General features: G+C 38.4%; 3 protein-coding genes across 4 annotated transcripts; 2 read left to right on the top strand and 1 right to left on the bottom strand.

Moving 5' to 3' along the window:
* The first annotated feature begins 18,285 nt into the window (after window positions 1-18,285).
* Window positions 18,286-29,368, top strand: LOC140243123 (lipase lipl-1-like). The gene is made up of 2 exons (XM_072322852.1): window positions 18,286-18,319; window positions 27,615-29,368. Exons 1-2 carry the CDS (start codon window positions 18,286-18,288, stop codon window positions 29,366-29,368), a joined length of 1,788 nt encoding a protein of 595 aa, XP_072178953.1.
* Window positions 29,369-36,527: 7,159 nt separating this feature from the next.
* LOC140242589 (glutathione S-transferase 3, mitochondrial-like) lies at window positions 36,528-51,266 on the top strand. Its single transcript, XM_072322339.1, has 6 exons — window positions 36,528-36,627; window positions 39,962-40,140; window positions 41,004-41,068; window positions 43,072-43,129; window positions 48,000-48,072; window positions 49,884-51,266. The coding sequence occupies exons 2-6, from the start codon at window positions 40,018-40,020 to the stop codon at window positions 49,982-49,984; spliced, it is 420 nt and encodes a 139-aa protein (XP_072178440.1). The 5' UTR covers window positions 36,528-36,627; window positions 39,962-40,017; the 3' UTR covers window positions 49,985-51,266.
* Window positions 51,267-52,018: 752 nt separating this feature from the next.
* LOC140243154 (glutathione S-transferase 3, mitochondrial-like) lies at window positions 52,019-60,740 on the bottom strand. Of its 2 annotated transcripts, none has more exons than XM_072322883.1 (6): window positions 60,663-60,740; window positions 59,504-59,682; window positions 58,886-58,950; window positions 57,507-57,564; window positions 56,936-57,008; window positions 52,019-55,291 (listed from the first exon to the last, which is right to left on the bottom strand). In XM_072322883.1, exons 2-6 carry the CDS (start codon window positions 59,630-59,632, stop codon window positions 55,191-55,193), a joined length of 426 nt encoding a protein of 141 aa, XP_072178984.1. In that variant the 5' UTR covers window positions 59,633-59,682; window positions 60,663-60,740; the 3' UTR covers window positions 52,019-55,190. The 2 variants fall into 2 exon arrangements, with proteins under 2 accessions (XP_072178984.1, XP_072178983.1); XM_072322882.1 differs by lacking the exon at window positions 60,663-60,740 and adding an exon at window positions 60,570-60,599.
* Window positions 60,741-71,043: the final 10,303 nt, after the last annotated feature.

The following is a 71,043-nucleotide window of genomic DNA, read 5'->3' as shown; positions in this document are numbered from 1 at the left end:
GAAAACATAACTTACATGGCTACATCCATGCAAACAAGCCATATAAAAAGTCACGGTGAGGTTTCAAGGAAGTGTGTATGTGCGCGCGCACGTGATAATTGAGTGTCCGTTCGTGCGTGTGTGTGTGTGTGTGTGTGTGTGTGTGAGGGAGCGCTGTGCGTGTTGTGGGAATTGTGTCGCTTGAATGTTACGTTCCTTTTATCTCCTGCGGGCTTACGTAGACACACGAACGCTCGCACACAACACACATAATGTACGTAGCCCATGTACACCAAACCCCTCAGATATACACTCATGCAGGCACAAAACTGCGCCCACAAACACGCATCACCACACACCCTATAAGACATACGTCACGTGCCCACACACACACACACACACACACACACACACACACACACACACACACACACACCGTCACCAATGCCAATTGTCGCCCCGAGCCGGGGGCGACAATTTTTGACGGGGCGACAATTTATGTCGCAACAATTGTTTTTGCCATCACAAATAATTGTCGCCATCATATGGCCATCGAGGTAAAATATTGGGAACTGCACAAGCATAAAAAATTGTCGCCAGACGACAATTTGTGACGAGGCGACAATTTATGCCGCCAACTCCGTCAAAAATTGTCGCCCCGAGCCGGGGGCGACAAGTTTTGACGGGGCGACAATTTATTTCGCAACATACGTAAATGAAGTACCCGCTAGTTATAGAACATTGAGGTTCATCACAATTAACCCTTTCTGGCCAATGAGTCAAATGTTCACAAATAAATGTCAAACACAAACCAATGGACAGTGAATAACCGTGGCACACAAAGGGTTCAATGACGAGTCTGTCTTTGAGACTCATGAGATCAATAACCCCGTTGACTAGAGCTATTTTTCAAATAATATTGTGAACCATATAGAACAAAGCTTTACCTCGTATGATATTCGAATGAAGTGCACATTGTTTAATTCATGATCAATAGGTACACTGCGTTCCCTTTTAACCAAAGTGTCGATTATTCCGTCACACACGTTTGCAACTGCATAATCAGTTGAATATCCACGTTTGAATAAAAATTTGTTAACTTATCGACAGATTGTTTGTCTGCAAAGGCAACGATATTCGAATTAATAATTATGTCGATAGGTTTCCCGAATGTTCTCTATTACTTCACATTGCTTGCTTATACAGTGATCTATATACGGGTTAATATTGAATAATTATACCCTCATCAGTGGCGGATCCAGGTGGTTTAAGTTCTACAAAGATGAAATGTTTGTCAAAATATGTATGACTGGTGATTTTTTTTTTTTATATAGTATCTACATTATTTTCGTTCAAAATTTTCATCCGTTCTCCATGATCCAAATCAGTGACTAATAATCAATGATGTTGTCAAGAATTAGATTTCTGTGTAGTAACTTGAGCATTGTTTAATGTGTTTAAAACATTGCAAAAAAAAAATATGGGTTTGTTTTATATAAACAAACAAAAGTGTATCTTTGCAAATATGATCACATTTCAGTAATATTTCATATTGATATCATATATTGTGTATTTTTCTTCCTATTTATCTCCTGCTCAGTCTTCCGTAATTTTGTAAGAGGGTACAGTGATTGTATAAACCGAAACCGATACTCACACCCGGACTGTAAATAATTAGTACGTGTGTGTAAAGGATTGAGTATCTGAAATTACAAACCCATTTTACAAATGACAGTTTTAAAAGCCGTGCTTAAGAGATCATTTACACCGTGACAGACAGCTGGATTGCTGTGACAAATCTGATATGTATTGAAAGTTTAAGATATTAAAAAGTCAAGAAAGAAAAATGATGAATATAGTTCTATATATCCTAAATCTGAGAGCGTATACAAACATGGCACTACATCAGATGAGACATCACAAATGCAAATAATCAAAAAATTGAATCAAGAATATGACACTTAAATATTGATGTATGGTCATTATTTTTGTCTTTGCAGTTCAAAGGAATTGAACCTTTAGACCGGCAAGAAGCAAGAGTTTGTCTTTTTCATTCTTACAATAAGAACTTTTGTATATTTATGATAATAACATACGGGTGTGAAGCTCGCATAGAGTATAGAGTAAGCCCTTGGTGGGAAAACAAATGGAAAAGGGAAGAGAGAGAATAAGGAAAGGAGAGCTAATGATGATGTGAAAACGGAAAACGAAAACATAAAATGCCTCGGACAAAACAAACACTGTCAGTGACTGTTAGGCACTGACCGCATCATTATCATCTACTATACAAACTGACAAACTGACAAACTGACTGAACGGAAAACATGCCTACGCTTAGTAACTATACGTGGTCGATTCAAGTTTGTGAAACATTTATTTTCCATCTTTTTCATGTAGGAAATCACATGCATGAAATTATTGTACAGGAAGGCAGAACCTCAAAAAAGCAGAGCTTGTGGTGAGCTGCCTTACAAAATACATTACATCACAAACACAAACACAAAAAAACAACAAAAATATAATGATAGTTCCCATGGCTGTATTGAAATGAGATATTTCTCAGAGGGAGATATTGTAGTCTAACAGAGAGGCAACAGTGAGTATGAAAATATGTGACGAGCTACAGGTTATGGCAAATGTTGCATATACCTGAATTATCCGTTGCATATTTTATAACTGCCAATAATATGAAACCTCTGCACAGATGTAAACAAGACAATGAATGAAATGCACTGGTTCCAACTGGATCGTGAATAGACATGGCAATATTGAAATGATATATTCCTCAAAGAGAGATACTGCAGTCTAACAGAGAGGCAACGGTAAAGTATGAAAATATGTGACAAGCTACAGCCTTTAGCAAAAGTTGCATATATGAGAGTTAAACGTTGAATATTTATAACTTCAAGTAATGTGAAACATCTGCACAGATGTAACAACAATGAATAAAATACACTCTTACTTACTGGATCATGAATAGACCGCTTTACTATTTAAATCTTATGCATATCATTTTAACAAAAGTTGTTCCTAGCAACCTGAAAGGTCACACGAGGCCTGTTCAACACAAGAACAACTCGTGTGTGCAAAGTGGATTCCGAGCATTGAAATGCCATGATAGTGCACGGGTTACTAAAGTAACTCGACACCAAGCACTGCCAGGCCCCGAGAGAACAAACTTGACCGCAACAACAAGAAGTCCGTCATTCCAAAAAGAAAGACGATTTATAATGGCATTTGAGTAGACTAAAAGAAGGTACAGATTTTAAATGAGCTGGGAGATTATTCCAGACCTTGGGACCTGAAAAACGCACTGTGTGTTGGAATGAGACTTTTTTATGTTTTGGAATGTGAATTAGTGAAGATGATCTGGTTTCGTACTTGTGATATTCCGAGTTTTCTTCAAATAAGTGACATAGATGATCAGGGAGAAGATTATTTGTACACTTATACATAAATAAACCCAATTGGAGTGTATTGATATCTTTTAAACGCAGCAACTTTAACTCATTAAACAATGTATCTGTTCGAGCACCACCAGGACCTATATTTCGTACATTGCATAAATATCTAATGATATGATTTTTATAAACCTGTAATCGTTTCAAATTTGATTCAAATGTATTTCCCCAGACAATGTTGCAATACGTCAGGTAAGGTAAAATAAGTGTGCAATAAAGCATACGTTGTATGTTTACAGGCAAAAAATGCAAATTTACGAATAATACCAGTATTTTTTGACACTTTTCGCTCAACTTCTGCAATATGAAATTTCCAGGATAACCTGGAATAAATAAATACACCTAAAAACTTTGTCTTATCAACTTTAGGAATTGCATCATTGTTTAAGTAAATATTAACATTTCTAACATCAACTCTTTTCCTGTTATTGAAAAGAATATGATTACATTTTGTATTATTCAAAGATAACCTATTAGCTTGAAACCAATCACATACCTTATGAAGTTCACTATTGACTTCATTACACAGGATATCCAGGTTTTTACCACATGAAAAAAAAGTATTTGTATCGTCAGCGTATAATATAAAAGAAAGCTTATCAGAAACAGTATCTATATCATTTATATATGATATAAAAAGAAGGGGGCCAAGTAGTGAACCCTGAGGAACACCACACTGAACTTTACTGAGTTGTGAAACAACAGAATTATATTTAGTACATTGATAACGATCTTTTAGATAACTAGAAAACCAGCTATGGGCAGTACCTCGAAAACCATAATGATGTAACTTAGAAAGCAGAATATCATGGTTAAGAATATCGAAAGCCTTTGATAAGTCAATGAACACTCCCAACGTGTACATATCATGTTCAAAGGCATCAACAATCTTATTTGTTACACTCTTAAAACATCCCTTTGTCACATTTTCAATATGTCTTTGAGTAAAGGTGTTTTCCCTGACAAATCAAAGATAGGGAAAATAACCCCCGTATTTAAAAGTGGAGATAAAACTGAAGTAAGTAATTATAGACCTATATCTGTTCTCTCATGTTTTAATAAAATACTTGAAAAAAAATTATATTTACACGGGCTATGAAATTTATTGATAAAAGTAAAATATTAAGTAATAGTCAATATGGTTTCCGACAAAAATTCTCTACATCTTTAGCCTTAATTGATTTACACTCTTAAAACATCCGAATCAGAACTGACCCGGAACTGGGTCCGTTGGGGTCATACACCGTTCCGGGTCAGAAATGACAAGGAATGGGGTCAGATATGACCCATTCAGAGTCATGAATTGGGTCAGGGTGACCCCATAAGGGGTCTTCATGACCAAATTCCAAGTCATTTTTGACCCGGAACGGTGTATGACCCCAACGGACCCAGTTCCGGGTCAGTTCTGATTCGGATGTTTTAAGAGTGTAAATCAATTAAGGCTAAAGATGTAGAGAATTTTTGTCGGAAACCATATTGACTATTACTTAATATTTTACTTTTATCAATAAATTTCATAGCCCGTGTAAATATAATTTTTTTCAAGTATTTTATTAAAACATGAGAGAACAGATATAGGTCTATAATTACTTACTTCAGTTTTATCTCCACTTTTAAATACGGGGGTTATTTTCCCTATCTTTGATTTGTCAGGGAAAACACCTTTACTCAAAGACAATCATATTGAAAATGTGACAAAGTGGTTCACTTAAAAATGATATTACATTTTTAATAACACAAGGTTTGAAGTCATCAACACCAGACGATTTACCGTTCTGAAACGATTTTGCAATATCACAAATTTCATTTTCAGTTACTGAATAAAAAAACACTGTTGCATGTACAGGTGTGCGGAGATATTGCTGGAAGTTCCCATGATTTTCAGGTAATAATCTCTCAAGTTTTAGCCCGATGCCAGCAAAAATGGAGTTGAAACTTTCAGCTACACCTTCACAGCTGTCAATAATCTGACCATTATTTTTCAGTTTAATATCCCCATCCCTGCCCTGTTTAAATGGTAACAATGAATTAATAACATTCCATGTGTTTTTAATATCAGATTTATACTGAATAGATTTATTAACAAAATACTTCTTCCTAGCCTCTCGTAATAAAAAATCAATTTATTACGAACACTTTTATACTTAATCTCGCTAACAAGCGTATCTTTATGTAAAAAAAAACCTTATATAATTTATTTTTATATCGTTCGAATTTCAATAGACTATCATTCATCCATGGCTTCAGTCGTCTCTTTTTAGAAGATATACGTTGAAGAGGGAAATATGTATCATATAAACCACGTAATCTTAATTCAAACGTATTATAAGCTATATTAATATCATCAGTTTCTTTTAAATATCATCCCAACACGCATCCTGTAGGGCATTTCCGAATGAAATTATTCTGTCTTTTGTAATACATCTAGAATACAAATCTTAACTACTTTTATTAGATTTACATTTGAGAGAGGTTATCTGAAAAACTGGTAAATAATCAGTTGTATCGAAGTATAGAATACCACTCTCAATAGGTAAATCATATTGGTTGGTGAAAATATTGTCAAGTAAACTTGCAGAAGTTCTAGTAATGCGTGTTGGCCTAGATATCAAAGGTAAACAACAATTACTTGACATGGAGTGCATAAAATCTTGAATATTTGAATGTGTATTAAATTTCAGAAGATCAATGTTCAAATCACCCATTATCTAAATCTTTTTATTTTCTCTGACAAGATCACATAACAATATAGAAAAAGCCTCATTAAATCGTGTGATATTTACAATCGGAGGTTTATAGACAGTGCTGACCAATATACTCCTTTCCTGTGGAGAGTTTACGAACCAAATTACTATTATTATGTCCATTGCTTAGGTAAGCATATCAACTGTTCGGGATTATGGAGGGATTAAACAATAGGCTTGACCTGGATCAGGTACTTGTCTTTCTACCACCCTTCTGGTTCTACATGCGCATAATATAGACAGTATTGGCTATGAAACAGTAAATGCACGTAGATTGACAAACGACAAGTTTCTTGCCTTTCTTAATCTTGACTATAGTCTAAAGAGAAAAAAAAAACAAGAATTAAGAAAAGAATTGAACATTTTGAAAATCAACCTTTTGCCTATTTAACTTACGTCTGTTCAAATGGTCAAGTGAGTGAGAGAGATAGAAATATGTGTGGCATTGCATAGGAGGTGAATATCTGTAGTTATTTTGACAGTATGTTCCAGGCCGCTGCGGTGTGCAGTGAATAACAACAAGAAGGACTTTATAGCTGGTAATGTCACGCCTAGCATGCCTTCAGTAGGAGTAATTTATAAATGATGAATTACAGGAATTTGCTCAGAACATAGTTTTGTTCCCAAACATGCAGATGCAAATACATTTGCTATCTTTCTTTTAAGCAGAGTGTGTAGGCTATTCAGATGGTCTCTAGCTCATTGAGAAGATAAACATTTGAATTTTCGATGCACAATGTCCTACTATCAAAGTCAAAATTAGAATTGAAGTAAGTAGATGTTAGACATAAATAAAGAACTGACAAATCGATACAGCTTTCAATCACTTTTATGTCACAGTTCATCTCTCGCTAAAAGGAGATTAGGTTTTCAAATCTTACAGGAAACCAATGAATATTGACTTCACAAGATTTTGATGAAAACATCATGGGCATCAACATCATGGGGCATCGACGCCATATGATTTTGGTGTAAAACAAAATCAAGATCACTGTTATAACCTGAGATACGAGACATGAAGTATAAAGGTGAAGGATATTTTTCTCTGAGTATTTATACTCCATCCAGTTTGGCCATGACTCCATTCCTCGCAATTTTTTTTTTTTTTTTTTGGGGGGGGGGGGTTGAAGCTGGACTCTCGTACCATCAGTGCAGGCTGGAGGCAAGTTCGATGGTCGTATAGGAATGCTGAAGTCAGTCGCGGTTCATCATTCGGGCAAATCGAATAATAATAAAGAAGGAGAAGTGGCGGGCTGGGTATCGGAGCTCGTGTTTCCACGATCGCGAGGATGAGCATTGACGAATAGAATATGCATGGTCTCTTCCTGGAAACTGTATTGTGCATGATATGTGACCCAGATGAACACTTTCGTAAATATGTGTTTTTGCTTCACGAGATTGACGGGAACCCATAAACGAGTATAGTTCCTGTGGATTTTGGTCAATGTATAGGCGGGAAGTGGGGACCGGACGGACTTTCATTTTCCATAGCCAACTGACAGCCTGGACTCGATCAGGTTTCATATCTAGGATGGTCTTCATTGATTTTATGTTCTTTCATTTCCAACAAATTTGCAATTGCAAATAAACATTTGAATACGCATCATTCTTTGTTACATATCTCAAGTTATCATGTAGTGAGCTCGACACCGTGATATACCATGTTAAGTTTGTTATTGATCTGGTAGGAGCTTTCTTTGAACATACCCTTCGTTTCTTCCACTGCTGACTCCACCCGTGGCGCCAGGCATTGAATTTGTTGGGACGTTTAGAACAGCACAAAAAAGTCACAGATATCTTAGCGCCCGCCCATCGCATGTGTCCTATAAGGTCATAATCCTTCTTTCTGATGTCACCCATCGTCAGGAAGGTTCAAGAATGATGTATAATAATTTATGTACCACTTCCGAATCATTTAGCCTTTTCGGGATCTCGTGACACATACGCTATTGCGACTCCAGCACCACCTTCTCAAAATACGTACTGTAAGTGATTCAAATGTATACAGTTAGAATGAGAACATATCGTTGCCAGTCCGGCAGAAGGGCCATAAGGCTTACATGCCGCTAAAATTGCTGGTCCCTTCTGCCAGACAGACGACGATATTCTCTCTTTATGTATTTGTTATTTGATTTGATCTTTTACCTTCGATGTAATTACAAAAATAGTTCATAACACTTTTCGTCAGCATTGGGTTAAATGAACAATTTTTGGCAATGACTACTATTTCAACCATATTACATAATAAGTTAATATAACCATACAAGGAGGATAAAACCACATCTCTCACTTTTTCTCAATCTTATATAATTTGATTAGATAGTGTTTAGCCGTTTATCCTCGATATCACTAAATCTCCATAGGTTTTGACAGGACCCACCATGTAGCCGTAGGGCAACAGATTAAAGGAAACCAAAACCTAAAGAGCAATGTGGATTGAGTGAAAGCAGCAACATTAGTAGACCACATCAGTGAAAGTTTGAGGAAATGACGTGATGAACTCTGGTAGTCTCTTGATCCAGTGGCTCTAACACCAAAACTTTGAAAATTCATAACTTTTGCATCGATTGTCCGATTTTTCTCAAACTTTTACTGATGTGTTCTACTAATGTTGCTACTTTCAATCAATCCACATTACTCTAATTGAGTTTTGGTTTCCTTTAAAAATGCCAACAGCATGAACAGCGTATTTGTGACAGATACACATTACACATATTTTGTCTTGCTCTCACTTCGCTATCACCAGGGAAGGGGCTACACACCTAGCAATAGCAATTCACTTTGATACACACGTTTAAAACCCAGTTTACCTTTGATTGAACACATGGAATCGTTTGTTATTTTTCGCGGTCTGGTAGTTGCTTTTTTTTTATTAATTCATTTAAATTCAGATTTGTTTCCTTTTTTTCTCACTTTTCACTCTTCACTTTATCTTATTTTTTTTTTCAATCCAATTCAGTTAAAAAAGTGAAAATAAAGTTTGAATCATTGATATTTTGGGTTTCAATCTCTTCACGCTGACCTTAACTGGAAATGTACTGGACTCTTTTTCCGCTTTCAACCTAGATATGAGCCACATCACTGTCCTGCCTGATGTTTAACTCATATACATGTAATAAACTGTTCTAAACGTCACAGGCTTGACGCCACAGCCATTCACACACATGCACACACACACACACACACGCACACACGCATACTTACATAGGCACGCACACACACACACACACTCACACACACGCGCATCTTGTTTAATAATGAACAGGAAAACATACGAAATGACTCTACTGGTAAGATGGAAAAAAAGTCTTAACATCACTGTAATTGAAACTCGTATTTTCACAGTTACTATATAGTAATCACCGATTGTGACGTCGGCAGCAATATTGCACACTGTTTCTGTAGTACAGGGGTGAACACCGGCATAGCTCATCCTGTTCTTGAGGAGGTAATATCCTGTCAATCTATGGTGAAACATCAGAGGTAACAGTTGTTGCCTAAACCGATTTTCGTCTGTTTGTTGTCGTTGTTGTTGTTTCTCAGTACTTGCCTTTATCTCTGCGTGGCGGATGATATCAAAGGCTTTTTAGATAGACAGTGAACTACCGCTTACAAACGAAGACAAAAAAAAAGGAAAAGAAAAGAATATGAATAGGAAGTCTGACAACGTCCCGGGTTTGTGTTCATGGGATATTAATAGCACATTATGTCTATCAAGCTCCAATGAGCTCGTTCTTTGGAAGCTATGATATCTGGTGGTAATTGTTATCACTCCTAGACATCTTCCGGGGGGATGTCCGGATCCGTGTGTCCCGGCAGCAGCCCTCTATACTGAAACCTGTCTTGAACTTGACGTGGCGGTTTCGCACTGTGTAAAGAATTCCTTGAATTGCACAGGCATGCTGTAAAGTCAACAATCTCATTTCACACATCACTTAACCATTCATTGCCAAATACATAATGTCCATTACACGCTGGATGGTTTGTGCATGTATATACATGTTATAATATGTGTGTGTGTGTGTGTGTGTGTGTGTGTGTGTGTGTGTGTGTGTGTGCGTGTGTGTGTGTGTGTGTGACCCTGCATCACAAAACCAACAAAAAGGTCGCCAGACATGGATTTTTAGTTAAGGACAGATTCTGAAAGAGCAGACTCTAAGATTTAAAATGATGTATAACTCAATTCAAATGGACTCCCCTAACCTATCTAAGATACTGGAAAGAAAGCAAACACTGTGGAAAAGTGTGAGCTGAGAAAAGAGGCTTTGAAGTACAGGGTCTATTCAAGAGCTTTTCTCTTTCCACCTCCCTGCACCAAGCTACAATAGCTGTGCGAAGAAAGGGACAAAACAAAGGATGTCAACCACCGGAGCAACAACAATGAAGGAATAATCAGATTAAGCTGAAATTGAGCATGTTCTATCAACACATTCTGTCCATGATTGATGTCAACTTAAAAAGCAGTAGCATTATCTTTTCAAAAGTTATTAGACTTGAAAATGAAGAGTGTACAAAGCATTTCAAGTAATGAAATGGGGCCTCTAATACATACCTGATCATCAAGCAGCCAAAAGGGGAAAACACACTTTCCCATTCGTGTTATGATCCCAAACCAAAGAATCATGTAGGAGAAAGATAGCTCTTTCAGAAAATATGAAAAACTCAAGATTGACTTAGTTGACCCATTTCACTTGTGTTGAGTCCTTACATAAAATCAAGGGGTGCGACTTTTTGTTTGCTTTGTGGTGCATGGTGACATAAATATATATATATATTTATTTATTTATGTATATGATATATATGTGTGTATATATATATATATATATATAATATATACACACACACATATATATATATATATATATATATATATATATAATTTTAGATATATTTATTTCTTAATTAATTAATTAATTTATTTATTTATTTATCTATTTATGTACAGTATATATAAATGGACGAATAAAGAAGCGATCATCCAGTGACGTAGCTTTGCGAACTGCACTTTATTTCCGAGCTTTCGGCCGTAGGTCTTGATCACGGCTGATGTGAATGTAATATTAGAACAAACATGATAATTATTATGATAAGTAAGATTTACAACAAATTACGCCATAAATAGTGTAAATATTACACAAGCGTATGTGTATGAATATATTTGGATATATTCGGAAATGATAAACGTTACATTTAAATTTTCATATAATAATCATAAATAGGTCTAATACTAGTAATATGTAACTATCAAAAGATAATCAGTGTGTTTACCTGTAGACGTGTCTGTGCGTGGCTTGGTGTCTTCCCTCGTAGTGTCACGTAACTGGATTCACAAAATGTATGATACAAAAATTACAAAGTACAAATTAGGCGAAACCTTCACCTGAATATACAACTATCTCGATATGAAAATAAACGCAATGTTTTGTTTACAATGGTATTGGACTTTAATCTTATGTAAGGAGATAGATGATGGGGCCTACATAAAAGCAATTAAGCCTGTTCAGTGGTAGGTCCCACAATAGAATCAGCTATGAAGAAATATGGAGCACGGATGTCTACTCTGACTAATTAAATAAATAAAATGATTGAAAAAAAGATGTCACTCTAATACTCAGTGTAACTACATGAAACAACAGTTAGCAATTATTTCGATTATTATTACAAATATCATCCTTATTATCACCCTCATAATCTCTTGTAGTAGTAGTAGTGGTGGTATTTATTATTATTATTGTTAGTAGTAGTATTAGTAGTAGTAGTAGTAGAAGTAGTAGTTATAATAATGATAATAATAATAATAATAATAATAATGATAACAATAATAATAATATTAATAATAATAATAACAGTAATAACAATGATAATAATAATAATATAGTAGTAGTGGTAGTAGTAGTAGTAGTAGTAGTAGTAGTAGTAGTAGTAGTAGTAGTAGCATAGTAGTAATAATAGTAGTATGAAGTAATGGTATCATTGTCACTACCATGGTCGTTTTTATGGGTAAAGTCGTGAGAGAGCAGCTGTGGAAAGGGCGTGATTGAATTGTGACCATATTTGGTGTTTCACCAACTGTGTCCCGGTATGCAAAATGGGTACGTGCCAAATGCTGCTGCTAAAGCATCGATGCTTTTAAATCGGGGCACCCTGGTCATCATGGTCAGAACAATCGCTTCCGAAGTGGAGGCTACCTTTGACGATTATAGAGGCCATTTTCATTCCACAATGATTCTGATAATCCATGTGATAGGTAATGGCAACCTCAAAGTCGAATGATAATCCTACACAATGATTCCATTTATCCATTATTATTCCATTAATGAAACGCATGTTCATTCTACTACATTGTAAACAGAGAGGAGAGAGAAAAAGTAAGGCTGACTGATTACTGCATGGGGATTTTCCCCTTTTTTCAGTATAACAGCTGATTCATTTGTGGGAAAAATCCGCGTAGGATATCCTCTCCTAAATTTTGTGCTTCGAACAAGCAATATAAAAGTGCAAGCTCTTTTATAATAATTCACCGCGCTTTAGTTGAAACTGCATGGTTCTATCGGTGTGTCCTGTATTTAAGTTTTCCTGTTACCGGATATGCAGTGCAGTAGTTGTCGTTGTTTTTGTTACTGCTGCTGTTGTCGTTATTGTTGTTATTTTTGTTGCTGCTGCTTCTGTTGTTGATGTTGTTGCTGCTGTTGTTGATATTGCTGTTGCTACTGTTGCTGATATCTTTGTAGGTGTCGTCGTTGTTGTTCTTCGGCGTGTTCTTGTTTTTGGTTTGGGGGTTTGGGATATTTCTTCTTTTTTTTGGGGGGGGGGGGGATCCTGGCGGCGAAATATGAATGTGGAGTGATTGAATATAGTTACGTATAGCACATGGCAGTCACATTCCACGCGCATTTAAGTACGAAAGTGGAGTATCATAATGCAAGAACATGCTGTGCCGCGCTGTTAATTTTCGAGACATTATTGGCTAGGGACTCTTGTTTTACCTTTTTCTCTTCTTTCCTTTTTTTTTTTCCTTGTCCTCCCTTGCTCTTTCTGTTCTGTCTTCTTCTATTTGTCTCCCTCTTGTTCTTCTTCTTTTTCCTTTTATTCTTTCAACTCTTGTTCTTTTATCACTATTGTTCTTAATTCTTTTTTCTTCTTCTTCTTTTTTTCCTTCTTCTTCTTCTTCTTTTTCTTCTATTTCTATACTACTTGTTTCCACTCGTCTTTCCTTGCGTCGTTCAATATTGAATATGTTGAAATTTAAATATGTCATGATGATTCGCCATTCGAAGGCACCGCATGAAGTTGACGTGTAAAGACAGTGGTTTAAATTCCTGTTTAAGCTCATATTCTCGCACTGTGTGCATGCTGCACGTGTGTGAATGAAAAGTGATCTGCCATGTTATTATAAGATAGCGCTGATTCACTGCGAGCACAGTATTGTAGGGCAATCTTAAATCGAAGTGAGGGGGATTTTTTTTTTCCAGCCTATAGTTATCGACGGTCACCTTCAGCACCGCAATCACCGCAAAATCAAAATGCAAACGCGGAACGACGTGACAAAAATAAATTTTATTATGTCTGCCTATTGAATCGAAATTCCATAGTGATTGAACTGGCATTACTCACCACTAGTAAAGAAAGATATTTCGAGTTGGGGTATACAGAACAGACCCAACAATAAAACAGTCTACTTTTAGCGATTGTATACAATGCAATGAAAAGCTGGAGCGACGAAAAAAAAAAAATGAGAGAGATCGCGATAGAAAGAGAGAGAGAGAACAATAAAAAGAGTTTCTTTGAAGAACCCGGATGATCACGCAGTTGTGACCTCTTTCATGGAAAAGGAATAGGCCTACTTTGATGTGAAGTTTTTGTCCTTTATGTCTTTGTTTTTTGTTTTTGTTTTTTTGTTTCCAAGGTTGTTTAGTTATCACTCTGTCAAATTCTCATTTGAAGAGTAATGTGAGCGGCAATGATCTTCACAATTAGCGACACAGATAATGGGTATTTGAGTACATGTATACTCTCAAGATCATTTCGCCAGCAAGAGACATAAATCATGAACAGTGTCCGTAGCATACAATTGCTATGTTATTCTAAGTTCATATATTTAGCATTTTAAACAGTTACTGTTTACGACGTGTATCAAATAATTTGCATGATATACACATCAATTCAAAAAGCTTTAACAGTACATAATCATTTAGATGAAATTTTGGGAAACATAGACCTATATCATTGGTATACTGTTGTTCTTTCGAGTGATCTACGTTTTACAAGCTTCGCTTCTCAGTAGATGTGTTATGTTTTGCTCGATTCTTTGAATAATGAACTTAAGTTGGTGTTTGAGTGGATTCAGGCAAATAAATTGTCACTTAACTTAAATAAGACCAATTATATGGTTTTCAGTAACACAATAAAATCTCTTCCAGGTTTAGTTTTAATGAAAGGTTTACAGTTAAATCAAATAGATTCAACAAAATTTTTAGGTATTTATATTGACAGTAACCTTTCATGGAAGGTACATGTTGATTATTTATGTAAATTGTTGTGCAAGAATGTTGGAATTATTCACAAACTGAAATATCTCTTCCCAAAGCCAATATTGCATTCTCTTTATACAACTTTATTATTACCTTACTTGAATTACGGAATATTAGCCTGGGGGAATGTGTATTGCTCAAAGACTAAAATTGATTCGTTATTTCTGGTTCAGAAAAAGGCCTTGCGGATTGTAAATCGAGCACAATTTTTTGATAACACTGACGAATTGTTTGTTTCAAGTAAATTGTTAAAAATTTCTGATTTGTATTTATATCATGTTGGAATTTTCATGTATAAGTTGAATACTGGTGACCTTCCTAGTATATTTTCCTCAATGTTTGTGAAAAACAGTGATATTCATACTTACCCTACAAGACACAGTGAATCCTATCATTTTTCCCCTGTTCGTACAGTTTTAGCCCTTAAGACAATTACATCGACCGGCCCTTCTTTCTGGAATGAGTTAGATTCGGTTCGGTTGCACTCAATTTCTTTAAGCTCCTTTAAGAAAAATCTCAAAGCCAATTTTCTAAAATTCTATGTTTAATTATTTTGCCGTAATCACTGGAATTTTTTTTTTTGTTTTTGTTTTTGCATATACTCAAATGATGCCTCGCTCGGATGACTTCATTAGTTTGATCAACTTGCTACTTTTCTTAGCATTTATACCATAAGTCAATCATAAACATTATATACTATACCTTGTACATCCCGTAAACATTGTAATATTTTCGATATTTTGAATTTTGCATGTTACGTCACTTCTGACATTGATATACTGTACTAAAACCTATGTTATATTTTTGGAGCCCACATCCTACAAGCTTTGCTTTTTAGTGGGTTCCTCATATTACACGCCAATTATATGTCCTTATACATTTGTGCATTATTGGTTCAAACTGACCATTGTGTGTAAAACATTTCTGCTTCAAATCAAATGGAATATAAAACTTGTATGAAATGTGGAATATGGAACATGAATAAAAAAAAAAAGATCACTCTTTTCCATTGCTATATTTATTCTTGGTTTCTCGTCATGTAATTATTCGTACATAATATTTTGCATTCTAGCCTATTCCATGACTTGTCAGTTGGCAAATATGTATAGGCCCTATGTTATCATTATCGTTGTTGTTGTTGTTGTTGTTATCATTATTATTATTATTATTATTATTATTATTATTATTATTATCGTCATCATCATCATCCTTATTGTTATCATTATTATATACATGTATGTATTATATATACATGTTGTGTACATGTGTATAACACGTGTGTGTGTATGTCTGTGTGTGTGTGTGTTCGACAGAGAGTAAAACATTATTTTGAGCTTAATGGCTGCTCTGTGCGGCCTTGATAAATTATCATATAATCAAGTTATTAGAAATAAAAGTTTCTACATGTTCTCTATCACTGTCTATAGTACGTGTTAAAGTTAAACTCCTTGCTTTGCATTTATAGGATTACTAAAGACACAGTTTAACCTTTATTTGTTTTATTGAAGTCGTTTATATGCATGCATTTCATCATCTCTTCAAGGACACTTTCATTTTACATTGTCTTATTGTAGCATGAAAAGAAACATGGCAATCATATCGACGAATTTCGTTTCAACAACCAGTAGGAGTGGCAGCAAGATATAAATAACACTAAGCATCAAGCTGTGTGTCATGTCCTTATGACTTTCTGAAATTTCACTTCCTTTTTCTATTTTGCAATTCTTTTTCGAAGTGACGCCCATCTGCAGCAGAATGAGACAATGACGTCTTACGAATGTTGAAAATGAAGGACAATCTAGTCTTGATAAAGCAGCTTTGTACCCTTACATAACAGCATAATGATTATTATGATTCTATGTACACTATGAGTGTATCCCTCACAAAATTAGCAAATACTATACAAATAGCAACACAAACACAACCCAAATACTACATCGTTGCGAATACAAAATTGATATCAATTTGTTAATTGCAGACTTATCATAATATGTATATAGTGTAATTATTATTCTAATCTGCAAGAGTTCGATCCTGATTAGCTTAAACATGCAATGATTAACAGTTCAATGGAGAGCTATGTTTGAATTCTTGATTTGTAGGACCCTCCAGATGTGGAATTTGTGATTTCCCATGGTAAACTATTCCAGAGTTTTAGGCCTAGGCAGACAAATCATACGCTGTCTACTTAGTGTTATGTTTTGCTTAACATGTGGGACTTGTGAAAGAAGTATGTCTGTAGAACTGCGTAGGTTAGAAGCCTGGGCAAGAGATATGCCTTCTGAAGACTAACAAGAAGGAGTCAAATTTAGCTTGTACAAATACAGGTCCAAACGTGATCAGTTTGATAAAGATGCGGAAGGTAAGATGGGTTAATTTGATATTCCCTGAAGAAAATGTAGGCTCTGTGGTGATCAGGGGAGTAAAGTTCAAAAAGAACGTTTTCTCCTGTATTATTGGCTCAATGTTGATCGATACGCATCTGTTTCTTGGAGGGAGACGCCACTCCCGCTTCCCAAAGATCGATTAGTACGTCAATAGATTTTGGGCTTCTGTTTAATGTACGATCAACTAGCTTATCTCCATGCGAACGACAATGCCGTTAACTTGCGTTGAAGTATAAACTGTCAAATTTCTCTATAAAAGACTTTCTATACAAGGGCAATCTCTGGTTTGTGGTTTGGGACTCTCTCGTCATCTACACGTATATCTGTCCTTAAGAAGGTTTCTTTCCCCACGTCACAAGCGGTCTTGATTGGACAAAAGTGACCGATGAGTTAGCCGGTCGGGTATGTTATTGTTGACCACGATGACGTGAGGCGGATGCACATTAGTCGGTGATCCCCCGAACTATGGCTCATGATAAGGGGGGCAGATCTTCGCTGTCTTCAGACTTACGAGGGAAAAAGCGTTGGGGAAAAATATGTTTGCTTTCACGTTCTCTCAAAATGGACAAAAGAACCTTGAAGAAAATATAGTCAGGAATTAGAAATCAAGATATACCGAAGAGGGAATGGCGAGGGGAAGCTAACAGACAGAGTAAAAGGAGAGGAAGAAGAGGAAAGAGAGGGAAAGAGAGAGAGATTTTGTTACATTACTTCCCAGCTTGCTTTTGTGTGCATGGCGATGGGGCGTGACTTAGTGTCTGACGTCACGACAAATGCTAACAGTGCACAGCTCTGTTTTTTCCCCCTGGCTCTCTACTGTTTTTGTTCATGCGCTGTCGGAAAGTTTAGTCAGCCGATTGCGACGCCGTTCAATAAATACCGGGAGTTACGTATCTAGGCCATTAAAACCTCTGTTCGTGCACAACCAGGCAACAACTGAAGTATAGTATAAGGCCGTTGGTATAAGGTACCCTCCCAGATCTTCTGGTTCTTCAGAATTTGCAAACCCCAATTCGTTCTCCTCCTAGATATTTCGCAGTGCGGTGGGTACACAAAGAGGAACATATAGTGGTGACTTGTTTGCACTTGGACTTCACGCTTGTAAGTTCTTGCTGGTAATACAGCAGCCAGGACCAGGTTCGCCAAAAGTTGTCGATAGTGAGGACCAGAAGAAGGAACCACCATGGGACAGCAAGGGAGCAAAGACGTGACCGACGGTAAGAATAATCTTCACCAGTTTTGTCGTCCCTATTATATGGACCTACTGTATTAATGTGGCCACCAAACAGTTCTTCCAGCAAGTAGCACACATTTCATTCATTGTGATCATGCATGCACCAGTGACGTATACGGGGAACCTATATTCTATTTTGGGTATATCAAATACCAACCACTCGCAAACCACAAGCATACATAGTGTGTACAGCTACAGTAGATACACACATTGATGTGCTCACGGTGTGTGAAATTGTGACGGCTGCACAGAACAGCAGCAAAAAAAAAAAAAAAAAAAAAAAAAAAAAAAATGCTGATCCAACAAGTGGAAAGATCTATTCAGCTATAGTACATGTATTACAAAAACACCATTAGATATCTGCGTCTGCATGCCGATATGCTCCGCTTATCACTGTAAAACGAATTTGACTAACAAAGCATCGATTACTGTAGACCCGAGTACCCTCTTTGAGGAAGGAGAGTGGGAAGGAGGATGGGGTTAGGTAACTGGGCAATAATCTTGTAGCCATATTGTCTTCGTAGGAATACACACGCCACTGTTTATCATTGTCTTTGGCTATTTACTTTTTCCAAGCATTACCAGTTCGATAAAAAGTGAGCAAAACCTTGCCTGCTCTTTATGCGGAGATTGCATGAATATATTCATATATCATATATTTCTGTATATATACCACGCCAGCTAATCCTTCTGCTTGCCTCTCCGTCGTATCTTTATAGGTGTGTAATGCCTTTATTAAAAAGGAAATAACAAAAACAACACATGAGGGGCTAAATAATAAGAGACACTGTTCTTTCAGCCACTGGATCGCTAAGCTAGATGATAATTATTGCTGTGACGGAGGCTAGGATGGAGGGGGTAAACAGCAATGCGGGACTTGCACATGTTATATCCTCCTGGTTATAAAACATATTATAAGGACCACTTTTTACCGTTGATGCGTTGTGCAATCAAGTTGTAGTTTGTCAATGTTTGTAATACTGAAAGGTTTGGCTGGTCCCTTTGGCAAATGATTTTTTTCTTGATCCTGGGTTAGGGTTATAGGGTTACGGTTACGGTTAGGTTTAGGTTTAGGGTTGGAGTTAGGGTTAGGGGTCCACTTTTACAAAGTGTCCTTCCATCCTAATACATATCAAGTATTGCAATTTGAATCAAGATGAACAGTCGTCAGAGGAGAGACCAGTGTCATTGATACAACAATCGTAATCCAGACAAAATGCTGAGTCAAAGTTCTGATACCATGATAACAAATAAAAAAAAAATGTTGAAAGCTGATGAAAGTGGCTACAATCAAGCGAGGTCGTTTAATGCAACAGGGAGCTCTGTTACTTAACTTACTCCTCCTACCAGGAAGTAATTGCAAGCGACATGATGTGGCAGATGCCCTTCCTTTTTAGGCCTTTTGTTGGGAGTGCTGGGAAAATGCGCTTCTATTCATCACCATGTAAATCTGATTTGACGCATTAGCGAGAATCTGGCAGGACGTGAACTACTTGAATAGCATCACTATACAGAAGCTGTCCTTAAATATGGACCAGAACGAAACTGCTTTGTCCTAGACAATGATCTTTTTTGGGAATTAGATGGATCGAGTCATATCAAAGTATAATAGTGAGCGTTAATACATTTTCCCCCGCTTACGTGTGGCCTAGATGTCCTGTTCGTATCCAGTTAGTATCAATACAAACACTGCAAGGTCTACCATCCTGGAAGCACGAAGTGTCTGCTTACCAAGCAAGTGTAAATCCCCCTAACATGAATATATTATGAACCAGCTCGCTTCTTCCTCGTCATACACATAGCTTTGTAATTGCACTCTTCATCTTCTTCCATTTTCCCTCTCCCATGAAAGTTTGGTGTGCTTTTTCCTTCTTTGCAATCATTATTGCGCTTCTTCCTCCTCCGCCTTCTCTTCTTCTTCTTCGTCTTCTTTTTCTTCTACTCCTCGTCATCCTTTGTTCTTCTAAAGGTTTCCCTACTTCTAGACCTCCCTACTGATCTTATTCATTGACTGAGGTCTCCTTGGTTTTTCTCATCTTCTAGGTTTCTTTCGTTCCATCAGCATTGATGGATTTTAGCCCCATGGTGCGAAGAAATAGCTAGGATTCCATTTACCCAGGGTTTCTCATATTGCAGTACTTTCTATCGCCAATGCAAATTGTCTGTTGCCTAACACTTTACCCATTGCGCTTTCAAAAGACGCGACGTGATGCCGAAAAGATATGTTGCACCATTACACAAAATTACAGAGAAGACAATCATATACCGGCAGAGCATGAGATTGGAAGCAAAATGAAGTGACGTTATTTTCTACCATGAAATCACATCGACTGCAAAAGTGTATTTTGTTAATCTTTGTCTCTTTTCGTGGAACCCAGCTCTTGAAAAGTTAGCATTCCACAAGCTCGACGAACGGAACCTTCATAATAATACTCTTTATTCCACGTCATGTGGCACCCCCGGGTAGGTGCGCCTTTTCGACATAATTGCAGTCTTCAAGAATCTTTGTCTGCTTTATACCCACGCTTTGCGTTTATTAACCTGAGGACTCGAGAGAAACGCCGGAGAGGAGAATACGATCGGGTGAGTTCTAGTATGATAACCCCCCCCCCCGGAAAAAAAACTAACAACAAACAAACAAACAAAAACGAATTGTACTTATAGCATGTAGGCACACTGTATTTTCCATTCCAGGAAGTATGTGTCTCCCGCAGTTTTTCAGAGCGCAATCTAATCTCCCTCGTTGCATGATACACGTATATCAAACTGTATAGTGGATGTGCACTTGATGCTGTGGATATTCTCTCAGGAAAACAGTCTTCCTTCAATGAACTTTTCTACACTAATTGAGTAATTTGGAGAAAAAAGGTACGACACTTATGGCAAATAAACTGCTCTGTGGCGAGAGAGCTGCATGGCTTGCAGACGACATTCAACATCATAACCCAGGCTGCTCATTCTCTGGAGTTTGCTGCAGGTCACGTTCACTGTTAACCGATCACATTATCTTCGCCCATACATGGCATTCAATGATTTTGCCTTTGGAAAGGCAAACATCGAAAAAATTTTGGTAAATAACTACAATGTATTCTGCGTTTGACAATGACGCGTTTGTTATTCTAAAGGGCTTTTTACACTTGTAAATTTTTGCTTAGCCCCGGACTATCGGTGGGGCTAAGGGGGGGCCTTAGCCCCACCGATAGTACGGGACTATCCTTAGCCCACTTTCTGTTTACACTCGTTTTTGCCAAAGTGGGCTAGCCCCACCGATAGTACGGTACTATCTGGCCCTGCAAAATAGCAGGGGTTAGCACCGCAATTGCGGTGCTAGCACCGCAATTGCGGTGCCAAGCAAGTGAGTGTAAACAGAACGAAAAAATAATCCTGGGCTAAGCGACGGAGACGAAGTGCGACCCTCACTGACCAATCAGAAACGAGGTAATCAAGTGCTGCCGGTGCGTGCGTGTACGTGTACAGTACACAGCGTAATTATGAATATTCATGTGGTTTGGAAAGTCCGGGGCTAAGAAAGACGAGTGTAAAAAGGTCAGTTTTCTCCTTAGCCCCGGACAAGAGATAGTACGGGACTAATTGGCGAGTGTAAAAAGCTGAAAAAATTGGTACGGGACTAACGATAGTCCTGGGTCAGAGAAAGTCCGGGGTTAAGAAACACAAGTGTAAAAAGCCCTTAAGAATGCGAGGCATAGAAATAAAGGGATCAACAGAGTCTCAAGTTCCCCGGAGGGGTGTTTTTTAAGGGTGAGCATTCAACAGTGCCCAGCGAGTGGCATTCGTAACATCCTTCATTTTGCTGTCTATGGAGTTTAAAGGGATAGTACAGTATTGGTGGAGAGGAGAATTGGGCTTTTAACTTTTTGCGAGATACCAAGGAAACACATATGAAATAGTATAGAGCATACCATTTTAAGAGGAATTCAAAGTTTATTTGATGAAAATCGGGTTTGGAATGACTGAAACATCCAAAAACAAACTAAAACGAAGCAATTGTAATAAAATGTGGGTCCCACACTTTATTAGGATCGCTCTGTTTTGGATATCTCAGCCATTTCAAAACCAATTTTCATCAAATAAAATTTGAATTCCTCATGGAATTACATTCTCTTTCATATTTCATAGGAGGTTTCTTATTATCTCACCAAAAATGTTAGAAACCTGACATTAGGTCTCAACCAAAACTATACGATCCCTTTAACGACCACGATCAAGTTTCTCAACACACTGCAGAATTTTGCATTAGAAGGAAAAGAACTGAGAGAACTACAATTAAATAGTTCCTTTCTTTTCTAATAAGCTTCAGATCTGAATTGGAGAAACGGAGAGGCTGAGTATTCAGTTGCTCTCCCCCTCTATTGGAATAGAATCTGCCGCCAGTTTATGTTGCACCGAGGCCATTGTGAATACTTCTCTGAATACATTTTGTATGCACGCTGATGTTGTATTGTTAGAGTTGACTGTGTAATTCAACGCAGTGTTGTTGGGGATTTTTTTTTCCTCATGACAGACTATTATATATTTTGGTTATATCTGTTTTTCCGTGTCCCACAGAGGTAGCTTTTAGAATAATGTCTCGGCGGAAATATTAAAAAAACTGTTTGAGGAAACAAAAAAAAAAAAAAAAAAAAAAGAAATTAGGAGATGATGATGTGGGGTTACTATCACATTTAGAGATATTCATACCAGCAATGGAAACAGGCAATTTCGAACATGTGAAATTCAATATGCAACCAAAAGACTCTCACTCTTATGGTGTCGCTAAACGCAAAAAAAAGAAAAAGAAAAAAAAAAGCATAGCATAGCATTGGTACCTTCCACTGTCTAGGCTATTCAGTGGTACATATACTGCCAATAGTTCACGATATACCCACCCAGGCACGTGGTAGCACACGAGAAGGAGAACAATTGCTAACACTGTGCATGCACATATGTCCCAGATTTAAGAGGACATCTAGCTCTAGAATCCCAGCCGACCTAGTTCTTTTTTGTCCCCGACTATTTGTTTTTTTCTTGTAAAGTTTTGTTTGTTTTTTCCACGCTGGCGGTACGGATGAAGGACTCCCGGAGGATGTAAGAGTACAGGGTCGCTCGGGCTGCGGAACTGCAAAGTCAAGGACTGGTCTGTCCATGCATATAGCTTTGTATAGCTCCATGGTCTGTCTATGCGAGAGTAGTATGGATGTCGACACCAAGAGATTAGTGTACAATATCTATGAAAGTCACCTATGCGCTTCCAGGAAGATCGAGGACTCACCATTCACCTCGGATTTTTGACTTTCATAAAAAAAAGAAAAAAAAAAAAGAATTCTGTGTCAGAAGTACGGCAAAGGTCGGAAGACTCGTGTTTGAATTACTCACATAAAACAGAGGGAAAAGGGTGACCGGAAATACCCTCTACACAGTCCTGAATAACAACCATGCACCTCAACAGTGTGCTTTCCTATATACATCAGTTATAATCTCTAGTCAATATCTTCAATGTCGGTCAAGCAAATATTTGTCTCTTTACCCCCCCCCCCCACCTCTCTCTCTCTCTCTTTCGTCCCGTTTTTCTTTTCCTCTTACCCTATAACTGCTTGTTGTCAGACGAAATAAACTTAAAGGGATGGTACAGTATTGGTGGAGATGAGAATTGGGCTTTTAACTTTTTGCGAGATACCAAGAAAACATTTATGATTATAGCACAGAGCATACCATTTTAAGAGGAATTCAAAGTTTATTTGATGAAGATCGGGTTTGGAATGACTGAAACATCCAAAAACAAAGTAAAACAAAGCGATCGTAATAACGTGTGGTTCCCACACCTTATTAGAATTGCTCTTTTCTGGATATCTCAGGCATTTCAAAACCAATTTTCATCAAATAAACATTGGATTCCTCATAGAATTACATGCTCTTTCATATTTCATAAGAGGTTTCTCTTTATCTCACCAAAAAATATTAGAAACCTGAAATTAGGTCTCAACCAAAACTATACGATCCCTTTAAAACTTTTAAAACACCGGACCACCGGTAAAGGGGATGATCTATTGTTTGCTCTCGTCTCGGAGCCCCCATAAACTCGGTGGCACAATTCTTCCCCATAAAAGTGTTGACGAAAGGAAACACGTGGTGAAGCTACACCTCGTAACTCTTGTCAGTTGCTTGTGTTTGGTGATGTTAAAGATGTGGGTAATTAATGTATGGTATAGCCCCTTTGCGGCGTAAGGAAATTAAAGAAAAAACGTCGATAGCATAATGTTGATTCGTGGCGTAATTACCGTACAATGGTGCTGTCTGGGTAAAAGCAAAAGTGATATGCATAACAACAATATAACACTATAATACTTCTGATTACAGCTTTAGTTAAGGATAATTAATAGAATAAGTAATCACGGTGCTTATTTCTGATTTAACAATGCTGTCTTTCAAGAACTGTCACTAGTGCTTAAGGCGTGTATGCTGACCGACATTCAATATTCGGAACCTTTAATCTTCATCAGATAAATTATCATGGGCATATCGCGTGCTTAATGCCAGATTCATAATGTGTCGCTTGAGAGAGCTGCTTATCATATTTTTCCTCCTTTCTGTTCACACGCGAGGTAGTTTGATATGATACGTTTCCGGCAAGATGTTTCCCACTATACTTTCTTTTCTTTCTTTTTTTTTTTTCTTTAACCACAATCTCTGCGGTGTCATCCGGTCAAGCATGCGTCCGATTTCGTTTCGAAGTACGATATCCTGAACAGCAATGCAATTTTCAAGAAGTATTATTGCTGCTCGGCATATTATGATCGGACACCAGTTTTGGTTATCATGTATCATACCCAGTCAACGAAAATACCAACAACAACAACTAAACTTAAAAGGAGATTCCACATCATGTCGACGTCGACTTAAATAGATGATAGTAGTAACTTTAATTTACATGAATGCAATGATAGAGATTTCATCAAAACTGGGTTTATGCAAAGAAAATTAGTATTTGGTGGTATTATATTTGTTAAATTCTTTTAACATGTTTTCAGGAAAAAGTGGCAACTTTAAATGCGAGTTTGATACAGTCATAATACAACATCTTCACAGGTCTCATAGCAAGCTATACACACAAATTTAACCAAATTTTGAGTTGATTATAAAATAAAAGATAATATGACCCGTATCCTCCGGAATCAAAAATTCATCCCATCCCAACAATCAATCCATGATGATATCTATTGAAATAGAGCTATTAAACTTGTTTCATTATTGTCCAATAACATCATATTTTGTTAATTGCTTTTTTCATATGTACATTTCTTTCTCATTTCTCACAAACGAAATTTAAGTGAAAGTCGTGAAATCATCGTCTCATCAGAATATGCACACGGGGTGTAACCCTCTATGTGCTACATTTATTTCCTGTCCATAGGTTTGTGTGTGAAATTTGTATACATTCGACTCATTGGCACATAAAGGGATAAACTAGTCGATGAAAACATGTCAAACACGGACCTAGTCAATCTATTACCATTTTAAATTTATCACAATTCAATGAAGCCTCTGCACTCTGTCTTGCTGGGTACTCTCTGTTTATTACAAACAATAAATCAAATCATGACGTGAAGTATACTTTCATCGCTCAAGTGTTCACGATTTAAGTTTCTGCCCTCAAACTATTGTTGCCGAACAAGACTGGAAAACAAGAACAACAACAACAACAACAAAATCTCACAGATATAATACTGTGATAAAAGGATCAGCTGTTTAATCTTTCAATAGGGCCATATATTATATATAATGTCTTGCACAAATATTTTCATGATCGTGGAAGGGGTAACTATACAGAGGGCAACTATGCTGAACTGAGCAATGTAGTTATTTCCGGTATTGACGTCATGGTTCCAATGACACCGTTAAACGCAGACACCAACGATATCACTTTGATTACCGTTTATGGTAAAACTTGACAGCGCATGATGACTATACAGCGTACTCACAATCGTGAGACGTAGTCTAGAGTCACACCCTATACACGGTATACGAGGTCATGCCTCTATTTCATTCTCACGTGGTTTGCACACCGATCAAGGTACACTTTGGGCAAATACTGGTTTCGAGTTGTTCTTGTTGTCTCTCTCTTTCTGATGACTTATCGACCTTCTTTTCCATTTTTCCTTGTTTTAAAGTACAGAAAATAAAAACTGAAGCTGTTTCCTCCCTCTCAGTCTTTCCAGTAAACTGATGAATAAAAAAAAAAAAAAAAAAAAAAAAAAAAAAAAAAAAAAAAACCCTTGTGGCAGTGGTTGTAGGCCTAAGCCTTCTAAAACTAGGTGATTATGTATGAAGCCACAGCTCGAAACGATCTAGGTCATTCCTTTTTCTTCTTCACAGAAAGGCTACGTGGAACTGTCGTTACACAGTGTCTCCACAAAAATCAAAAAGAAATTAGAAATGTTGCCATTTTGAGAGAGAGAGAGAGAGAGACAGAGACAGAGACAGAGACAGAGAATGCCAGTCTTCTCAAATGTGATGTCAATTTTAGAGTCCGTTCTAAATTTAGTGATTAAGAGAATCTTAAAATTACTGCTTCCGAAAAAAAAAAAAAACCCTTATTATTTATCCATGAACAACAAATAAGATAATTTTCGTTGTTCTCCCTTAAAAAAAGGACGGTATTAAAACTTACAAAGATAGGCACAGAAAACATCCGATCCACATTGGGCAAGGTTGCTTGGCGCGTTTCGAGTGCCAAGATTGCTACAGATATCAGCGGCATTCATTGATGGCTCTTTTTTTTTTTTTTTCTTGATTGCCTTGTTTCTGCGCTTTGAAAAAAAAAAAAAAAAACTTTATTGTTAAGCGAGTTTTTTTTTTTGGTTGCCAGCTGTTAGTGTTCAGGAGATAATTTTCGAGACGTTGCCTTCCTTTGCTTCGATTGTTTTCCCTTTCCGCCTTGTCTATTTCCTCTTAGCCTTTCTTTTCACATGTCCCATGAACCCTCGTTATTTTTATTGCTTCATTTCGGTTCTTCCTATTTCGCTTGCTCTTGATATTCCTTATCTGCTGTGTTGTGTGATGACTTGAGAATTGCAATATTTCCCCCTTCTCTTTGTTGTTGCTACCGTTGTTGATTTATGTAAGAAACATTATTGTTGATTGAAGGACGAAGCATTTACAGTTCACATGACAATGCATTAAAGGAGTCTTCTCTGGCCCATTCTAATTGTATACAGAGTGCGTTTCATGACGATTTGAAAACTATTTACCATTATTTTTGTCTCTCCCGTTTGCTGCTGCAGGCCACGGGAAAGGAGGCCGGACCATAGGGGTGAGCTACTCAGGCCACATGACAGGTCACTTGCATAAGAACGGCGCCGACCACCCCTGCGAGCTCGACTTCACAATGGAATCGGTGGACGTCGCGCTGATGCTTGATAAGGACACGCAGCACAAGGCCCATCTCAGCGGCAAGCTCACTTGTAAGAGTCTGCTCAAGGAGCCGGTGTCTTTCACCAATGGCAAGTGCTACGTGCAGTCTTCCACCAACAAGAATCTTGAGTTCAAGAGTATGGTGTACGAGGCGTCAATGAATTGGGACGATCACGACTACTTCTTCAAGGGCGTCAAAGTTTGCCACCAGGATACGTTCGTCGAGGATAACGCCACCGATGCGACGTCGCTGGGCATCGTCATCAAGGACGGACCAACTTTCGGAAAAACGACGTGGGCCGCTGGACAGGTGGAGACGAAACTGGTAGACTTGGCCAAAGAGATCGCAGCCATCAAAATATCCGGCTGTGAGGATGACGAATTGAAGGAAGCGGAGTGGAAGGCCAGGTTTGGATATTTCATAGGGGGCGTGCTCCTTGATGTGTCGAACCTTTTCTCCCCGACCCAGTTTTGCCCGAAAGCTGTGGCTCGCGAGAGGCGCCCTCTAAACCTAAAGGGCGTCAAACCTGAGATCTACAATCTCACTGCGAAGGACGGTGTGCCATTAGTCATGACGCGCTATAGGTGTGGCACCAAAGGTCCAATCCTCTTCCTTCACGGACTCTGCGTGACCAGCCGCATATTTTCTCTGGACACGATCGACATGAGCGTCGTCGAATACTTCGCCGAGCACGGCTATGACATGTGGGTGGTGGAGCTGAGGTTCTCGGTGTCCCTTCCGTCTCATCGGAAGCCAACTCATATCAATGATTCGGCAGAGCGAGATCTCCCACCCATCGTAGACTTCATTCTCAAGACGACGGAATGCCCGGATCTTCAGGTGTATGCTCATTGTATTGGATCCTTGACCATACACACGGCACTATTCGGCGGACACATTCAGAGGCACAAAGTTCGAAGCCTCGTCGCATCACAGTCTGGATTCTGCATGATTTCGACGTCGATGAATCACGCCAAGGCCAACGTCCGGCTGGAGAAAGTTGCCACCGCTTTCGGTTTCGCTGGTCTGAATGCGTATACGGACGACAACGATCATCCGCGAGAGAAGCTCATGTCTGCCATTTCGCAGCTCCTGGTGCGCTCCACGCTGAACAAGAGTAACCAGTGCAGCAACGTGGTGTGCAATCGCATCACGTCCATGTTTGGCCTCATGTGGGAGCATCGAAATCTGAACAAGCTCACTCACGATACCCTGACGGAATGGTTTGGTTTCGGCCACGCAGAGTACTACCGCCATCTCTCAGTCACCTTCCGCAAAGGTCGGCTGACGGACATCAAAGGCCGGGACGTTTACATCCCAGACTTCAACAGCAAGAACAGACTGGAGTCGGCCAAGTATCGCAAAGCAATGACGAACCTTGACCTTCCCATCCTCTACTACGTCGGATCCTTGAACCAGGGATGGGACATCGACGCAACGCGGCAGAGCTACAACCGCTGTCGTGAGGCCAACCCGCATCAGCACTACGAGTGGTTCGAGGTGCCGGAATACGGGCATCTTGACTGCGTCATGGGACAAAATGCATGCAAGGACGTATACCCCCGCATTCTCCCCTTCCTGGAGAAATTCTCCACACCTGCATCCAGCGACCGACTCATTTAAAGACACACAACCCCTCGTTCTATTGTAAATGAGAAAGCCAGATTTTAGTGCGGCAAATTGACTCTCGTGAACTTGGCTCTTCATGTTACACCATCAACGAAAAGCTTAAACTGCTCTTCGAATACCTGTCCTAAAAGAACAAGAAATACTGTATGTCTGCTGTTCATATGTAAATTCCGTGAATCGGATGTGCTCTCAAATTCATCTGTAGTGTCTGTAGAGAATATTGATGAAAATGTACCCGACTGACGTTACAATGAATATTGATATTGTATTGTGACTTATAGAACAAAGGGAAATTAGGAAACAATTCGCGGATGCAGTGTAATTTACGAGCAGTGAACTTTGTGGTTCATAGGACATGATTTTATTGCAGTTGTCTATTTGTTTCGAAATGTAAAATGGCGTTGGTCTTTCAAGGACAGCATGATTATGAGAACAAATGTGTGGCTTCGACTGAAACAATGAGTTATGATTATTGTACGGGTATTTTATTTTTTCGTTCAGAACAGTAATGCCGTAACTCCCTTCATGGCATCAAAGAGTACAACTTGCTTTCATCTCGTTTACGGCCTATCGTATCCAGAGAAGTTGACTAAATTACATAAAACATGTCGATCCAGGAGCCTATTCAACAGGTGCGGCATCGCTAATTACTCAATTTGAATGATGTATATGCGTGTAAAGTGTCTCAACATTCATTTAAAAGACGCCTACCGAAAGGGTATGTAGCATGTTTTGTTACCTTAATCATGTCAATTGCAGCTAGAAAGAGACTTTTCTGCAGTACAAATTTGTGGGGATTATATGCTACTTTTCGTACATTTCTTTTACTCTTGTTGGACGCGCGTTCTGCCTACATAATTTTCTTTTGAATCAAGATAGAAATGAGCATAGATCCTTTAACGAATCAAACCAATCAAGCCAGCATTGCCCTGCACTTTGCTTCATATTCGGGACTTGCATGTCTAAGCACGTACACTAATATGCTGCGTTTCTTCATGCTATGTTGAGAATTGTGATTTTTATTTCTATTTCCACCCATGAATATTTTATACAAGGCCTTTGAGCAAGTGCAACACGTGACAAACTGTAATGTCCATTTTGTAAAATATCTCTCCTTCATGTATAGGGACTTGTTTAGAGGTTTGATAACCTCAAAAATAAGCCACGTATAACGGGCTAGTCATTGCCTACATCAATCACGTCAACAGAGTCGCATAATTTTTTTTTTTCATTTCTCGCAGTACAATATTTCTGTATAAACAAAGTTTCTTGTGACAAATGGTTCTTTTCTTGCACATAAAAAATGAAACACGGGGTCCCAAATGATTTACCCCCAATATATGACTGTGCTACCGAATATGGGGAATGCACCTGTTACCATTAATGTCCGAAACGTAGGGGCTAGCGTACAGCCGTTGTTATAACCTGTTATAATTTTAACCCGTTCTTAGTTTTATAATATATATCCCCCAGATCGTCCATCTTGCCCGCAAAGTTTTCTAAAGGCAACGGCTTCAAACACCATACACGCCGGAGGCTCATTTTCTGGAGTTAAAAAAAGAAAAGAAATTTTCACTTCGGATATAGTACGAGAAAGACAGTTGTCATAATCTTGAGAGAGATATATCTTATGTAAGATAATATTTGCCAGTGTAAATGTGTATCATATGAAAAGTATTTATTTCCACATCGCTTTGATTGTAATTTATTTGCTATGTAGCATTATTTTCATCGTGAATGTGATATTAAAAGCAGTGTCATCGCTGTCTGATGACCTTATGTGTTCGTTTTTCATCGTATTTATGTTGTTGTTCTACAATATGCTGCGGGATTTTGATATTCAACACCCGTGCTCTGTTGTATTATTAACAGGAGAAAAATAGCCTCCCTTATAACAGTCTTAAGTTTTGATAGGCATCAATACTCATACCTCCTTACTTGGTCATTCCCTCAGACGTTGAGGACAGTAGAGGCACTACGTATCAAACATCAGCAACAGCAATGGAAGTTGAGACATGACGGGGAATTGAAGTGCAATACTTAAAGAAAATTAAGTAGCCACCTGCATATCGACAGAGTACTGGATAAACAGCATGAACGCACACACACACACACACACAAGCGCAAGCGCGCGCGCACACACACACACACATATTAACAAAAAAGAAACATTGACAATTCCCCTGTTCATGTATATGTCCGTGTGTGTGGGTGTGTGTTTACATCCGTCTGTTCTTTTGTTTGCCAGCCTGTTTGTCCTCATGCTATTATTCATGAGAATTGTTAATGTAGAACCATTAGTGAAATTCGTCCTTGCTCATTGCACGGTAGGTATCATAGCTAAATTTAGATATGTGAGATTGTGGCACACAAAAGTGATAACTTGTTGTAGACACAATAGAACATGATTGCGATTGTTATTATTCGAATGACTTGTGTCTTGGCAGCATGTGTGTTGGCAGCATGAAAAGGTAAAAATTGTTTTCAATCTCATAATCTTTGTGCTTAAGTACACACATGAATAGCAACATTACAATAGGAGTAAACAGAGTCCAAAGATTCAGACTAACTATAGAAAACAAACTACACACACACACACATACACACATACACACACCACTACCACCACCACCATAATATTATGTAAGAAAATACTTATGGCCCGTTTACACCAAATAATACGGGTCGGGTTTTTTATATGGAGGGCCAAAAGGAACCATGCCTGATTCTTGTTACAATATCACTTCCCCGCTTTTGATTTTGTTACAAAATTAATCTTCTCCTGTTGATTTTGTTACTCTTGATTTCGACATAGGAATAACATTTTGGGTAATTTTGTAACGAATTACTGGTCCTCTTTTTTTCCCTTTGGCGAGAATTTCAAAAATATTCGAGGTATGGACATAACTCTGATTGCAAAATAAAGAAGATAACATATTACTAGTTAGTCCATAAAATGAATCAGTACTATACTTTGTATCATTAATCAGGGTGCACGTCACGAGTTTCACATCCATGAGTCATTACAGCCCACGAGTTAGACACTAATGAACAAGGTCCGTGAGCTCAACATCGAGTATAGATAGGCCCACGAGCTAAATAAAGGCCCACGAGCTCCACAGTCCACCATCTCTACCTATAGGAAAAAAGGCCCATAAACCACGATCTCGACACTATAATAGGCAAAAAAAACAAACAGACAACAAACAAATATTGGTCTCGTGGGCATTTTTTGAATCGTGTCGAGTTTCAGGGCCTTATTTGCCTAGCGTCGTGCTCGTGGGCCATATTTGCTTAGTGTAGATCTAGTAAATCTGTTTTGCCTAAAAACTGAGGAACTCATGGGCGGTATGACTAGTGGGCCTTATGATTTATTAACGGAATTTTTTTTTTCAGTGTCGAGCTTGTGAGCTGTAAGACTCCTGGGTGTCGAGTAACGTTGCACCCCGATTAATAATACATAGTATGGAACTTTTTGCGGCACCCATCCAAAGTCTAAAAACATCACGTAACTTTAAAACAGTAAATTTATAAAAAAGGATCATAATTTTATGTATATAAAATTACGGGGCATCAACTCTCTCCATACCACATTTCTAAATTGTCCATTAACGTCATGTTTCATCCGTCTGTTGTCGAAGCCTGCTCTGACTCGGGGTTGATAACGTCACACACTGTTAATCATATTATCTTTTTCTTTTCTCCCGCATTTATAAGCCTCTTGATCCTACAAGAATAAGCAATTTCACATCGTGACCCAGTATATGATCTCTTGTTTGATAGTTTATCACAGTCTTGAATGCTTCCCACGAATCAAAATCAATATAAAGCTTATCAACTTTGTTTCAATCACATCACTACCATGAACACTGGTGTAGTTTTCGTCGATACGCCTATAAATTTCTTGAAAGTTTCTTACATTTTTTACCCAACTGCAGTCATCCCCTTTCAGCCCTTGGACTTTTCATCGGCCTTCCTTTTATATCCAGATGTAGTTGAACGGGAACATTTTCCGAAGCATTAAATTCTTTACTGTTTGCAGGCATTATGTGAGTAAACTCATAAAAAGGCAGTGGTGATGAAGGGAAACTTCAATGATTTTATGTGAATGCCCAGTCAACGTTTAAAGGAATGGTATGTAATATGTTTTGTTGAGATGGCTCTTCAGGTTTCCAACTTTTTTTGTGAGATGATGAGAAGCCTCTAGTGAAATATGAAAGTGCTTTCAAGTCTAAGAGTGATTTAAGTTTGTTTGATGAAAATTGGTTTTGAAATGGCTGAGATATCAAAAAAAAACACCAAACAAACAAACAATCCGCCTTCTGTTTTACTTTCTTTACGGATATCTCAGCCATTTCAAAACGGCTTGTGCCGAAAGGGTGGGTTGGGTGGTGGCGCGTCGCGTTAATGGAAACACCACCCTTCGTCCAAAGCCCCCCCGGTTTTGCCGAAAGGGTGCGTTGGGAGCGTTGGGTCACGTCGCGTTGACTGGAACCCCACCCTTCGTCCAAAGCCCCCCCCCCCCCCCCCCCCCGGTTTTGCCGAAAGGGTGCGTTGGTACTTTTTCTCATGTAATATTAAAAGACGACTTCTAAATTTATATTTAACCTTCAAATAACCATTTCAAAGAGGCTATCGTCCGGATTGCTTTACACTCTATTACCACCTGGTCTACAGCCAGTTGGTCTAAATGGTCTAATAACCAGTTGTTCTAGTCATCATTTCGTCCAATTACTGTTTGGTCTAATTGTTATTTGGTTCAATTACTATTTGGTCTACAGTCAATTCGTCTAAAAATAGCCATTTGGTCTATTTTTGGTCTATTATGAGTTGGTCTAATTCCATTTCGTCTAATCATCAAATTGTCTAAAATGAAACCAAATTTGTCCAATATAAATTTGGTGTACACATCAATAAAAAGCCCCCCCCCCCAAAAAAAAAAAAAAAAAAAATAGCCCAGACAATAAGATCAAATCGTTATTAGACTAAATGGGTGTAGACTAAATGATGATAGACAGAGGCTAGACCAACTGGGCAATGGACCAAAATTAATGATGTATACACCAAATTTATATTGGACAAAATAATTTGGTTTTATTTTAGACCATTTGATGATTAGACGAAATGGAATTAGACCAACTCATAATAGACCAAATCGGTATTTGATGATACAAAGTGGTGTTAGATAAAAAATAGACCAAATGGCTATTATCAGACGAATTGACTGTAGACCAATAGTAATTAAACTAAATAACAATTAGACCAAACAGTAATTGATGGACGAAATGATGACTAGTCCAACTGGTTATTAGACCAACTGATATTAAACAGTCTATTAGACCAACTGGCTGTAGACCAAGTGGTAATAGAGTGTAAACCGATAATAATAGTAATAATAATAATAATAATAATAATAATACATTACATTTGTAATGCGCTTAATACAAAATGAAATTAGACCAACTTCCGTCTCTTCCCTACTGTGCGCTTAGAAACCGATCCGGACGATAGCCTCTTTGAAATGGTTGTTTGAAGGTTAAATATGAATTAAAAACTCGTCTTTTAATATTACATGAGAAAAAGTACCAACGCACCCTTTCGGCAAAACCGGGGGGGGGGGGGGCTTTGGACGAAGGGTGGGGTTCCAGTCAACGCGACGCGACCCAACGCTCCCAACGCACCCTTTCGGCAAAACCGGGGGGGGGGGGGGCTTTGGACGAAGGGTGGTGTTTCCATTAACGCGACGCGCCACCACCCAACCCACCCTTTCGGCACAAGCCTTTCAAAACCGATTTTCATCAAGTTGACTTCTTGAATTCCTCGTATAAGTGTAAGCTCTTTAAAATTTCATAAGGGGTTTCTAATTACCTAGCAGAAAGTTGAAATCTGAATCCCCGTCTCAACCAAAGCTTACCATCTCTTCAAAGTTCGTGTGTCTCTTTTCCAACCCTGAAAATTAGATTCCTTTCTCAAGCTGGTATATTGTACATGCAGGTATAGGTAATGTAAGACTTTTCCTCAGAATAATGAAACTAGAAACTTCATAATGAAGAGGGAATTAAAAAAAAACAACAACAACAACTTCATATTTCCGGTGAATTTATTCGAACCCCGGAGAAATTCCCACTGATATCCTCTGACGAAATGGGATCAAGTGACGTGGAGTTATTTTCAAGTGACATGGAGTTAGTTTTTCAAAAATAACAAATCAGGTGGGCGAAACGTTTCATTGCCGGACCTGGGATCCCCGTCATGCCCGTGAAAAGTATTAAAACGACGATAAGCAAAAAAGACACAGAAACCCGCACGTAGATGCAATATTCGGCACACGAATCGTACGCCAAAAAAAAAAAAAAAAAAATCTTAACAACAACAACAACAACAACAACAACAACAAGTTTGTCATTTCTTTTTTTTTAACCCTGCTCCTATGGGTGTATTTAGGCCTACATAAGATTTCATACACGATAGTGGGAAACATTATTTTTCAACCATGCAAATTTGTGTAACGTTTGCCAAAAAAAAAAAAAAAAAAGATTTATAACCTCAAAACACCTAGTTTACGTTTGTCACATCTAATGGGGAACTCTTTAAAATGACAAAAAAAAAAATAACTTGATAATCGATTATCAACTTTTTTTTTCATTGCTCAGTAAACAGCTACACCTCTCCTCCTAATGCCACTCATTGGCACACAACCCTGTTTTGAGAAGGTAAATATTTCATTTTTATGTTGTGTATGGGAAAGATAAGAGATAATAACGAATATCGTGAAAGATGATGACTCATTATTTTATATCCACTCTTCGCCATTCAGCGCTTGGTTTATGATGCCACGGAGCGCAGCTCAAATAGTTGATAGGCCTACATAGTAACTACACCTGCCGTTCCCACTTCGAGCAAAAATGCTGAATCACGGCTTATGTTATGATTCAGGGTGCAGTAAAGATTATTGTCAATCCATATCGCCCTGCGACTGTGTGCTGCATGCTGCTGTTTGGGGTTTGCTTTTTTCTTTTTCTTTTTTTTTCCCAGAGTGTGCACAGTGTGAACGGGTCACCATTCTGGCGGCCTCACACACACACACACACGCACACACGCACACACAATGCAGTCTTAACTGTTTCTACGCGAGCCAATTTAACGTACTACGTTTACGGTGCTCTGGACCCATCTACAGTGTATGTGGAAGGCTTGCTCGCAGTCGGCTGCTACCGAAACTCATCAAAAAACCGAGTAATCGACGAAAAAAGGTATGTCATAATTTCAAGAACTGGAGCTTCGTTTGCTCCTGATAGTTTCCCTATGACACTCTTATACCCGGGGTGTCAAAACACTGAACTCTATACCTTTTTACCCTTTGCCTTGCTTGCTACAGGCAGCAATTACGGTACCCAGCTCAGGACAATACAGCAACACAGCCATAACTGTCATGTATACATTCTCGTAGTACACTGGAGCTTATATAGCTGGTGAAAGAGATAATGGTTATTCTATGAGCGCCAAAAGCCGGTCGTACCATAGTTGCGGCGGTATTCTTCCACGTACGACTCGCTAAAGCCGTATTATGTATTATTGCAAGTCGTTGATGCATACGGAGACACAGTCGTCGCTAATGCATTTGAAACTGCCTTTTATGGTGCATGCTCGGCACACAACCCTTGTAATACGTGACTACGTTTACGACCGTATCTACTTCCGTGGGCAAAGTTATTCGGTGCCTAGGAAAACATGCAAGTTTATTGTGAGCCGCAAGGTACATTATGACTGCACGGCTCTATGTGTAATCCTCCCTGTCGTATGAAATTTGATGATTCCCTCTCGAGTGTTTTCGAGTGTGCATAAAGCAAGGGGACAAGCTTTGTATTCGAGTATGTACTAAGGAATAAAACCGGGGGGGGGGGTGTGAGATATAACAGCGACTCCCTGATGTAAATGAAGAATCGCATGGTGTCGACAGGCTAACGTTTTGGTGGCTATGAAACTTGTGATTGATGCGAGAGATCGTCGTAAGCATTGCCAATGACCCCCATGTCCCAGGGGACTGACTCTGTCTAGGACAGCCTTGCATGTTTCCCATAATTTACATGACAAAGATGTTATCACGTTTTCGCTTCTGAAAGTAATCGAGTGATCGACGTATATAGGTCTTTTGAAATCTGTTTTTTTTTTTCTTGAGAAGCTAGAGATCACATATCCCTCCAACTAAAAAAGAAAGAAAGAAGAAATTCATAATTAATGTGTCGAACTAGATCTACTGACATAGTTATACTATATACTTTTATATATCTATATATATAACCTACATATATTTTACATGGTATTGTATCTATTTGACATTAGTATGTTATTTTGTTATTCTATTTATTATTACGAAGCTTAAGTGATTGTAGACCCTCAATGCCCTAAATCAGGGGCTATACTCTGTACACGTGTACAACTAATTGTATAGACCTCTGTGCTATTGTAAATTCATCACTATGAGAGGATTTTTCTGAGACAATAATAGTAATAACCAGTATTTATATAGCGTATTTTCTGTAGAGACTCAAAGCGCTTCATCAATTTCAACAAAATACAAGAAATCAACAATATTTACTATACGAAAACAAAAGAGACAAAACAAAACAAAGCAAACAAACAATGACTTTAAACTTGTCAGGATCCGGAATTGCATCATTTATTAACTAGATGACAGGGGTATTCGACCGAAACGGAAAATAACAATGGTCGAGCACAGCTAGAACAACATTATATTCTTAATACACGCAGGAGTATATGAGCTAGCGAGGATTGGAAAACTGCTGTAAAATTAATGAGCCATACATTTTCCATACTGCATTCCGATTGGTCCCTTTATAGATATTTTGTTTCCGTGTGTGGGCTTGATAACGTTTTGCTTGGTGCTTGCCATATAGGGCAGGCTCAGAATTTGTATTGATGTTGACGGACCGTGTTTCGAAGTTCATTTCAATAGCATAATGGTCAACCCTGGGGATCTCATTGTAATCTCAACGCCTAGCTTTCACTTTAATGACGACCGGGCTTCGACACACAAATATCATAGCACCTCCATTATAGTGTAGGCGTATATAATAATCATTATAGCCTCCAGTCTCTTCCTGTGAATAACTATGTTTTCACCAAAATAAGTTACCACTTTCCCAATAACAAGTCTTCGAAATGTGAAACCAAAACAGGCACACTCAAATTGTTTTTTTTCTTTTTTGTCCTAAGTAATCATTTTGAAAATTTGCGATTGGAGCTTTATTGTGCGATGTTTAAGACTGCTTGACAGTTAAAACCTGCACGCTCTAGCACATTATTCCCTACGTCTTCAGAAGAATCTGACTTCAGAGCACAGTAACTTCTTGCGGCCATAACTGGGGGGGGGGGGGGGGGGCTTCCAAAGAAGATCAAAAACACTTTCAATGGGTTATGCAATGAGCCAGTTGCGTCGCTATGACAGTGCTTAAATTATCTTTTGTTATAGGCATATATTGAAGCCTCCCAGTTAGAAATTACCATTAAAAAACAGTACGCAAACCGAATTGGTCTATAGCGTGGACGCCAACACACCATTCATTCCTGCTGCTCACCACGCTTTCTCAATATTATGTGCCCTTCATTTCAATGTCTCGATATTAATACAGGGGCGTATCTAGGGATTCCGTATAGAGGGGAGGCGCCTTTGCAAAATTAAAGTGGGCGCACCCCCTCCCCCTCCCCATTTCTTTCTTTTCATTTCTTTTGTTTTAACCAGAAATGAAGAGGGGCGCGCGCCCGGTGCGCCCCCTCTGGATCCGCCACTGTATATACAGTATATATATATATATATATATATATATATATATATATATACAGTATATATATTTCTTACACTTCTTTGGTCGTGCAAGATGAAGCAAAAGATTAACCAAAAACCAGCAGAAGATTAACCAAAAATGAAGAGGGGGCGCGCGCCCGGTGCGCCCCCTCTGGATCCTTATATATACATATATATATATATATATATACAGTATATATATTTCTTACACTTCTTTAGTCGTGCAAGATGAAGGCTTGAAACGATTGGTTTGGATAAACAGAGAAGAGTCGAGTGCTTAGTATACTCTGCGATCTAAAAGTCAATAATCCGAAATTCTGTCCCACCAAATCTCCATAACATAATTATTTCGACCCACGCAAGGAAAAAAATTTGAAATTGGAATATCACATGGTGGCACACGACAGTCCTTAGAATTCAGGTAGCTGGCACGGCTTGTGTATAGTACTGTTTATTGTGCGTATCTTGATTTGTCCTAAACAATGATACTAATGTTGACAGAATCTTGAAAGCAATGAATACATTTCCCCCTTTAACGGGCAATGCAAAGCCGCCTATTAGCAAAATATCTTATCAGGTATCAACCCTTTTATTGTTCTCAATATTCTTTTCTTGATGTCATTATTTCAGTTTATCAAGAACGGGTAAAACACGATCAGAAATGGAATCTAACTTCAGTTAGACATGTTGTTTCTTTGTGTTATGTTGATATGATTTTTTTTTTCACTCTTCTTCTTCTTCTTTTCTGTTGTTCCTGACAGTTAACGCTTTTGCAGAGATTTCCTACATCCTGTGATACTGCTCAGTCTTCGCAACCATGGCAACAGTAACTCTTTCAGCCGATTTCGGGTACGTGATGCTAACTGGAGTAGCTAGCGTCATCATGCTCGCCTTTCTGGGGGAACGTGTGGGAGTGGCTCGCAAGATTCACAAAGTTGAGGTATAGATTGTTCATTATGATATGCATTGCACTCGATCGCTGAACTCATCAATTTTTTGTAATAAAAAAACAACAACAAAACAATGAACGAAATGTCTTGGAGAAAACCATTAAAACTTGCAAGCTGAAAAAACCCCTGAACATTTTGTTTTATTTTTATGAACGTGCTCTCAGTTTGGGCGTATTTTGCACATAATCATTATCCTGTCAAGCAGATTTTGCTAGAAGTGATTACTCCACAAGCGTTTCCTATTTAAGAGGAATCAACACTGTGGCGGAATGATAAAAGGAATGTTGTAAGTTAGTGTGCTCATCATAATTATAGTGATAAACGGGGGCAGCAGAATCGGGTTGGCCCGGATGGGGGACCCCTTTTTTGGCTCTAAAAATGAAAAACAAAAAACCGAAAACCCCCCGAAAATAGGAACAAAACGACATTAAAATTATTGACTCCAGAAAGTTATGCCCAGAGATTCTTTCCGTCGAAGAGTGGGGTATGATTGACCCGTGACCCCGTTGGCCGTCATATCCCCCCCCCCAAAAAAAAAAAAAAACCAACAACAAACAAGCAAACAAACAAACAAAAACAAACAAACAAAACAAAACAAAATAAAACAAAAACAAACGTTCAGCGGCCCCTGATCAAGAAAACTACTGACTTTAACAAGATAACGGCAACCCCTTTCCAACGCTGCCAAAAGTTTTGAACTATTGGTACACTTTAAAGGCAGATCTGTACGCAAAGATCCATGGACCAACTTTTCACACTAATGTGTTGGTTTTTTCCTCAGGAAATGACGGTTCAATATTCGAGTATATCTGACCTTCTTTGATTCTGACCCCTTTTCTCTTCTCTCTTACAGTATCCCATGATGTACAGCCCGGATAATATGCTCTTCAATTGCTACCAGAGGGCCCACCAAAACACGTAATTACAATAAGTTTATCATTATAATTCTTCAACGCTCCCTCCGGCCATATCTAAACGACCATAATCTCATACCCTTTTGATCTCAAGTTCTGTGATCGCTCCACGCCCAAGTTCGTAGAACCTTCGAGTGTTCAATTTGTTAGTACTGCTGTCTGTCTAGATGCCCGAAAGCTTCTCAGTTCGATGTAAAATTAAATGGGGTTGGGACGGTTTCTTTTTTCATTTGTATTATTTTCCAAGTGGTGGTACAGTAAACAAGGAACTATTCATTAAAACATCGCATCGATTGCAGCATAGCCAAGGACTTTGCTCTCAATATTGACAATTTCGTCGCTATCATTTGATTCATCAGTTCGTCATGACGTCATAATTCTTTATTCTTAAGCTAGGTTGACACTTGCACGATTTTGTGGCACGCATTGGCACGACTCGAGTCGTGCCAATCCACATTTCACACAATGACTAAAGCCAGGCTGACACTCGTCTTGCACGATTTTGTGGCACGCATTGGCACGACTCGAGCCGTGCCAGTGCGCAATCTACTCGAGTCGTGCCAATGCGCAAACTAGTCGTAAACTCGCGTGAAGTGTGCGTAAACCCGTCGTGACTTCTAGGTTCACGCACACTTCACGCCAGTTTACGACTAGTTTGCGCACTGGCACGGCTCGAGTCGTGCCAATGCGTGCCACAAAATCGTGCAAGTGTCAGCCTGGCTTTAGTCATTGTGTGAAATGTGGATTTTTTCCCCTCCTCACTATTATTAAAAGGAAAAATAGTATGCTCTGATTCTTGATTTTTAATTTCAATTTATCAAGTTCAATGTAGAGAATGCAAAGATTATTTTTCTTTGACTTTCATCATCCGATAAGCAATTACGAGTTTAGATGACACTTTGAATCGGACAAATTGATTTCCAGAGCTTTAAAGTCTGACTTTCTACTCGTCATTTGACTGAATGTGTTTGAAGCAACAGCGTCGTTGCATATACTCTGAGCAATCATTCTAAATGACATAGGTCACGGGTGACACGTTTCCCGCAATATTCTGCTGTGCTAAACGGTTTATTTTCACTTCAAAGTCCAGTTTACACAAAGCGTGCAAGATTAACTTCGATTTGATGCAGGCTGGCGATGATTTTGCATGATCACCGTTATCCCAGTGGAACAAACTTTTCGGAAGCCTGTGACTCACAAAGCGGGTACACTTATATGTGCGGTAGTTAAAGAGGGAATCCACCCAAACAATGAATAAACCTCACCTAAAGAGAGGAAACTATTCCCTACAGAATGATACAAAAATGATAAAATCGGGTGAGAAATAAGGAAGATATGACATTTTGAAATTTCAATTTTTTTTTTCAGAAAACATTTCTTGACCAGCCCTTGTGAATATTCAAATCAGGAAGTTGACGATGTCATGCTCTCACAATTTCTTCTTCATTTCATACGCATAAATGACAAAAATCTCATATTTCAACTGTATATATAGATAGAAAACTTGTCTTAAAACCACCCAAAATAAAAATAAAAACAAATGTTAACTCTGATATGTATATTCGTATGGAAACATGCTGTTACTTATAATAGCTAAAATATAATAAAACATATATGAAAAATATGAAAAATAGTGAGGGTATAACCATGGAGCTACTAACGGGATAGTAGCTCCATGGTATAACATCATCAACTCGCTCATTTGAATATTCATAAGGACTGGTCAAGAATTTCTTTTTTTTTATATAAAATTTCAAAATCTTATATGTCCCTTATTTCTTATGCGATTTTTGTCATTTTTGTGTCATTCTGTAGGGAATATTTTTGTCTTTCTTTTAAGGTATTTTTGGGTGGATTTCGTCTTTAATATTCCCAATGACTTGGTAATCACTGTCAAGCATTGTGCGCCATTTCGTCGCAGAGGACGTTGTTTCATATCAAATTGCAGTGCCGTATTCCGGCTCTGTTAAATTCTATATTGACGCAAGGTTTCGTTTCGTGTCACAGGTTGGAGAACTATCCCCAGTTTCTGATGCTCCTCTTTCTGGCTGGCATCGGGTTTCCGGTAAGAGGAAACTTGTTATTTTTCGCCGATGCACATTTTTAATCGGGTGTATATTGACTTATCGGGGCTTTTATGTTTCTTTATCATCTGTTATCACTGCCGTTGACGGAAACTTGGATGAAATCCGTAGTTAAATAGACGCTTTGTAGTGCTAGTGACGGTATAAATGTGAATTAGGTGGACAACATCACGGCATGAAGAATTATAAATGCACAAATACAAACCTATACGTGCATGTTAGTTAGATATAGAAGATATTCCACGGTCTAAATAAAATACTGTTACAGATGTTATCGAAAAACAAAAACAGAAACACAAGCGGCTGGCACTGGCTGGTGTCTGACTAAAATACAGCTGTAGTGTTCACAGATGCATTGAAATCAACTTTTGCCATTTTGTCCAGTCACTGTGAGTTTCATGATAGGTATGTGTTTGATGTAGCTGCTTTACTTCCATAGGTGTAATTGATATCGTTTGATTCACAGTTCTCATGCGTAACTGTTATCTATTCCTGCCATTTGGTTCTCAATTGTGTAAGCTTTAAGTCATTTTTTTTTTTCATACCAGTTTACAAATCCTGGAGATTTTGAACGGCAATATCGATGTTAAAAATAAATCCTTTTTGTACCTAGCATATACATGGAGCCGACATACCTTCTTGCTAACATCTATTCCATTTTGATCGTTTTTACTCATTTGAAAGCTTTGTCATAAAATATGCAATATATTAGAATTCATTTTAGCACAATTTTAGCATGACGTCCTCTTTTATTTTTCAAAGACAAAACATGATGACAAAAAAAAAAGGCGTACTGTCACTTCTTTGAAGACATAAATCATCAGATCAAAGATTTGAACAACCAAACATCGGTATCTAATGCTGTGTCAGGCCCGTAGCCAGGATTTTTCAAGGGGGGGTGCGGTCACTAAAAAAACGGACCTTCGGTACCAATACCAATGATGACACACACACACACACACACACACACACACGCTATATATATTTTTTTTTTCTTTGGACGACCGAACTACAAAAGTTGTATAAGAATTTGCGCGCGAAGCGCGCGGCAAATTGTGAATTTTGACTGTTTTAATGACGTTTTAAAGTCTCGAGGAAATTTGTATTTTTGTCTGTTGCATGCAATCGCGTTACGGTATTTCATCTAGGAAATAGTAAAAACTCATTTTGCCAGGAAGTTGCAAAGTTTAATTGTGTTCGAGACTCTGCGCGCGTAGCGCGCCGCAAAATTGACAATAGTGATTTTCCTGGTGTTGTTTTAACTTTTATTTTTTCTATTGTAGACCCGTGTTAGCAGGCCTGAAGCCTGGTATGCGAGTTTGTCAAAAACGAAAATAAATAAGAAAATTTTTAAAACAAAATGAATTGTAAATGTGAACCATTTATATTTTGCCTCCTTGTGGTAGGATATTTCCAGCATTTCCGAACTTTCAAATAATCATTTTAGATTAATAATATTAAAGGTAGTAGATCCGATTCGCAAACATCTCCAATATCAGTCAAATGTCATATTAACCATCATGCTAAGAAGGTTTTCTTTGTGAAATTTGGAGGTCAGTGAAATTCAAAAATTAAACATCCGTTAGCCATTGGAAGAAGTTGAGTGCAAATTCAGACCTCAGGCTTTATAGTGCTCAGATGTTTTCCTATTTGATTTGATCTGTCTCACTGTGCACACTAAGATACATACTGGAATGGTTATTTCTTATCTGTTAAATTATAGTAGGTTATTTGGTTACTAGCTGTCTCTGGGCATTTTCGAATTGGGCTGCAAACAGTGGCGTATCTAGGGAAAACGGCGCCCGGGGCAAGCACGAAAATTGCGCCCCTAATTTCTGAAAAAAAGTGTTCAACCCCTACCCCATCCCGGTAGGGACTTTAAACAAAGTCCGCATGATGCTTTTTCAAGCACTTAAAAGGGATCTTTTTGAGGGTGATTTAAATGTAATGAATTTTGATAGATTTTGGCGAGCGAGCGCAGCGAGCGAGCCGAAAATTTTTGTATTTCAGCTTACAAAACATGGAATTTTTGTCATTTTTTGCTTACCAAATCTTACAATTCTAATCAAGATATAGTGACAGCCTTATAGATATCGATTTATACCAAAAGAACTGAGGACTTAAAAAAGTACTCTAAATTAGTGCGCGCGAGTGTGCTGAAATTTGTAAATGTCCTCGTCATCATCACGTATTGTTCTTATATTTTTTTATATAAATTTTGGCGAGCGAGCGCAGCGAGCGAGCCGAAAATTTTTGTATTTCAGCTTACAAAACATGGAATTCTTGTCATTTTTTGCTTATTAAATCTCACAATTATAGTGACGACCTTATAGATAACGATTTATACCAACAAACTGAGGACTTGAAAAAATACTCTAAATTAGTACGAGCGAGTGAGCCGAAATTTGTATATTTCTGCGTCATCATTACGTTTTTTTTTTTCTTATCTTTTTTGATTTTTTTCTTGCGCCCCCCTTCCCCGTATGTTCGAAACCGTTGGCGTCCTCTTTTGATCCAATCGGCGATCGCTTCAGAACGAATGAAATTGCAGTCGCTGCTCCGTGTAACATTTTTCCTGCTAAAAATAAAATGACATGAGTGAACACAATAGACATTATCATTTTGTCCGCGTCATCGTCACGTTTTGTTCTTATCTTCTTCTCTTTTTTTAAACAAATTTTGGCGAGCGAGCGCAGCGAGCGAGCAGAAAATTTTTGTATTTCAGCTTACAAATCATGAAACTCTTGTCATTTTTGCTTATTAAATCTTACAATTCTAATCAAAATATAGTGACGGCCTTATAGATAACGATTTATACCAACAAACTGAGGACTTGAAAAAATACTCTAAATTAGTACGAGCGAGTGAGCCAAAATTTGTATATTTCCGCGTCATCATTACGTTTTGTTCTTATCTTGTTTGATTTCTTATTATTTTTTTGCGCCCCCCCCCCGTATGTTCGAAACCGTTGACGCCCTCTTTTGATCCAATGGGCGATCGCTTCAGAAGGAATGAAATTGCAGCCGCTGCTCCGTGAAACATTTTGCCTGCTAAATATAAAATGACATGTGTGAACACAATAGAGACTGCCATTTTGTCATCACCACGTTTTGTTCTTACCTTCTTTTTTATACAAATTTTGGCGAGCGAGCGCAGCGAGCGAGCCGAAAATTTTTGTATTTCAGCTCACTGCCACAGAACATAGAATGTTTGTGTGAACACAATAAACATTGTCGTTTTGTCCGCGTCATCATCATGTTTTGTTTTTATCTTGTTTGATTTGGTTTTCTGCCCCCCCCCCCCCCTTACCATTCTCCCTCCCCCTTCCGGGCGAGTTTTTTTTTTTCTTCTTCTTCTTTTCTTTTCTTTTTTTCTTCTTCTTCTTCGTTTTTTTTTTTTCGTTTTTTTTTGCGCCCCCAAGGAGTGGCACGTGCCCCCCTTGCCCCCCCCCCCCAGATACGCCACTGGCTGCAAAGAGATCCACTACCTTTAAGTTAGAAGAGAGATAAGTAAATAATGATAAAATAAACAAACAAAAAAGAATGAGTTTCTTTTGTAATACTATCTGACAAACTTTTTACTTTACCATTTTACTTCATAGCTCAGCACTTTCCATTCTCTCTCATACCCTCTTACCCATTACATTTAAATGAAATACAACTAAAATGAGTTTGCGTGCCTGCATAATACTCTTTGGAAACTATAAGTGAAAATTTTTTTAGGTTTTGGCTCACTTTAAAATGAGAACCAATAGAACTGTCACAACATGAGAAAATGTATAAGTAATAATCAACACTACATTTCCGAATTTGGCCTGCAAAGAAATCCGCTACCTGTAAGTTAGAAAAGAGATTAGTAAATAATGATAAAATAAAAAAGAAAGAAAAGAATGAGTTTCTACCGCTGTATCCAGAACAGAGCCTGAAACGGTGCAGGCTCAAGAAATCGTTTGTACTATAATACGTCTTGAAGTACTGTGTGATACTGTTGACTCAGACTTCTACAAAGCTGTAAGTGAGAATTGTAATCCAATCCGACTCATTTCGTCTCTCCTGATCGTTCGTAAGAAATGCTAATTCATGACCACCTTTTCACAATTTGATTGGAGCATGCATTCATAATGGAAAATAGTTGACATAATAATCTATCCCCAGGCATTATCATGCCAACATGTACTTATATACATGTACTATATCTTTGTGAGACGTAGATATAAAATGTCTCAGGTTTTCGATTATAGTTATAATTTCGAGGAAATTTCTTTAATTCTTATCATAATAAAAACATTATACGTAAACTTGAGGCTATTAGATTTTCATCCACTTACCTCTGTTCCTGTGAAAAAATGCAAGTGTCAACCTCAATGTCATCCACGAATCGCACGTACTCGGGCGGCCAGTGGAAAAAAAAACACCGGTCACACGCGCCAAGGGCCATGGCATGCAGTGCCAATATAATAATAGCTCGCACAAATTGATACATAACATTTGTGTTTGTGTGCATGGGGACGATCCGATGGTTCATACAACAAAAGGGTTTCGTACAATTATTTTTAACATTGTTAAACGTACTCTTCCGCATTTACGTAGCATAATAATGTGTCTTTATATTTATTTGGATTGTTATCTTGAGAATTGCTAAAAACCGTTATTATGAAAAAGTGGACCTTTCAGAATTTTGGGGGGTGCGTACGCACCCGACGCACCCCCCCCTGGCTACGGGCCTGTGTGTTGTATCGTTTCTAATTGTTGCGGACTTCTTGTCTTCTTTATCTTCTATCTTCTGTTTGTTTGTTCCTTTTTTTTTTAATTCTTTCTCTTATTTCTTTGTACATTTCCATTGGTCTTTTAGAGAGCAGCCTCTGTGTGTGGCCTGGTTTGGATCGTGAGCCGATTCAGCTACGCCTATGGCTACTACACTGGAGGTAAGGTTTATGATTTGCCGCTTTATTTATGAAGCTGCAGCATGACTGTAAGGAAAGACAGTGTTTACACTCCAGGCAATCAATTTTTGTCGAGCCCACCGGAGGTGAGGGGAGACGAAGTAGGATCGCCTGCGGCGTTTGTCCGTCCGTCGTCCGTCCGCCCGTCCGTCGTCTGTCCGTAACGCTACAAAAACTTCAATAACTCTTTACTCTGGGCTTCAATTGCAATCAAACTTCGAGGGAAGAGGGGTCATACAAATTTTCACATTTTACCATATATGAAGGTCACCTCAAGGTCAAAGCTCACAGTCAGGGGTCAATGAACTTTAGGGGCCAATGTTAAGTTTTTATGGTGCGTTTCTATTATGGGTCATAACTTTTGATCCATAACTCCATTTGTGACCAAACTTGGATGGTAGATGTCCCTTGGGGAGTGGATGGTCACCACAAGGTCAATGGTCACAAGCATGGGTCAACGAACTTTTAGAGCCCAATGTTAAGTTTTTTATCGCGCGTTTCTCTTATGGGTCATAACTTTTGATCCAATAGGTCCGTCAACTGTGACTGAACTTGGATGGTAGATGTCCCTTGGGGAGTGGATGATTACCACAAGGTCAAAGGTCACAAGCAGGGGTCAACGAACTTTTAGAGCCTAATGTTAAGTTTTTATGGCGCGTTTCTATTATGGGTCATAACTTTTGATCCATAGGTCCGTTTGTGACTAAACTTGGATGGTAGATGTCCCTTGGGGAGTGGATGATCACCACAAGGTCAAAGGTCACAAGCAGGGGTCAACGAACTTTTAATAATAATAATAATAATAATAATAATAATAATAATAATAATAATAATAATGTCTTATTTACCCAGGGTAGCCTCTTCAGTGTTGCCACTGCTCTACCAGAGGGCCCTGCCATTATTATTACCCCAGCGTTGCCAGGTACCCATTTATACACCTGGGTCGAGAGGGACATGGTGGGTAAAACATCTTGTCCAAAGGACGTAAGCGCTGGGCGGGATTTGAACTCGGGTCCTCCAATCGGGAGTCGGGGAGTCTTATCCACTCCCGACCTTGCACCAGTCGAAGAAAAGGTCAAAGAAAAATAATGATACAATGTACCAAAGACACGGATGGATATAATACATGTGTGTATTTATTCTATTTGTGTATAGGGTCACAACTATTTAGGCTGATTCGTGCATTCCATTCCATAAGCCAATACTAATTTTATAAACTCACCATTTCATTAAAGGGATCATATAGTTATGGTTGAGACCTAATTTCAGGTTTCTAACATTTTTTGGTGAGATAATGAGAAACCTCTTATGAAATATTATAAGAGCATGTAATTCCATGAGGAATTCAACGTTTATTTGATGAAAATTGGTTTTTGAAATGGCTGAGACATCCAAAACAGAGCGATTCTAAAAAGTGTGGGACCCACACTTTGTTACGATCGCTTTGTTTTACTTTGTTTTTGGATGTTTCAGTCCTTCCAAACCCGATTTTCATCAAATAAACTTTGAATTCCTCTTAAAATGGTTAGCTCTGTACTATTTCATAAGTGTTTTCTTGGTATCTCGCAAAAAGTTAAAAGCCCAATTTTCATCTCCATCTACCAATACTGTACCATCCCTTTAACTTACACATAGTAATCTATATATTATATCACCTTTTTGGGGAAAATGCAACCAAGTTCTAAATGTTGATACATTGTATAAAATAACTTTCTATTTTTCAATCTAAGAGTAGTAAGTCTATTACTTCATTTACCATAGCCGGTTTCCGTTTTTATTTCATGCGTTTGCAGACCCAGCGAAACGACTGAGGGGAGTCTACGGATACATCGGCCTTCTCGGTTTGCTGGGGCTGTCGATAACCAACGCACTTCGTCTTCTCGAGATCGTCTAATAGGGCGATGTCGAAGCAGAGGTCGCATTCGTGGAGAGCCGCCTTCAACTAACCGCTTTCGATCTAAGCCTGTGAACTAATTATTATTTCTGTTTCTCGTAGCACTATACCCCTAGCATTCCAGTTACTTTCTTTTTTTTATGTAGTTGATTTAAGCCTAAAATGTTATCTTTGCTGACTGCTGTGTTCTGTTTTTTCTTTAATATTGTTTGTTTCACCACAGGGAGGGATTACTTGCACTTTTTTTTTTTGGGGGGGGGAGGGGGTGTGTAAGTTTTGTTTGTTCTATTGTGTATCATATGAATCAATGCTTATAGGACCACTGACCAATGGGAATAGGATTTTGACCGTTGCTTAATATCGTCTTGTTTAATAGGTAGACCTATAATAGCAAACGCAATCTTCAAGTACGCATGCATATTATACAAACAAGCAGTCTTTGCTGGTCGGTATACAGGGTGGTCCACAACTTGAAATTTGAGCATGTTGCAAGCTCAGAATCTGAGAATATTGCAGAAATTGTGATGTGCGCTGAGAGCGCATCACGAGCACGTAGCAAGCAATATTTCGCAACTTATCTCTCATTGTGCTGCTTACGTTCAATGCTCTCTCTCTCATGTTTTGCACACAAATTAAGTACTAGGTAGTTTGATGTTTCTTATGTTTTGCACATGTTTTTCACATGTTTGAATACATCTTATTTTGAGCTTGTTGCAAATTCTTGAGGATGTTGCACTGGGATGTTGCACAAGAATTTGAGCATGTTGCAGCGACATGTTGAAACCCCTCGTGGACCACCCTGGTATATTTATTTCACAGCGATTCTCTCTTTGTTCATTGTATTCATATCAGAAAAAAAAAAAATAGAAGAGATTTTCTTCGTCTCCCTAATCATATTTTTAATTGTTTTCCTTTACCATTATTTGAATGGCATCATCAATGGCATACTCATTACACTCATAGTGTGAACATAGGATAGAATAGTGCACACCATATCAGGTTAAAGTGAAGTGTCAAAATTAATTTTACAGTTATTATTGTAGCGTTTGTAACATTCCTGCCTCATTTCAGTCTTTTATTACATATGAGCTGCATTTTACTGGCATTATGTCAATTATGACTGTGTGATTTGTACCCGTAGAGATATATTGTACTATACGAACACACTGTTTGTAATCCATCTAAACCATCTATAACAAGTGCCAACAGGTGTTCAAATTAGTTCCCACTGATGGAATGTACCGGGTTTGTAATAAAAAAAAAAATAAATAAATAAAAAATTACTGACGATTCGTCATCTTGCGCATTGTCATTTCTCTTCAATGCAAGATACCAAGTTGCTCTGCCCTTGGTCTAACGATGTACATGTATTAAAGAGCTTTAGGTTTCCAAGTATTTGTGAGATAATGAGAAACCTAAAATGAAAATGAAAGACTATACAGAACTGGAGGAATTCAGAGTTTATTTGATGCAAACTGGTTTTGAAATGGCCAAGATATCCAAAACAAAGAGGGTTTTTGGATACCTGGGCCATTCACAAACCGATACTCGATCAAATAAACTTTGAATTCTCTCTTAGAATTGTACACTCAATTTTTCATATAATTGTTTTCTAATTACTGTAAAAGTGGAAATTTTCGCGGTGTTGAAATTTTCGCGCATTTTGCGCAACCAGAAGCTAGCGCGAAAATAAAAGCACGCGAATATTTTTACGTTTTTATTTGGAAATAACGTAATTTCAATATGTAACAAAAGAAAACTGCAAGTCCCGAGGACTTCGTTATAACAGGAGTCGCCTGTGTGTATGTCCATGAAATCTTTGAAAGGCAAATGCAAATCTGTATAGTCAATGCTTCATTGAGCACATACTACACACTCACAAACACACACACAACACACACACAATCATGAACATAACACATGTGTACTAGTACCATGCACACTATGAACACAATAATGCATTAAATTGTATCATACCAAGGAATACAGTAGTTTAGAAAAGTCGAGATACAGTATCCCTTTGTCACGGTCAGGTTGGTGAGATATACAATGTATTTCGATAAGTCAATATGAATATATTTTTTCCGATTTCTGCAATTATATAAAAATAGCCCAGGATAAACTAAGTACATTTCAATCTACAGAGCATGAATCAAGACATGAGCATGCAAATTTGTGTATCATTCTTTTCTAATATGAAAACAAAACACACGAGTAGAGTATATGATTATTTCAATAACCATAGAAAAGAATACATTCAAAGAGATTATCTCTTCCCGAGGCATGGAATCGCATGCGTAGGCACAATTCTAACATACGATTGTATATCAGAGTTAACATACTGTACTCAAAGTGCAGTATCATGGAATATGAAAGGAATTATTTGTGTGGAGTGCGCAGCTACTTGTTGTACATGTACATTGTATATGGCAGCGCAGCAACAACTTCCTGTTATTTTTGTATTCTCCAATCTAGTACTACTGTTCCACCTACGTACCCGGTTTCTATCGAAGGTCAGAGTACTGTCAATAATGGTACATACATGTACTTCTCTTTTCATAGGAAAGTATGTGTCTTGGTAAGTTGTAATAGTACAAAGACATTGGCTGAAAGTCATAGCACTTTGTTACTGTAATCAGATAAGGACACAGTATATTATACATGTTACAAGACAGGCTAGACAGCCCCTGGTGTGCACTTCCTATTGTGAAAGACAAAAACGAGAAGTACACATTCTGTCGAGTATTGTCATATTCCATGATGATGTAAAATCTCACAGACTTAGTAGACTGTTGTTATAATTACCAAAGACAAAAAAAAAAAAGGTTCTAAGCAATGATTAGTACATCCACTGCTCATCAAATCTTTGGATCATATCAAAATTTACAACATGCAGCATTTATTCATCAGCCAGTCGCTCTACTAAGGATGTTGAAGAGATGGAGTAACAACAGAGTTATTCCCTTTGATCTATGTTCGAAGCCGCCGCTCAAAAATATGTGAAACATGTGCCAAACAGGATCTGCCACGCCGATACGAAGACAATTGACTCGTGTCTCACTGCATAATCACCAGCCACTTTCAAAGGAAGATATGTCTTTGTGATGGTAATTACTTTTCGCTATCCCTTCTTAGAAAGGTAGGTGGTACAGACACGAGGATGCGCGAACAGAAATTGAGGAAAAAATGCTGAAATGAAGATGAAAATTACTCGACTTGGCATATGCGGGCACTAATCTGATATATCTGTCAATAAAGAATTATACTTGAAGATTATTACATATTAGTTTCATTTGGGGAAATCAAGTGGAAAAGTGATAAAACCAGCTTTCCAGGATGGTACAGTTTTAAACATTTTCACATAATACAGTTCTGACTTACACTTTTGCGCAAATTTCTGAACGGAATTGACATTTGTTTTACATGCTTTATTATTAAGTGAAATTTCATTTCATTTAATAAATAAGCAAAATATGGCCAACATCATGATAACGTTCAAAATGAATCTTCAGATTGCTCAGCAAGACGGCGGCTTTGAACACCGATCATCAAATGCACAAGTGCACCTGTGGAATTCTTTTGTACATCAATAGAAATCTGACAACTGTTTGAATAATTACAGCCAGTTGGAACTCCATGTATAAAACCTCCTTGGCTCTACTGGACTTTTGCTTGTTCGTAGTACTCATCAACTAAAATGTCTCACTTTTAATGATGTTATGTGCAGGTTTTTCTTCTGCGCTTGGGATCAATCTACTTTGACAATACAGTACTGTTTAGTCACGATTGAGGTCAACATTATTTCACACTAACTATAGCACTAAATAAAGAGTTTTCTTCTTATTTCTGTCAAAATGATGAGCCACATAAATCAACGTTGCAAAACTGCAGAACTTTACCTTGTCTCAATGATCAGGGAATTTCTCACATAACATGCAAACAGTGTACAACTAACAATCAATGAACACAATTAGTCAATGAATCAACTTCTGATTTGAACTGTAATGGACACTACTATAGGTACAGACAGCAAACACACACAAAAAAGACAATTTCATCTAGCTGTACTCAACGATTAGATTTGCGGTCCTAAAAGAGTTTGAAAATGATTATCTGATGCAACAATCCTGATGCAAATATGATTTGGACTTATATTTCTCCACACACAGCACCTTATCTAAATCCCACATAATTAGTACATATACCTCACCAGCCATAATGTACTTTTACTCACAGCCCAACACATCACTGACCATGAAAGGTCCTATCAAAAGAATGCTCATTCCAGTATTGGACACTTTACAACATCACTGCTGTAAACAGAAAAGTATCAAATTCTGACCTGGATATTTGACTCTCCACACACCTTAGAGGGGATGGCTAGTCACTGATCAGTGGGAATACTTGGGGATGATTGTTACAATCCTTGTGGGATTCAATATCTATTGTTGTGTGAAAATTATTTGCTTCAGAATGGTCTCATATTCAAGTAATTGTTAACAGGCCATTAATGATCGCCCGTCACTGTACAGGCATGCTAACCTGGAAACATTAAACTGCACATTACTGGAATATGAGACCATTCTGAAGCAAACAATTTTCACATAACAATAGATACATAATGTACTCTTAAATGAATCCCACAAGGATTGGAACAATCATCCCCCAGTATTCCTACTGATTCCCACTGATCGGTTACTAGCCATCCCCTTTAACTCAATACCCTATCATGGACTTCTACTGACCTTATATGATCGCACCAGAATTGATTTGATTTGATTTCAGATAGAAGATTCAAGGTCTGCAGCGAAAACAAATGAATCGGTTACAAATAGTGTGACCTTCATTAGATCCACCCAAAGATATACATGTAGTATGTAATTGTGGTAGGTTTGAGTTGAACTTCATCACACACTTCTTGCATCGCTTGAAATGCGAGATATAATGTATACATTTGTACTAGTCTACTACAACTTTGGTCATATTATGACCTATGATCCAAATTACAGCACTTTCATTGCATCACAGTTTTCTACAAATATGCTGTACTCTCTAATGAATCCTCATGCCCCTTGTCAGATTAAGACAGTTGTAAGAAAATAATGATTATGCAAAGACACACAGTTATAATGAATGGACAGCCTGAACACACTGCATGGGAGAGGTACAGCAATGGTCAAGGTGCCTTGTAGGATGGCTGTTCCCTTCATACCACCTCAAGGAGACGGAGAGAACTTCTGACGACCAAACCCAACATGCCTAACATCCCGATGTAGCCATAGGCTCCCCGAAATCTCTTCTTCGGGTCTGCAAAGTGGACACATTAATGACAGTATCTAAATATCAACTCCACACACACATAATACATACTGAGAACCTCGTCAGACGGTACTAACAGAACATTACAGTGGTATCTGCAATCTACTCTGTGTGTGTGTGTGTGTGTGTGTGTAAACATCAAAAGATAAATGAAGAGTTCATTTGGAAAAGGGGCTAGATCCACTTTTAGTACTGTGGAGAAAAATCGGTTTGTTTGTGAGAATTTGTACACAAGTGTATGGAAAATCTAAATCTAATCCTGCGTTAAGTTCTATTCAAACAGTTGTCTGGAGTTGAAATTTTCAGTGTAACTAACTCAAATGGAATTCTGTGCGGCGATGCTAATAACTAAATTTTCATCATAAATGAATCTAGCCCCTTTTGCAAATAAGCTCTTCAAATGCTATTTACAATGTTGTAAGTCACCAATGAGAATTCTGCACATTTGTACACTAAGAGGTCCAATGAAGTTACCACTACACACCAGTACATGACATTGAGTGACAGGATTTAAGTAGTCATTAAAACGGTTAAACCCTGATTTGCACTGCTCTGGTACATGTATCAAAATTTTGGACACAGACAGAGAGAATTTTAAACTATACAAAGAAAATTAGTCAGACGTGATTGGCAATGAGATAAGACAACGCTTGGGGAGAAAAGAAAGAAAGAAGGTGAATTGAAATTTTGGAGTGGGAGAACCTAGTAGACCTTTTTATTATATTTTTTTTTTGACCATCAAATTCATCTTTTCAGTATTCAGCTAGTATCACAGAGATCCTGTATACAGTTTCTTGTACAACCAATGTCACCTCTCTTTACTTTTAAGGACTTTTTGACTCTGAACTTCAGTCAGACAGCAAACACTGGTGTTCATTATCTAGTGCCCTTTACCCCCATCAAAGAAAAGCTGCAGACTGCTGAAATATAGTAACTGTTCATTAATCTCACACCTACCTGCTTTCTGAAACTTCTCATGAATGAATTTAATATCAACTAAATTTGCTATGAGCTCACTTAAAGTTCACTAACTGACACTGCCATAATGTTGTGTGCTGAGTTAACAAATCAATGTCTGCAATCGAGACTACAGCTGACATGCTTTCTTTCGCACTAGCATGCAGCCTTTGATTACCAATAAAGATACCAAGCAAACATACATATCTGTGTGGTTCATGATATACATGTACATATAACTATATGGCATCTCTAACAAGCTGCTTTATTGTCTATAAAACTATTAAAAGGCCCCTTTGTTTTGATAAAAATTTCCTCCATTGAATATATATGACTGTTTTCATGAGTACTCTATAAGCAACTGATTGCAAGAATAAGTACTTCACTACATTTAATACAAAGCACTGCATAATCATTGTACTATTCACATTTATAAACCCATAGCTCGAACATCGAAGTCATAGTCAAAGAGAGTCTACATTTTCAGTTATCAGAATGGTGTTCAAAACTGGCAAACTATAACAAATACATTTCAACAAGTGAGTCTGGAGTTGGACTCATTGCAGATCCTCCCCCCCCCCTCCCCCCCCCCCCCTCTCCCCCCCCCCCCCCCAAAAAAAAAGAAGGAAATGAGAGCATGAACTACAGGGTACTTAGACAATGCCAACCACTCACCACCAGAGTAATAACCATAGGCGTACGAAAAGCGACTCAAAACCCAGAGACCTCCAAGGCCTGCAGCTGCTCTCTGCACAGAGATGTAAAAAAAAAAAAAAAAAAAAAAAAATCATGAGAAAAACTTTGTTCACTCATTCTTCTGAAAGCCACAGCCAAAATATAAATGTGTATTGAGTGAAAGCAGTAATATTGATAGAACACATCAGCAAGAGTTTGACAAAAATTGGACCATAAATCCCAAAGTTATGTTTGTTTGTTTTTTTATTTTGGTGCTGTCATCACTGGATAATTAGATTAATAATACACTGTAGTAAGCATTAGAAGGGACAGGAAGTAAAACTGGGAAAGACAACTTCAAAAGCATTTCATTTCAGCAGCAACATTGATTTTGAAAACAAAAAATATCATCAAAAGACAACTTCAAAAGCATTTCATTTCAGCAGCAACATTTATTTTGAAAAGAAAAAAATATCATCAAAAGACATCAACCAAGACACTATCAGATAAATGAGTACGTGAAAGACTACAAGTAAATGAGGTTTCACTGCAATCCGTCGATTACACTTACCGGATGTTCAATGCCCGACAGAAACAGAAGCATCAAGAACTGGGGATAGCTCTCCAGACTGTGAAAAAAAAAGGGGGAAAAAAAAAAGATGTAGTTTCTTTTTCTTACAATATGACATATTTCAGTTGTAATCAATTCAAATTCAATGCCTGGTGGCTGTTGGAAGTCTCTTGCCAGCATGTCTCTTGAAGTTATACTTAATATGCAGAAACAAGCAAAATAATATGAAAACATCTTTTAGATACATGGAGAAATGAAGAATTATATGATAAAGAGATGGTGAAGTAATCTTTACAAACAAGTGATTACATGCATTTAGTTTGATACATGTCTTTCAAAATACAAACTGAGAATCCTTGCATTAAAAAAACAAATTACAGCCTGTATTAAAATAGGCATGGAAAATTATACAAGACAAAATCACACGGACACAAAGAGTTGTACACATACACAAGTGTATTTGTCAATCAAAACTGTACAAGCTGTTTTCAGATACATCTTGCTTAAAATGGCAAGTCTATACAAATTAATAATTCTACAATATGATTAAATTGTTTGACAGCCTGTTTGTTCTCAATTCAGATACTGCATATATTCAATACAGGGCTTGATATTGGCAGTGGCCTGGTGGCTGGGCCCAGGGCCACTAAAAATTGGAGTTGGACCACCATTTTTCAAACAGCATACCTTATGAATATTGCTACATATTTCCTTTTATGTAGGGATGCTACATGTACATACAGTGCACCTTTTTTTGGGTAACAAACATTTCAAATTTAATGATTTTAGTATATGGACGAAGAAAGTTGGTGTCAAGTCCTGTTTAATAATTACACACATCAACTACAAAAGACATCTGCATGGCAACAAAAATGACATGTCAAAATGTTGGCTCTTGTACATAAAAGTAAACACAAATGCAATATACAATTTACATCATCTCCACAGTGTAAGAAATTGCAAACTTTGATTCTTGAACAGTATTGTAAACTGAACAAAACTTGAATATCCCATACCATTGTGTTTCTAACTGTGGTTTTCAATATGACAAGTAAAACCATACATTGCAAGATTGTCCTTCAAGTCCCAGAATCACAAAATATTATACTTGAAAATTTTATGTCAAAGAAACTGATAGTAAAAAGAAACACATGTAAACGAAGAGTTTTGCAAAACCAGTTACAATGTACCTCCTTTTTGTTATTTTTGAGATATTCACAATTAAAGCTGCTGAGAAACAATAATAAAAAATCATGAAACATTTTTATCATTAGAATTGGTCCATTTTACTTTATCTGGTAATGGACTTATCTACAGGTTAATTTTCAAAAAATAGCTCTAAACCAATTTTGAGAGTATACTCTTCAAAGATTACTTACGTGTTCCCATGAGCTCTCTGTACACAGTTGAACTCTGGCACAGTGTCACTGTACATGGTAGGGTACTGGAAAAGAATATTATGAAATTACATTACCAAAAAAAAGAAAAAAAGAAAAGGAAACAAACAAATCATGAAATCATTTTGATTTGTGCTGCCTACAGCTTGGTATTGAATTAAACACAAAACTGTTCACAGAAGTCTGCTTTTTTCACACTCTTTTTCTTGGGACACAAAATAATGTAGCCTTGCTATCTTTATTTCACTTGATGTTCTAAAAAAAAGGGGGGGGGGCAATGAACAATTGGACTAATCACAACCACTTTCTAATAGTTACAAGTATGATGGAAGTCTCTCTCACAGACAAATTGCAACAATCACAAAATCATGGTTTGAGGGGGTTTTACACCGAAGAGACAAATAAATACAGCCAAAGAAAAGTAGTGTGCAAGACTATTAAACAGAATGATGTAGACAGTTGTAATATATCACACTTTACTACCACAACTTGAAGTGTCAAATATAAAAAAAAAAAATGTTCATCCAATTACTTTACATTGTTTTAATATTTCATGTAAAGTGGTACAACATCAAACCGTTCTATTGTGGTTTTACTCACCTCAACACCATACCTTTTCCGAGCACGACCAACCTTGCCACCAAGAAACGCCAACATAAAAACACTTGAAACTCCGACTAACATGACATACCCATAGTCCTTGGGGAGTAGCCTGGACAACACAGTCATGGTGGCACAATTAGATTGATAGTCACTCGGTGCTGGTTTCAGTTTTTAACCTACAAATACAATGAAAATATGAAAGGAACAGAAGAGATTCTCTAGAGCTCTACAGCATAATACACCTTTACAAGAGCACGACCTTGGCTTGGATTTGCACATTGACATACCGGTACCTTACGTATTAAAGTGGTGAATGCAGTGTTCAACCCTTTGAGCACGGGCCGATTCTGCTACACAAGTACATACATTGTATTTGCACAACACGCATTTCCCATAGACACTTACCAGAGTATACTCCGGACTCGTCCTCAACGGGTTAAAAACTGGAAGAACCCATGTGATGAGCGCACTTCAACTTTGTGATACATCTGTACCGTAGTACATTATGTTAGTGTTACAGTGGGCCCTACTCTAACTGATAGTCAATAATCATTGACGAGTTTATCTCATATTACAAGTGTCATATGCTCTGTTCTGTTTTTTTGATAGAAACTCTAGAGGTCTACCTGATTCTGGGTTGAAAGATACAAAATGTGGCATAATTTCAGATTTGAACTATTTTCTAGTCTAGTTTCCAGACATTAAGCCTCTGCGAGTCTGTCAACTGACTCATCTGCTCATGCGAGGGAATGACTCCAGCTACATTGTACATACACCATCACCATAGCTCCAGCCAGGCAGCGAGTCAATAGTTTATAGGGTAAGTTTACATTCTCTATCACATTTGATATTATTTTAGATTTTATAGTAGTCCACTAGCTACCAGGCCAGGCAGGCCATGCATGTCATGGACATGGTCATGGACATGAATTCCTGGCATGTTGAATATTCATAAAACCTTTCAAAAAATAACACGCTTTACTTTGATCACAGACACAGGCGCTATAGCTAACATTAAGCTACACGTGTAGTTTATAGCAACTTGATGGCATGGCACACTTACCAGGCTGTTGCTGGATACTTTAGTATTCAATTCAGTTAAGTAGGCCTGGTGCAAAGCTACAGTTTGACGCTAGACGTAGACGTCTAAACTTACTGCAGTGCAACTACACAGTAGTGGATCATGGATACTGCATGCATGCAGGTAACACATGTAAGGCAAGGTACTGCCGTACATGCAACTTGACTAGCACTTTAATCGCCTGTCTCATTCACGAACATAAGTTGTGTAGCACAGAGGCTAGGCGTTGCGTTTCATCAGCTGATAGTAGAGTTTTATCGGACCCCGAGGGCGCCATCAGCGAGTGGGTGTACGCAGGGAGGTTTGTTGACCATGGACCTACTGTACTAGCATTTATGATCATGCCTATGAAAAATATTGGAACATTTTGTCCTCAAACCTTAGAATTACTTTCATTATATTTTGGATAAAAATTTGACCTCTCGTGATTGGTTGAATGAGCTTCACGTGATCATAGGTATTTTCAGCTATTTCAGAAAGTTGACACGCCATAAAGTATGGTTGGACCTACTACTCATCGACCGCCCAATGTTTATTTGCTTGATAAGAATATTTAACACTGAAATTCACGTGAAAAACTTGATCTACGTAATTGAGAAAATCCAGCACTATCAACTGCCGTTGTTCCCTTTTCGATTCGAAGTTTCAGTGCAAAAATATCGCCGTCGAACTTGCGTGGCCTCGTTTCAGCTCCCCGCGGTAAAGCTCCTTAATGAGATCGACCGCTGTTTTTGCATTGACAATGCACGCAAACCGAGTTGTATTGAACACCGTGTTGTACGAAGCTTTTTAGAAACTTCCATAGACATTACATTACGATTCGGTGAAAATATTCATTCGAAATTTTGTCCTTGATTAAAACAGCGAATTTTCGCGTTTTCCCACACCATCCTCATCAACGGTCAAAGCCAATCCATTTTTATGTGTTCTGCGCGCAGTGAAGTGCGTACTGAGCGTTCTGTGCGCCAATGTATACGCGGTCGGTTTCAAAAAGGGTGGTCGATATCTGTAGTAGGGCTACCATACTACATGTAATATGTATTTGCAAACTGACGTCACTTCTATGACGACATTTTGCAAAATAGTATGTATTTGCAAAATGATGTCACAAAGCAATTCTGAAATTGTGCGCAGCTTTGCACCGTCACTCTGTGAAATGTAACAATATCTAGCAAAACAATAATTGTGACGCCACAAAGCAATTTTGACATTGCGCACTGCTAGTACGACGGTACTAGCAGTGCGCAATGTCAAACCCGGCGTTCAGACGATCCCCCTCTTCGCGGGGAGCGCGTAGGGAGATTGTATCTTTTTTACGATCGACCGTCCACACGTGTCTTGATATCCCCCGGTGAACGGGGGACAAATCACGGCTAGGCACCGTATGCGCGTACAAAATGGCATTTTGAGCATGCGCACTTAGGAGGAAAACAGCTGCATGAGCTGCGCGCTCTGTCCCCCACCAGAATTTGTTGCCGGGCTCGACAAGCTTTCCGGGGGACAGGGGAATGTCCCACCGAGCGTCCACACGACGGGATTGCCGGGGGATGTCCTGGCAAACGGGAGATTCCCCTGGCAGCGGGGGATCGTCTGAACGCAGGGTTTCCAAATGTCAGTGACGACTCTGTGAAATGTATCAATTTCTAACAAAACAATTGTGACGTCATAAAAACAATTCTGACATTGCGCATAACGCGTCGTGCTTGTAAATGTAATATTTTTTTTTGACTAACATCACAAAGGTTGAAAGCAGGTCCGACATCGTGCGCAGCGACATGCGGATCAATGTAGGATCCCTTCAACAACATCGCATCCATCATACGACTTCTCGCTTTGCATTTACCCCCATTTCCCCTTCTTTTGTTTAAATGTTTGATCCAAAATATAAAAAAATATATATACTTTGCCTAATTTCGAGTTTCTTTTTAAAACTATAGGCCTCAGTGCCTCAAAAAGAACTATTCACTTCGGGGCGTTCTTTTGGAGTCACCTCTGCCCATAGTTTTAACAATTAGAAACTCTCAGGGCCAAGTATATTTGTATGCTAGATAAAGATATAGAAACTTCAGCCAAGTCCCGGTTGTTTCTGACAGTTATAATTATGAACGTAACCCTTTGAACTGAAAACTTGTGAAAAATGCAAGAAAAATGTTGGCGGAGATAACACTGTATACATCTCTAATGTAACAGGGCCGGCGGACCGGGAAGGGGGGGGGGAGGGGCTCGACCCCCCCCCCCCCCCCCACACACACACACACACACACTTTTCTTTTTTTGCACCATACAAAGGAATACATAAGGTGGTGTTTTGGGGGTTTTTTGTTTTTTGTTTTTTGGTGTTTTTTTTTACTCCGGAAGTGTGTATACTAAGTGGCCCCAGAAAGAAATAATTTCATAGAAACCTTGCCAGAAGTGTGAGCGCGGTAACCCTGTCTTTGCGCTGAAGACCCTTTTTCTTTTTCTTTTTTCTTTTTTGTCAGCTGACGAAATCCAGAAGTGGCACCAGAAGTGTGAAGTCCCCCCCCCCCCCCCCCCAACACACACACACATACACTTTTGAAAATGTGGTGCCGGCCATGTGTAATGCCTTTGGAAAAAAAGAGGAAATGATGAAAATCCAATTACCTTTTTCAAGGAAGAGGTGAAGAATTTGTTCAGATTAATAATTGTAGCTAATTAATTTATTTAGATTCATCTTCCCATGAAGTAGGGCATCTGTAGGGTAGCCTATTTTCCTCTTTTCATTTACTTATGTTGTTGTTACTTGTTGTTGGTTGATAGTTATTTATTATTTTTATATAATGGAACCTCATCATAAGGAATTCCATGGGATCATGGAAATCACCACCATGTGTCGGTTGTCCTGCGGTGCCATTATATATGAAAGAAAGTGTTTGGATCAGCATAGTCACCTCGGTGTCAACAGGATTTTTTTTTCTGAACGCTTAATGACAAGGTTTCAATGTAGTAATTTGTTATTGAAGCACGTTATGCTGTTAATAAACTTCGAGATTGTTATCATGTTCTTGTGCCTTTATAACAAGGCTTTGAACAGGGCCGGCGGAGCGTTTTCAAAAGTGGGGAGGCCCACTTCCGGGTTTCATGAGCTACATTACAAGCAAAAAGAAAAAAAAAGAAAAAAAAATGGTCTTCAGCTCATCTCTCCCCTTCCACTTCCGGATTTCTTCAGCTGACAAGTAAACAAAAAAAAAAGGGGGGGGGGGTGTCTTCAGCGCAAAAACATAACCTTACCGCGCTCACACCTCAAGATCTTATGAATCTATTTTCTTATTATGTATTCCTTTGTATGGTGCAAAAAAAGTGGGGGGAGGGGCCCGAGCCACCCTGCCCCCCCCCCCCCCGTTCCGCCGGCCATGTTGAACACTATAATGAAACTTGAACCAAAACAACAACAACTAGAAAAGCACTCTGAGAGCGCAGACCTCCGCCAAGCATCTACTTTCCACCGATGATCTTGCTCTTCCCAAAGAGATACATGTATTACTTTGTACTACTTTATACGGAAATAAAATCATTTTGAATTGAATTGAATTGAGATTCTTCTCCTCTCCATCACTGGGGAAAAAACTCTTTCCGTCCGATGGCTAGTGATTGTGATGTAACAATGCACATGTCTGTACATTGTACATGACAATGGCCTCGCGCTTCGGAGACACCGCCCGCAAACAGATCGAGAAGTTTCGCGAGAAGTTTCGCAGGAAGTTTGCGGTCACACTGGCAAAACTTCGAGATCTTAAAGATCGCGATCTTAAACTTCGCGATCTTTTGCCATATGACCGCGCCTAATGACAATCAACATCATACGCAAAATCTTCATATATGAAGAGTTTATAAGGACCTATAAATAAACAAAACAAAATTGGTGACTGGGCGAAAAAATGGATGTGTTTTGAACACAGACAAGTGCAAGGTTTTGACAATATCCAGGAAAAGAAGAAAGGTGCAACACGTGTATCATCTGAATAATATTAAGGCCCCTCTTGAGTCTGTTGAATCCGTGAAGTACAGTGTATTTGGGTGTATATAAACCATCACTTCTGATTTGAAGTGGACCCAACACATAAATAATACTGTTATGATATGCATTTCTAAGACGCAATCTTCGCATGAAATCTTCTGATGTTAAAGCCACAGCTTACAAAACGTTGGTTCGACCAATTGTAGAGTATGCTTCCACAGTTTGGGACCCATCTTCCAAGATCCTGATCCACAAAGTGGAAATGGTCCAGAGAAGAGCTGCGAGATTCACTTTGAATCGCTACCATAAAACCTCAAGGCTCAAGTGTCACCAAAATTCTGCAAGAACTTGATTGGACCACTCTGGAACAGCGCAGAGAAAATGACAGGCCAATTATGATGTACAAAATACACAATAATGTTACTCATCTTTCAGCACAGGACTATAGTATGAAGCAGGTTACTCAGTCGACGAGAGCCACGCAACCACATTGATCAGGTACCGTACTCGAGAACTGAATCGCATCGCCATTCGTTCTTTCCAAGAACTGTAGGCCTAAGGAGGTGGAATTCCTTGTCCTCAGATTGTTTCAGCGCCATCTGTGGGATCATTCCGTAACCTACTAACGGTTGATCACAGTGGCTAGTTATTTTATACGAATTTGTTATGTGTTTGTAAATATCTGTAAATAAACTGTATTATAATGTAAATAGCACAGTCTGCAAGAATCTTCATTCTATTGAAGGAGACAGAAGAAGAAGACTAACACAGTTACTAACTAACAAACAAACAAACCAACGGTAACGAAAACATAACCTCCTCCCTTGGCGGAGGTAACAATCAACTTGAACTATATACAGTATGTCCCCAAAAAAGTTACAATCAAATTTTCGCATTGATAACACCCAATATGATTAAACTGTCTTAAAGCTACTTCAGGGTCTTAAAATATAACATCCTATAGCTCTATTTTGCAGAAAACCCCATTCAATTTGGTTAAGCGGTCACAGAGAAATGTGAAAAGTTGTAAAGCGTGTCATGAGTCTGATTCTTCCAAGTTTAGCACTTCGATGCTTTTGTGTGTAAATACAATAGACAGAACTTGGAGGGAAGAGATTCTTGACATCCTCTACAAAATTCCTCATTTCTCTTTGACCACTGAAGCAAATCGAATGGGGTTTTCTGTAAGATGTGGGCATGCAATGAGTTGTAGTTTCATACCCTGAATTTGTATTTGGATCGATTCACTGTTTTTAAAGATATCGTTGCGGAGGGTCCCGTTGTAATTTTTTTTTTTTTTTTTTTTTTTGGGGGGGGGGGGGGGGGGGAGACATACGGTACAGTAGATTCACGAGAACTAAGCGAGTGTTCAGTGTATGTATACATGTATTCCCGCAGCTGCCCGCCCTAAACATGCAGGCTGTGACAGCCGAGCGTACAGTGAAACCCCGTTTAACGAGGTCCGTGGGACCGGCGATATTACCCCGTTATTGTATCCGGGCACTTACCCCCTGGGCAACCACCCTCCGGATAACTACCACCCGGATAATTACCCACCAGGTCTATTCCCCCTTAGGGCAACTACCCCCCCCCCCCCGGACAACTACCCTCCTAGGGCAATCACCCTCCAGGGCCATTACCCCCTAGGACAACTACCACCCGGTCACCTACCCTCCTAGGGCAACTACCCCCAATGGCAATTACCCCTAGGACATCTACCCCCCAGATAATTACCCCCTTGGTAACTACCCCCTGGATGACTACCCCCCGGATAACTACCCCCCGGATAACTACCCCCGGATAACTACCCCCTGGATAACTACCCCCCGGATAACTACCCCCTGGATAACTACCACCCGGATAACAACTCCCCGGATAACTACCCCCGTGAAAACTACCACCCGGATTACTACCCCCCCCCCCTTAACCATACCCCGAACCTCCCCCCCCCCCCCCCCCGCCCCCGAAAGTTACCACCCGTTGTAATTTTTCCATAAGTTCATAACACCATATCAGAAGATGCACCTTTCTCTTACACTGTCATCATTTACTCTTTTGGCTTGTCATTTTCTACCGTTATAACACATTAGACGATAAACATAAGAAAAGGAGAGTTGATTGCACTGCAATTCATATTACCTTAACATTAGCGAGGGACCCTTCGATTAAAGCCATAATTTCTGATAGGATCCGGGCACGGTTTTATAAAAGTTATCAGTCCTGATAAGCTGTCAGTTCCACACAATTACCAATTGTTGTAGGTCGATCAAAGCAGGTCCATGGTAACAAGTCAGTGACTCGAGCTTATCAATCAAGCAGAACCCATGGTTTTATTGAAATTATTAGAGACTAACAAGATGTCATAACTGGCAACTTTTATCAAACGGTGCCCTAATCTGTCATAAGAGTAAAATTACAGCTTGTTTTACATACAAGTAGAATTGTGCTAGTTTTCAAATTAAATGTTCTCGACACTGAAATCAAGTTCAAATATAAGTTAGTCTGATCAGAAAGAGTAAAATATTACGAGTTTAACGGTATTTTTTTTATTTTTTTTTTTTTTACAAAACACCCCTAGTTGTTAACGAAGTCGTTTGTCCTGCACCCTCTTTTTGAATAGATCTATAGAGAGTTGTAGTTGACAGAATCCTTTTTGCATTATAGGGCTGCTCTGTTCTATCCCGGCCATTTCAAGGGTATTTTTTTTCACAAAAATTTGAAACCTTCTTGGAATAAAATGCTCTTTAATATTTCGTAAGGGGTTTCTAATTATCTCACCCAAAAGATGTTTAAAACCTGAAGTTACGTCTCGACTAAAACCAGACGATATGAAAAAATGTTGGTTTTTTTTTTCCAATTCAAATAGCAAACGTTGTTCGAAAATAAAAATGAGAGACGTAATTTTCTGGGGGAGAGTTACTGTAAGAGGGGTGATTGGTTGGAGCCTAATTTTAATAAGGAGTAATTGTCAAGGGAGGTAATGCTCCGCGGTGATCATACCAAGGAGGTGACAATCTCTTCCCACATCCTTGATATTAAGTACTAGTTGTTAATGCCCAATGATGCAGTAGGGCAATTCTGAAATGAGTGTTAACGGTATAACAGTAAAGTAGTTACAAAATTGATGAAACAATGCAAAGAAAGCAAATTAAGACAGAGACGAAGTACACAAATAAAGATACAGTGAACTCCCGTTACAACGAACACGGTTACAACGAAATTTCGTTATAACGAAGCAAAACTTCTGGTGGTCCCAAAATTATCGCCATTAAAGTCTATGGTACAAAATTCGCTTATAACGAAGAAGGTTATAACAAAATTTTCGTTACCACGCAGTCTTTTCTGAGCGCCACTGACAAAGAAAAACAAAAGAAATGTGCTCCTTTACAACGAAATGCGGATCGCATTCGAAAATGCGTAGCGGAACAAGCATTTTTATAGCGTCTCTGCATGCATGAGCAAACGCTTCACATCATTGTATGTTCACTCCGTGTATCACGCACAGTTTCCGAGGGGAACTTGCGTTATTGTAATACAATAATCTGAATTCAGATAAGGTTTGTTTCATTGTTCCGAAGTCCTTTGATACAAAACACACAGATTTTGATACAACTAAATGTCCGTAATAGTTCGGAAATGAAATATTAAGCACATTTTGGCGTTATTCCAAAGGTTCGTTAATCCCATGATATGGTTCTTATTCTTATACGGTTCGTTAGTCCGAAAATGATAGGAATTCAAAACGTTCGTTAATCGGAACATTACAAAAAGAATCGTTAATCCATGGTGGAAAAAGGTGAGTACACTAACAAAACTTAAGAATTGCAATCCTTATAATCGTCTTAAGATAAATAAATCTTCGAAATAACAAACCTGTCTAATTTTTTTTTTTTTCATTAATAAACTTTCTTCGGAATAACGAACCTTATTTCATTTCGGATGAAAAAAGCCTTCGGAACAACGAACTTTCTGAATAGTGAACCTTTCTCATTTTTTTTTTTTTTTTTGATTTATAGTTAACCTTCAGAATGACGAACCTCATTTCATTTTCAGATCAACGAACCTTCGGAAAATGAACAATATATTATTTTAACTTAAATTATGAACTTTCGGAATAATGATTCTTCGGAAATGCGAACCTTCAGATAAACAAACTGTCGGAATCCCGGGAATGGCAAAACTTCGGAATAAGGAGCCTTCGGAGTAACGTAGTTAAGTAAAAAAAAAATGAAATAAATAAAAAAAATAAAAAAATAAAAAAATAACGTTTGGAATATCGAACTGTAACCAAATCCTACACCGTCATTTTCTACACATGTGTGACAACACAAACAACTTTATGCTCTTTTTAAAATGTAATATTTAAACGAAATTAAAAAGGTACTCTCCCATTTCACATAGCTTTCCAGCGTATGATGAGGATTCAACAAACAAAAATTTATTTTTATGCGTGGTTTCCTTCTTTTCGTTATACATTGCATATTATTATAACGATATTTCGCTAAAACGAAAAAACAAAAAAAAAACAAAAACAAACAAACAACTGTCGGTCCTGGGCATTTCGTCCTAACGGGAGTGCACTGCACATGAACACACACGAGATAAATCCCTTGTAATGAGAGAAAGAGGAAAGGTGAGTAATGAATGACAGGAATAGACTACCTTCACGGTACATGGACAGAGAAAAGCGAGAGGGAAGAGGAAGATGATGGGTCAAAACCAGGGCACGTGAGGCATGAGATATAAGCTCCTCAAAATAAAGAAGTGTTACATGGAGTTGTGGTAAACGATAGACGATTGTGGTTAAAAAAAAAAATGCTAAAAGTGAAGTGTAACATTTCTTCAAAATGTCTTTAGTTCAATGGTAAAGGCATTTAAACTTAAAACTTCTTTTATACTACTATCAAGAGAAATCCGAAATTTCGGAACAGTAAAAGAAAATACAGATTTAGCGAAAATAGTTTTGGTTAAAGGCATTGACATTTACTGGATTACCGGGTAGGATATGCAGGGACAGTTTCGTTTTTGATGAACATAGAGTCAAAATACAGAAGGGAGGAATTAAGCTTGTACATAAATCGTCCTAAATGCAAACGATACATATCGTAAATCCTTAAGATGTTGTTTTCATAAGATGAAGTATCAGTATGGCATCTCCGTGATTCCTGGCAAATGATACAAAGAACTTCGTTTCCTGTAGTAATAATATTCTTTTTATCAAAAGTAAAAGTTGGAGGGGGGGGGGGGGGCAATGACCCGGAAGGTAGTTATCCAGGGGGTAATTGATTGGTGCACTGTCCTGGGGGTAATTTTCCTTTTGATAGTTATATAGGGGAGGGGGAGTTATAGGCCTACTTATCCGGGGTAATCATTCACGGGAAGTTATCGGAGGAAGGGGTAGTTAACCTGGGGATAATTATACTGGTGGTAATCATCTGGAGGGTAGTTATCCGGAGGGTAATTATCCGGGGGGTAATTATCCGGGGGGTAGTTATCCGGGGGGTAGTTACCCAGGGGTAGTTATCCGGGGGGTAGTTACCCAGGGGGTAGTACTCCGGGGGGTAGTTATCCAGAGGGTAGTTCTCCGAGGGGTAGTTACCCAGGGGGTAGTTCTCCGGGGGGTAGTTATCCAGGGGGTAGTTATCCGAGGGGGTAGTTATCCAGGGGTAGTTATCCGAGGGGTAGTTATCCAGGGGGTAGTTTTCCTAAGGGGGAATAGCCCTGGGGGGTGATTGCCCTAGGAGGGTAGCTGTCCGGGGGGTACTTGCCCTAGGGGGGAATTTTCCTAGGGGGTAACTATCCGGGTGGTATCCGGAGGGTGGTTTTCCAGGGGGTACTGTTCCTAGAACCCCTCGTTATAACCGGTCTATACCTCGCTATAACCGTACGCATCAAAAACAAAGAAAAACATAAGCATGACGTCATAAACCCATCAATCAAACTTAAGAACATACTTTGCGTTGCTATTGCACAACTTTGGATCATTATTATTGAGAGAATAAAGGGAACTTATTTGAACTTACTTGAAAATGCTTCAGGGATTTTGGAAGGTTGTGATCCTTTAAGTTTTTACGCAAATCTGTACCTCGTATACATTCTAAAAGAAAGGAAAATCTTCATTTTGAAATGCAGTGTTAAATGATAATGAACAAACCCAGATCTATTCGAACTATTGAATGCGTTTGTTTCTTTTTCTGAACACCGACTCAAGTACATGCGTTATTCAACTATTTTTACGCTACTGTCACCCGGTGGGATCGCTTTGATTTCATTCATTTCGGCTTTAATCATACACACACATATTTACATTATAATTTGTTAAATGATAATGAACAAAGCCAGATCTATTCAAACTGTTAAATGCGTTTGTTTCTTTTTTCTGAACACCGACTCAATTAAGTAGATTAACATGCGTTATTCAACTATCAATACGCTATATACCGTCACCGGGCGGGATCGCGTTAGATGATTTCATTA

Source organism: Diadema setosum, chromosome 19, assembly GCF_964275005.1.
Source record: "Diadema setosum chromosome 19, eeDiaSeto1, whole genome shotgun sequence".
In the NCBI taxonomy this organism is placed as follows: domain Eukaryota; kingdom Metazoa; phylum Echinodermata; class Echinoidea; order Diadematoida; family Diadematidae; genus Diadema; species Diadema setosum.
The sequence above is the reverse complement of the archived record's forward strand: the minus strand, read 5'-3'. Positions and strand labels throughout refer to the sequence as shown.

Excerpts from the sequence above, each read along its gene's own strand:
- LOC140243123 (XM_072322852.1), top strand. The coding sequence starts at position 18,286 with ATGGGACAGCAAGGGAGCAAAGACGTGACCGACG. Across the intron at positions 18,320-27,614 it reads GAGCAAAGACGTGACCGACG|GCCACGGGAAAGGAGGCCGG; the intron begins GTAAGAATAATC and ends TTGCTGCTGCAG.
- LOC140242589 (XM_072322339.1), top strand. The coding sequence starts at position 40,018 with ATGGCAACAGTAACTCTTTCAGCCGATTTCGGGTACGTGATGCTAACT. Across the intron at positions 40,141-41,003 it reads GCAAGATTCACAAAGTTGAG|TATCCCATGATGTACAGCCC; the intron begins GTATAGATTGTT and ends TCTCTCTTACAG. Across the intron at positions 48,073-49,883 it reads CTATGGCTACTACACTGGAG|ACCCAGCGAAACGACTGAGG; the intron begins GTAAGGTTTATG and ends ATGCGTTTGCAG.
- LOC140243154 (XM_072322883.1), bottom strand. The coding sequence starts at position 59,632 with ATGACTGTGTTGTCCAGGCTACTCCCCAAGGACTATGGGTATGTCATG. Across the intron at positions 58,951-59,503 it reads GGAAAAGGTATGGTGTTGAG|TACCCTACCATGTACAGTGA; the intron begins GTGAGTAAAACC and ends ATTCTTTTCCAG. Across the intron at positions 57,565-58,885 it reads CAGAGAGCTCATGGGAACAC|TCTGGAGAGCTATCCCCAGT; the intron begins GTAAGTAATCTT and ends TTTTTTTCACAG.